Source organism: Gossypium raimondii, chromosome 4, assembly GCF_025698545.1.
Source record: "Gossypium raimondii isolate GPD5lz chromosome 4, ASM2569854v1, whole genome shotgun sequence".
In the NCBI taxonomy this organism is placed as follows: domain Eukaryota; kingdom Viridiplantae; phylum Streptophyta; class Magnoliopsida; order Malvales; family Malvaceae; genus Gossypium; species Gossypium raimondii.
The window spans coordinates 12,273,510-12,345,598 of record NC_068568.1 but is presented as its reverse complement, the minus strand read 5'-3'; the positions used below and the strand labels follow the sequence as shown (position 1 = coordinate 12,345,598).

At 33.4% G+C, this 72,089-nt stretch overlaps 1 protein-coding gene and 3 non-coding genes across 5 annotated transcripts; 1 reads left to right on the top strand and 3 right to left on the bottom strand.

The window, feature by feature from the left end:
* Positions 1-16,411: 16,411 nt before the first annotated feature.
* Positions 16,412-17,361, bottom strand: LOC105780824 (cyclin-dependent protein kinase inhibitor SMR3). 2 transcript variants are annotated; one of them, XM_052629411.1, is made up of 2 exons: positions 17,183-17,361; positions 16,412-17,105 (listed from the first exon to the last, which is right to left on the bottom strand). In XM_052629411.1, the coding sequence occupies exons 1-2, from the start codon at positions 17,212-17,214 to the stop codon at positions 16,580-16,582; spliced, it is 558 nt and encodes a 185-aa protein (XP_052485371.1). In that variant the 5' UTR covers positions 17,215-17,361; the 3' UTR covers positions 16,412-16,579. The 2 variants fall into 2 exon arrangements, with proteins under 2 accessions (XP_052485371.1, XP_012460798.1); XM_012605344.2 differs by having other exon boundaries at positions 16,412-17,085.
* Positions 17,362-31,494: 14,133 nt separating this feature from the next.
* LOC128040675 (small nucleolar RNA R71) lies at positions 31,495-31,601 on the bottom strand. The gene has a single exon (XR_008195481.1). It is a non-coding gene; the product is annotated as a small nucleolar RNA R71 (small nucleolar RNA).
* A 14,132-nt stretch (positions 31,602-45,733) lies between these two features.
* LOC128040720 (small nucleolar RNA R71) lies at positions 45,734-45,839 on the top strand. The gene has a single exon (XR_008195526.1). It is a non-coding gene; the product is annotated as a small nucleolar RNA R71 (small nucleolar RNA).
* An 11,621-nt stretch (positions 45,840-57,460) lies between these two features.
* Positions 57,461-57,567, bottom strand: LOC128040877 (small nucleolar RNA R71). The gene has a single exon (XR_008195683.1). It is a non-coding gene; the product is annotated as a small nucleolar RNA R71 (small nucleolar RNA).
* Positions 57,568-72,089: the final 14,522 nt, after the last annotated feature.

The window sequence follows — 72,089 nt, the reverse complement described above, 5'->3', positions numbered from 1 at the left end:
GAGAATATATTTTATTGATCAATGGGATGATTACAATGCTTATTCAAAGTCTCTATTTATAGGCATAAGAAGTATAAATGAAATAGAGATCTAATTCTAATAACTATTAGAATTTAAAGTACATCAAAACTTATCTTGATTTTGATGGACATCCACTTAATAAAATATTCATAGCACTAATAAAATAGTTAAAATTTTAATTAAATTCCTAATTGAAAATTACAATCAATTGAACCTCATAAAATATAGGTTTTTGTTGAACCCCTTAACGAGCTGTTAAGTGATGACATGGATGGCTTAATTAATTATATTGACATGAAAAAAATGATAATGTGGTTTTGAAGTGGAAAATGTTGACATGGATGGCTTAATTAATTTTTAATTATTTTATGAGGACTTAATGGATATTTTAATTATTTAAGACTAAAATTATTAAAATATTATAACAAATTTAGAAAATTAGAAATATTATAGAAATATTATAAAAGATAGAAATATTATAAGTGTTATTTCAATATAATTAATATATTATGAAAATTTTGAAAATTTATAAAACTATTATTGAAATTATAGAAAATTATAAAAATAGAAATACTATAGATATTATAAACTATTATTAATATACTATAGAAAATGTGACAGAATTATAGGAATTTTAGAAATGATAGAAAAATATAAAATTTATAGAAAACTATATAAAATTATAAAACTTGTAAAACTTATAAAAATTTTGTTAACAATTATTACAAAAAATAGAAAAAAATCACGGAAAAAAATTTGTTATTTCGAATGCTTGGATGCTTTGGTTTCAATTATAATGAAATGGAGAGTTTGAAGTGTGATAATATTCAGACTTGTAAATCATGCTGAGTGAGGGGTTTGAGTTATAATGAGTTTAGTGTTGGTTGAGGAGAGATGATGCCAGGGAAGTTTATAAGAATGGATGAGGGTTGGTAAAAGCACTAGGGAAGCCCTTGTACTTAGGGGCAAATTGCATAGTAGTCCCTCTACTTAAAAAATGGACTACTAAATCCATGCTAAAAATTATTTTTTATGGGTAAATTATAAAACTGGTCACCCAACTATGCCTTTCGTTTTATTTTAGTCACTCAACTAGTACTTTTTTATTTAGTCACTAAACTTTTCAAAATTAAATATTTTAGTTACTCGAGTTGATGTGGGTTTTTTTTGTCTAGTAACAAAATTAACCCTCTAATGTTTACACATTCTTTCGCTTTGATCCTAAATATAAAAATTCAACAAATTTAGGCCTCAATATTTACAAACCTTGTCATTTTAGTTCTAATTATGAAAAATCAATAAATTTGGCTATCAAAATTTGCAAAATTTTTCAATGTAATCCTAATTCTAAAATTATTTTAAAAAAAATCATTTTTAGCCTTTTATAACCCATCAGTTAACCCATGTGAGTTATTAAAATAAGAAAAAGGTACCCTCTTTCAAGTCACTTACAACGATTTCTTTTAGTATAATTTATGCTTCATATTTGACCAAACCAAATTATTTGGAGTCTATCTGGAATAATTGGCCGAATTACTGTTGGGTTAATCTATGTACAATACACACAATCGTCACAAGTAATAAAGTAGTAAGTTAAGAGTTATTGTATTCACATGGATTGTATATGAAAGACAAAATATTTATGAAATTATTACTTACAATTTGGTAAGGAAAATAATAAGAGGTGATCCGAATTTCTCGTCACTAAATTAAATCTAAAATATTATCAAGGCAAACAAAATATGATCACGAATTAGAAACAACAATCACAATATTAACAATTATGACATGAAAGAACCAAATTAATTACTTTTCCTTAAATTAATAGTATTTACAACTATGTTGACAATGTTACGATAAATCCATTGGCAAATCAATCATTTACTAACCTAAGTTAGATTTCTCAAGAAGTGGCTATGAAAGGTAATATATATTACTACATACCATTACTAATCGATTATTAATTCAAATATTGTGTTCACTAATTACTATCTTATTTTGATGAAATAATTAATTCAAATGCTTTCTAACACTTTATAATGCAAGAAGAACATACATGATTTTACTTGAATGAGTAAACAATTGATGCAAAAATATATCAACAAAGTAGAAATAATATTAAACAAAGAATTGCAATCAATCTAGCATCAAATAAAATTAAGCCATAATCTTTGAATTGAAAAAAAATAATAAAAAAAATCATGTTTATCAACTTGACAAAAGTAAAGAGAAAAAGAGAGAAGTTAGAGCCAATTGTGTGGATGTATTGACATTGTCATATTATTCTTCCTTGATCCTTCTCTTATGCCTCTGATGGAAAATATTCTTCAGATGTCGATTTGACAATTCTTAAGTCTTCTTGTTTTTGCTCTCTCAAATATGTGTATTTTCTCTTTAATGAAGAAGAAAAGAAATTATGGAAAGTGGGTCTGTATGGTGTGAATAAGGTGGGAAAAGATGGACAGAATAATGGCAAGGGTTTAGGGTTTCAAAGCATGACTTCTTCTCAAGAGATGATGCCCCCTTGAAGTGAAATGAATGTCCTCTTTATACTTGAAATTTCCAACCGTTCATGACTAAAAATAGAATTCAAATCCCCCTTTTTTTCTCCATTGAGTGCCAACCCTTAGGAATAAGAAAAGAGGGAACAAATTTGCTATTTTTGGAGGAGAGGAGTTTTCGTCTCCTTGTATTCGTCCTTAGGAGGTTGGTTGACTCCTTGTTTGAAGGTGGAGTGTTGGAATGGAGTGAGACCAAGTCTCCCTATCCATTGGAAGCATGTAGAATCAATTGGGCTTCCTTGTTGGGCCAATCGGTTGGGCTTCTACTCCTTTATAGGTTGCACATTGATGTTCAAGTCTTCCAAAGTTGGGCATTAATCCATTCTAAGTCCCCGATGACAATTCTCGAGATTCTCAGAAAAATTAACGACTCTATCTAATATGTGACTTTTCCCAAACTTTTCTCAAATGGACCCTCAAAACATATAAAAACACATTATTTAGCATAAATTTTATTAAAATAACATTTCTTCATAGTATAAAATATTTATTGCAAGATAATGAACAATAACTATGAAAATGTTATAAATGACCCAAAATTTGCATAAATTATAAGTTAAAAGTTATTAAGATAACTCTATAAATTAGAGTTATCAATTACTACGTGAACATATAACATTTTTAATGCATTTATTTTCTTTTGGATCTTAATTTTTGCTTTTGTGTTTTATCCCAACTTTTTAGAGTTCTTTTGTAAGTGATTTGAAAGAGTGCACTCTTTTTCTTATTTTAATATCTCACATGGGTTAGTCGATGGGTTATAAGGGGCAAAAAATGAATCTTTTAAAATTTTTAGAGTTAGGACTTAATGGACAAATTTTTGTAAATATTGAGGCCAAATTTATTGAATTTTTAGAATTAGAACTAAAATGATAAATTTTGTAAATATTGAGGGTTAAATTTGTTACTAAACCAATAAAAAAAGCCGACATAAGCTTAGAGTAACTAAAATATTTAAGTTCAAAAAGGTTAGTGACTAAATCGAAGAAGTAATAGTTAGGTGACTAAAATAGAACAAAATGCATAGTTGAGTGATCATTTTTATAGTTTACCCATAAAAAATAATTTTCAGCATGGATTTAACATTCCACATCATCATTTAATAGATAAAATTTAACGGAGGGACTAATTTGCATATTTTGAAATGTATAAGAGCTGATTTGCCCAGTTTTTAATAAAGGGGTTGAAATACAATTTGCCCCTTACTATAGGGTTTCCTTAGTACTTTTACCAACAAAGGTTTAATATAAGGCGGTGTGTGAAGGAAAATAAAAAGGAATAGTAATTCTTATTAAAAAATATTAAAAAAATTAAAAATTGCTAATATTTTTTTATTTATAAATTTTTAGTTTTTTATAAATATTTAATAAAATATTTTTGTAGTTTTTAGTTTTTATGTTTTTAAATAAATTTTCTATATTTTTAGAAATCAATTAAAACTTGTAAAGTAAAAAATATTTATTAGGCCCTCATAAAATAAATAAATAATTAAGCTCTGATTGCCACATCATCACTTAAGAACCAGCTAAGAGGTTGAATAGAAAAGTATATGTTAAAAACTCATTTACTTACTAACTTTAGATTAAAAACTCAATTAATTGGAACATTGTGTTTTGACCTAATGGCTAGGGTATTCACCGCTTCAAGTGTGACTTGGGTTTGAGTCGCGTTAGTCACGTTGCTATTAGGACTTTACCATTCTCTTATAATTCACCAAAAAAAAATCAATTAATTGTATTTTTATTGAAATCTTAATTAATTTACGAAAGGTTTTATTTTTACCTTTTGTTAATTAATCATTAATTTTGGGTTCAAACCCTTTCCCTCTCACCCTTAATAAATATTTTTTTTCTTAATTTTGCCTTTTGCCCAATTTTGTGCTTGGTTTTGGATACGGGTGAGTGTTTGATCAAATCGAATGAAAAATTTTGAGTTAATCGAGTTGACGAATCTTATTTTATCATCCTAACTCGATTTGAAATTTTCTCGAATCGAGTAGAGTGAGATGTAGTTCGAATCAAATATATTTGGTCGAGTTAAATTAAAAAAAATGACTTTGGGTCATTGTAACCACTGTCACCCACTGTAATCAAATTTGCCCATCGTAATCAAATTTGTTATTAACTTTCATCTCCTCATAATTTATTTATTAATCTTTTATGTATGAGATAGCTTTTTTCTTGCTTAGTTGTTTCAATTATCTTTTGATTTTTGCTACTATGTATTTTGAAATTAAAAATATATTAAATATAAAAATGTGATTTTTTAATAAAAGTTATGGCATCATCAATAATTCAATTTTAATAGAAATTTATAAAGATTGAATATGATCAAACAATTCAATAATATAAATAGTACAAAATGTGAAATTTAATTTAATGATATAAATAGTAGATATAAATAAAATTATTACTATTTAGATTTAGGGATTTTTTAATAATTTTTATTTGGGGTAGATGGTGAAAAGTAAAAGTTTAGTGGAAAAATAAAAAGTTTTGAGGGTTAGCGGAGTAAAATTTTGGAATTTTATTATTTAGATTTAAGGATTTTTTTGATGATTTTTTATTTGGGGTAGATGGTAAAAAGTAAAAATTTAGTGGGAAAATAAAATGTTTTGAGGGTTGGCGGAGTAAAATTTTGGGAGGAAAGTAAATGGGGGAAAAATATTCAAAAAAAATTGGGGGGGGGGAATGGGTTTGGAGTAGATGGGGTGAGATGGGAGGGGAGTAAAAGTTTTAGGGGAAAGTAAAAAGGTTTGGGAGTTTGGGGTAAAAATATAAAATATTATAATTTGGTATTCGGTTTATTCGAATTATTCAAGCTATTCAAATTCAAAAATTAAATTCGGTTCGAACTAAAAATTCGAAAAATTTTCGAGTTAACTTGATTAACTAAAAATTTAAAATTTTTTTCAAGTCAAATCAAATTTTGTTCACTTTAATTTTGGAGGTTTTGGACCCCACTTATTATTTAAATAAACCAATGAAAGCTGCTGATAGATTTCTTTTAAGTGAATGGAATCCTAAGTTATCACTTTTAGCTGTCCATTTTAAGTAGAAAATTAATTTGCATTTTATTTTTAATACTATCATAATATATTTCACTTCTCAAAAAGTGGAAAGGAAAGAATATATAAAATTGAATTTCATTTATAATAAAATCTTTAAAATATTTTTTTATTCAAATGAAAAGAGAAAAAGAAATATATTTTAACTTTGCAAAATGAATATGCTTTTAACTCTTTTATGATAAAAGTGGTTTGTCCTCTTCTTTCATGCAAAACAGATATTTCTTGATCGCTTTAATATATTAACATATCTTTAAACATTGTCTTGTAGCGTAGCGTCTTTTTTGCTTTAATTTGCATGGAATTGTAAATGGAATCAGCACCAATATTGATTATGATTGTTTACTTTGTTCGTTTATGTCCAATTCAACTTTTTAATATTTTATAATTGTTAAAAAAAGGATTGATGTTCGATCTATCATTATCACGAGTTTGGGTCCAAACTTTTCCATCATATAATCATTATTATACATGCAGGATCAGCAATAAGTTCTAATGAGAGCTTAAACTTCAACAAAATTAAGTCGCATATAGGATTATATCTTAGAGGCAGCCAATTTTACGAGGTAACCCAAAATTTTGGTAAATCTTGATTTCACCACCCAATATGGCTGTCACAATTACTAATCCCCAAGTTTTTGCTGGGATAGGATTGTGTCCGTGACCAACAACATCCAACCAAGCCCGTGAGGTAGAGTACAAAGATGATATAATGGTGTGGCAAATGATATTGAAGGTGAATAACTTTGGTTCTCACCAATCCTAGATCAGTAGGAGAATTTAAAGCAATATCTTCTTTCATTAGGGTCAGTTTTCTCTACGTTGTGAAAACACAAATTTGCTACTAAGATGTGGTTTATGGTGAGGGGACTAAATCTGACGAATATAGAGATAATGAAAAAAATAAAAACACAAGAAGGTACTTATACAATTCAAATTTAACCTATGTTTATGAAACCGTACCCAGAGATGAATTTCTCTACTAAATTTATAATACATGCAATAATTTAAACTCAATCTATACTAACTCTCAGCTAAGTGGAACTTCATTTAAGTACATTTAGTATGAACTTTCTCCGATGAGCCTTTTCTATTGAAAGCTCCTGAATCTCAAATTATTAATAAGAAGTGAATAAAAAAAATGTTCAAAAGTGTAAAATAACAAATGCATCCAACAATAATTCCTCAATATGAACATATGTTCCCACTAAAATCCTCTCCCCATTTTGTAAAGTCCCACAAGGCTACCTTCTATATATAGACTTCAATACATGGCTTGTAGAAGCTTGGAAGACTCCATGTAATGTGGGATAAGTAGATTGATTTATTTGATCTTCAAAATTCATCCATGTTATCTTCTTTTTGTTTGAATAAATATGGATTATTTTCTCTCTTTATCTTTGTTGAGCTCAAATTACACCAAGAGGAGGGGTGAATTAGTGATTAAAAATTTAAGAAATGAAAAGACAAAAGAAAGACACAAGACTATTAGAGTGGTTTGACCTCTACTAAGTAACTCCATTATCTTAGCTTTCATCAACTAAGGATTTTTTGAATTCGCTAATTGGTACATTTTTAGGATAATGTATAACCTTTACACAATCTCTATCTTTTAATTTAGTAAGATGGAACCTCTACTCAAAGGTTTTCTACCCAAAAACTTTATGTAATCCCTTAAAAATGAGAAATGAAATAAGAAGGAATATAGAACCTCTCAAAGGTGAATAAACAATATTAAGATCTCAGAAATACAATTAAACACTTGTACAAAGAACTACAAATAAACTCAACAATTGTTTTGAATGAAATAGGAGCATAACAAATGAAAGATTTGGAGTTTTGCTCAATAGACTTTGTAATCTTTTTTTTGTCTTCATTTGGGTGTGCTTGGACCACATTTATACCTTTTCATTGACTTGTAGACATTTGAAATCGCTGAAGAAAGTTTCTAGCCACTGAGAGCATTGATTTTTCACATTTAATGCAATTTGTAGGGTCAAGTATCAATACTTACAAGGGTCTCGATACTTGGTTGAAAAATGGCCATTGCAAAAGCCTGAGTTTCGATACCATGAATGTAGGTTTCAATATTTTTCTAAAGAACAGGTCTCGATACCATGCTCCTCTAAATAAGTTTGTGGCTATTGATTTGTAAAGTCTCAAGGCTTGCAAAACTAAGTCTTAGGACTTGACCTACCACATATTGAGACTCGAGACTTTCCTAAACCATACGCTTCCAAAAAAATCATTTTAGATATTGTTTAAGGGGTCTGGAGACTTGCAAGGCTAAGTCTCAAGACTTAACTTAGAAACTACTTTTAAAAAGGTTTAGAAACACTTTGAAAGGTTTTGGAAGTACTAAAAAACTTTTATAATTTGTTTAAGGCATTTAGAAACTTATTTTTTAGTTTTATACCTCTTGAAAATAATTTAAGTGTGGTCAAATTAATTATTGAAAATTTGATTAAGGGAAATTATGATTTATTTTGTTATTTCAAAATATTTGAAAATAAAACTTACAATCTTCCCTTTTAATATAAGAAAACCTTAGAAAATTTGCTTCGAGAGCTCCCTGCAAATCAAATATTATTTTCAAGTAACTCCCCCTCTATTTAGAACCTTTTTTGAAGACTTGTTTTAAAAAGTTAAAAGCATTTATCATGAATTTCAATGAAATGTAATGATTGTGAGTTCGATTGAAATTCAATTATTTTAACCATAGATGAAAGGTTTTTAAGTTGAAGACTTTTAATTGCCAATTACATAATAGGTTAAAAGGTTTGCAAATTTTGCAAATTTTGATAGGTATCACTCCTCCCTTTTTGGCATATCAAATAGAATTTGTCTAGGAAAAGCACAACATACTAATTAAAAATGATTTGAAAATCAAAGCTTATTGGGAGAGAAAGAGTGGCTTGAGAAATTTAGACTCTATTTGGTTTTTGAAAATAACTTTTTTCATTTTCATTTTCATTTTCGAAAAATAATTTTTATTTTCTATTTTGTAAAATTAAAAACATGATTGATAAATAAAAACAAAATATTATTTTCAATAATAGAAACATGTCAAATAAAATAAAAAATTTACATTTATATGGTTTCAAACCAGATACCAAATTTAATATTTGAAAAACAAACGGTTAAAAAAGAACATTTTTGTGTTTATATATATGAGTTTGAATACGGAGGAATTGATTTAAAGTTAAAACCATTGTTTTCATTATTTTCATTTTTATAAAGCATTTTAGTGAAAACAATGAAAACAACTTTTATTGTTTTCTAGTTTTCACATATTTTTATTTTTAAAAACTATTTTTAAAATTTTCAATCAAACATGTTTTTTTAATGTTTTCCATTTTCAAGAAAATAAAAACAAAAATGTTCAATGTTTCCTAAAACCAAATGGAGCCTTAGAAGCTTAAAAAATCATAAGGTATAAAAACAATATAAGTGTGCTAGTAAAGATTTATTAATAAGGCTCAAATTAAATCAAATCATGCTTGCATTTAGAAATAGCATAAAAGTACTAAATCCTTAAAATACCAAAATATAACTTTCAACAACTGTAACACTCCTAACTCATATCCATTGCCGGAACAGGATTACGAAGCATTACCGGAGTCTACAGATCAATTAATTAGACATTTCATAAAATATAACATTCATATCAGAAATCAATCAAAGTCATACATATTGTCCCTTATACGCACCCTCGGGGCTTAAAATGCACGTTAGAAACAAGTCAGGACTAGATCAGATACTCAAAGAATTTTTCGAAAATTATTGAAAATTTTCAAAGTTGCAGGGGACACACGGCTGTGTGGCCAGGTCGTGTGGGCATTCGAAATAAGGAGACACTGTTGTGTCCCAGCCCGTGTAACTCCCTGACTTGGGCCACACGGCCAAGTCAGACGCTCGTGTGCTAGGCCGTGTTGAGCATACTGACTTGCGCAATTTCAAAGATACAAGGGACACACGGTTGTGTCACTTAGCCGTGTGTCACACACGGCTGAGACACATGCCCGTGTCTCTGCCCGTGTGGACAAAAATAGGCCAATTTCCAAGCCACATTTCTCACCCAATTTGACATCAACCTAACTTAACATTTTTGCACATCAACAACCCATAACAATGCATTTAAAACAAGCAAAAATCAAGTCTTAAACATAAAATATCACTACATACAACCAAGTACCCAAACTCACCTAAATGACCAAATACATATATGCATATCCAAACCCTATTTACTTTCTTTCATTCTACCATATCAAACACTTAGCAAATATGAAAAGGCCACTTATATGCACATCAAAATATACCAAACACAAGTCATTCAAATGACTAGTCTCAACAAAAAATTTATATACCAATATTGGCCAAAATTACCTATGCATGCCATTATATCCAAGATTAATTTACTGAAAGTACCAAAAAGGACTGATGGATAGTGTGAAATAACTTCGACCAACTTCCAACCCAAATGAGCTTTCAAATTTCTATAAAACATAGAAAAATAACATAGAGTAAGCATTTAAGCTTAGTAAGTTCATATAACATGGAATTTAACTTACCATATATCCATACATTAGGTAAGTAAACATAGCATATCTCAACCAATATGGCCAAAAGCCTAAACACATGATCACCAACATATTAGCCATGAAAATCACATATAAGATCCAACACACATGGTTGAATTCATCAAATAATCAAATTTCATGTTTTTCATATAAATATCAATAAATAGTTCATATTGAACTCATATAATCTCGTAACAGAACTGTGCCCGTTGAACCATTTAGAATACCGTTGGATACATAGGTAGTACACACAAGGTGTACTGAACTGTAATCCGTCAATTCATATACATGTATGCTCATACGATTTGTAAACAGGAAGCTCATGAGAGTTGAATAATGGGAAGCTCATGCGAGCTGAATAACGGGACGCTCATAAGAGCTGAAATCGATGACCCTAATGACATGTCATTTGTATCCTACGGATTCCCAAGGTTCAAACGGGGCTCGGTAATTGTCGAATATACAACTGGTATTTATTCCTGGCAATTGTACAATTCACATATAAATGTACAATTTAATTACACGAACTTACCTCGAAGAGTTTACGTAGATATGAAGGCGACTAATCCGATATTTTTCATTTGCCTCGATCTAATTCCGTACTAGGTTTAACCAGATTTATACGAATAAATTTAACTCAATTCAATATAATTCATATCCAATTTAGTCCAACACAATTTTTTGGAAAAATACTATTTTGCCCCTATACTTCTAATTCATTACAATTTAGTCCCTATGCTTGAAAAATGAAATTAATACAATTTAATCCTTACTCAAGCCTAGACCATTTTTATACATATTAATAGAAGCCCACATAATTCACAATTTCACAATTATTACCATAAATTTATTATCTTTTACAATTTAATCCCTAATTAATATTTTCATCAAAATTCTCTTTACAAAAGTTGTTTATCTAACAACAACCATTCATTTTCTATCATCAAACTTCAAAACTCAAGTATTTTCATCAATAGAAAAACCCTAATACTTTAACAATTTTGCAAATTAATCCACTAAAAATGGGCTGTTACAACAACATACCTAAAAAACAGAGAATTAGTATCTAAAACATCATATATCAATCTAAAAGCATATAATCCAAAATAGAGAAACCTAAATAATAGTAAATCATTTAAAAGTCTAAACACAAATCCTAAAAAATGGCATCCACAAAATAAACCAAGCACCCGACAATGGTGATGGAGGTGAGATCGTGTTACTTAAATCCCATCATTTGCTGAAGAAATAAATATAGTGGCAAAATAAGGAGATTTGTGGGGGCGAAAGGCTAAGGGCCATAGCCCGCCACAGATCCCTATTAAGCATAAAACTGGATGGGGGTTGCGACTAGGGGTACGGGGGCAGAGCCTTCGCGATATGGACCATACAGTAGAAGTTGAATCTGTATAGAATTGTTATTCTTCTATTTGACTTTGATTAGAACAGAGTTTTTCAACCCTTAAATAGATGTAGTCAAAACTCTTCTTGTATCATTCATTTTTCAACATTAGTGAATTTCTGCTCATCTGCCTGTGGTTTTTCCCCCGAAAGGGTTTCCAAATAAAATCTGTGTTTTCTTATTTTTCTTTTCTTATTTCTTTACGATCGTTTAACCACCATTATCGATGTTTATTATAACAATTATGTTCTCTTCCAATTGTGTAATATGAGGCACCACATCATTGCAATAGGCATCAACCTCATCCCATGTATCAATATCTCATATGGAAAAGTATTGGTACATTACTTCTTGGTTGCAATTCAAACCAAGTCAGTAACCAAAATTTTAAAACTGGAGAGGCTTGTATTGGTACCAGACCTCAAGGTTTCGACACATGTTCTTATGTATTGGAACATGTCCTGCAACGTATCGGTACAAGGTCCTATGGAGCTTAGGTTCTTTAGAGCTTACTTTTTGAATTTTTGGGCATTTTTATTTGTACAATGGTCCTAAGTATCAATACTTGGCTCACAAGTTTTGCATTTCTTGCCCCGAATGTGGTTCCAAAGCCCTTTTTGTTTAATTATCACCAATGGATCCTTAGTAATCCTAACTATCTTTATAAATGTTTTATCAAGTTAATATAGAATTCAAGTATGTTTGATTGGTTTGTTTGGGTTGTTTTGGAAACCAATGTGGCGTCCTATATCTGATATTCATTCGGGTCAAGTGTAGGATGTTACAGACAATCTAACATCCCAAAAACAGACAAGTACAACGATAATGTTTCTTTAGAAATAAAATTCATGAAAGAAAAACTATACCAAATACATAAGTTGTAAACCATTTCTTTGAGGCAAATAATTAAACAAAAAAATAACATAAAATTACATTTTGCATCTCAAATAGAACTTCATACTAATACAAATTTTAGGAAAACATAATAATTGACGAAAATAGTCTTCATCCTATTGACCCTTATGAAAGTGTAAATGACAAAATATTTCGATAGCTCCTATGGAATCTTCAACATTAGCTTCATAATGGTTTTGGTGGTTTAGAGTTGAAACTGATCTAGTAGAAGTCTAGTACATCCTTTAACTATAAGACTTCACATTCTTCTTTATCTTTTACTATAAGAAAATAAAAAAAATGGAAAAAATGAATGCACGAGGCATTTATGATATACTCTTATATAACTTAATTTTAAATATTAATTCTTTTGGTACCCACTTGGTACATCTCATCCTATTATATTTCACACAACTTCTCCCACTTCTCTTGGTTGCACATTTTTTTTATATTGTTTTTTTTTTAATTCCTTTTAAGTCTTACAATCCTCTATTATCCTCAATGTATTTTTTTTAGTTTTAACTTTTGAATCTTCTAAGCTTTGTTCATTTCAGCATCAATAACTTCAATAGTCAACTTATCATTAATATTGATATCAAAGTTTTCCTACATGCAAAAAAGGTTTGGAATTAGAATATAAGACTACATTGTTATGCAATTCCATTGTTTCCTTCTTCCACTATTTATGATGACACACAAACCACTTGTTTGTATTCTCCATCTCCTTATGGACAATACATCAATTATAGTGGCACACATCAATGTTAACATACTTTAATCCCAAAGCTTTTAAAAACTTCTTTGCTTCATACTATGATGCAAGGCATTAATTTCCTTCCAACAGTACATCATGAAATAATGCCAATGGCATCATAGAAACTTTCCTGGACAAGTTGTTCAGCACTTTGATGCTCATCATCTTGACAATAAAATAAGTGCAAAATATCATTTACATCTGATGTGCAACTCTTGTTCTAACTCTTCCAACGAACTATTTCCTTCGTGTTGAATACTTTCAAGCATTGGCGAATTCTCCAAATCAATTGTTGTTTCTCTTCCAATATTAATGTAATTTCTTTCTTTCTCATGTTTGAGAATAGCTCTCATTTCTCTAACTTCGTATTTAGAATTGGAGATGTCATTGTCCTCATCACTAAGTTTCGTCTTGTATCTATCTTGTGTAACCTGAATTGAACCCAAATTTAAGTATGTGAAATTGAACATCCTTAAAACTATGGGACTTCATATTCACACACTTTGAACATGAGCATATTGCATTACCATTTGGATTGACATGCTTTATCGATTTCTCTATAAAAAGAAATAGTATGTCTTGAAATACGATGAAACAACAGTCCTTCCTCTCTCTCTTTTATTAAAAACTTGGAATCACTAATATAAAATCATAGTTAGTCACTGGTTAAATCACTGAATTGTTTAGAGAAACTAAAGCTTGTGAATTCATGGATGAAAAATGAATACATGTTTCTAATATTGAAATAATCATGGTTTTTATCAATTAAGAAATTATCATGCAATAATCAACAAACAAAATTATTTAAATAAAGAAAATGAAAGAAATAAGACGCAACATTAACCCCGAACAATTATGATCAATAAACATATGTGGTTTAGTTAGTGATAATAGCAAAACATTAATCCCAAACAATTACGTGAAGCAATCAATTAATTATATAAGGGTAAAATATAAAATTGGTACCTGAAGTTGTCTACTTTTCCTCTATTAGTAATTTATATATATTTTTTTGTCCTAGTTTGGTACCCAAATTTTTTTTTCTCAACTAAATCAGTACTTTTTTTTAATGCCATTAAATTTAAGACAGGTAGCAGGATAAGATTGTGGCACATAGCATGATAAAGTCATAATTAAAAAATATGTTAAAAATGTCCTTGCCAACCAACATCGCTTTCTTCCCTTTCCCACTACTGGCACTCCTTTCCCACTAGAAAACAGCCACACTTCGTTCGTTGAATAGATCTCCAAAGTTGGACACAAACAATGAAACCCCATTACTTTATTCCCATCTGCCACACACCTCGTGTTTTCCTCGTTGCCGAAAACCAAATCACCTGACCCAGACCAAGGTTTGACCATCTCTCGATACTTATCGAACTGGGTCACCGTCCTCGACTTGTTTTGAACTTTAAAAATCATCTCAATTCAACCCATAAAAGCCTTAGGACTCCAACTCGTATAAAAATAATCTCAACCCCATTCCTTGAAGGATGACCCTCTGTCAACTTAAAAGGGTTAGGGTTTCGAACAAGGCGTGTAATGGTAGTAGAAGTAAAACTACTTCGGCGAGGTTAAGGCGATGAGTTATTCGAATTGGATTCAAGTTGACTATTGGACTCGGGAAAAAGTTTCGAGTTTGAATTCTTGGGCATTTTCTTAATGGATTTGATAACATCTTTGATGCTTTGAGAGCTTCAAAACCAGCAAAGCCAAGTAACCAAAAACAATAACCAAAACCAAATAACCCAAAATTAGTAAAAAAGAAGAAGAGAAAAGCAAAAAAAGGAAGGAAAGTCAAAGGACTTATTCGTTCGAGTTTGAGTTCGGAACTCCAGATCTCCGTTCGGTGATCCCAACGATTGTAAGTTGAACCCCGACACGACGTACCACATACCGGAGACCGATGGTGATTTGACAATGTAAAAAAGAGATCGGAGAAAGAAAGAGATCGAAGCTTTGGCCTTTGTTTCATAAAATTTTGGTCGGATTCTTGGAAAACTAACTGACGGTTTGAAGATAGGTAGTGGAGATGAGTGTTCTGATGGTGCCCGATCGGAGCTCCGACAGTTGTAGATGGCGATAGCTAGGGTTCATAGAAGGAAGAAGAAAAAAATAAAAGAAAAGGGAAATTGGGAAGAAGAAAAAGATAATCGGGAAAAGGAAAATGGAAGAAAATGGATATAGCTTTTAAAAATACTTTTTTTATTAATTTTTAATATATTTGGTAAATTATGACATCATGATGCCATCATATCATGTGTCACAATATTATCCTGCCACCTGTCTAAAATTTAACGGCATTACAAAAATGTATTGATTTGGTTGACGGAAAAAAAATTTAAGTATTAATTTAAAAAAAAACCATAAAATATCAATTTGGGTAAAGTGAGCAAAATTCATATTTACCCATTATATAATAACTTGCAGGCAATCCTTGCGAACATTTATTCAATGACTTGATAACTTCCACATACACGTATACCCTAATAGATTGATCACACGTGTGTTTTTCTTTGAGAATTGACAACAATCTGGTGGGCTGGGTTCTATTTCTTTACTACAAAGGCCTATTACAAACCACTCCCCTTTTAAAAAAAACCCATAGCCCAAATTAGACTTGGGTTTCATTCTCAATTCGATTTTGGACAAATTGAATAGGATAGTATCTCTAATCAAATGGGCATGATTGAATTTTCTAAATTATATTTTATTCCTTTTTAGTTTAAAACGAAATAAAGCTTTTTTCCCTTAAAATGATAATGCACATGTCACATGTGTATGAAAACATACATGTACTCAGACCCGAATATTCAAGTTCTGATCTAGGAACCTCTTCAATAAAGGAGCATAATACCTTGAGCTCAAAAATAGCTGGGATTCCTAATTATTAAAGCTGCAACTCTTGTATATTTTTTAATATTTTTCCATACTTCACAGCAACATAAAATTTTTGTTGTTAAATTTGAAGTTGGATCCCAAAACAACTCCTACCCATCAATCTTTCGGTTTTTTCTATTTAAGAAATAAACAAGCTAAAGAACAATTAGAGCTCTAATGTATAGATTGATCATAAAAATTAAATGTCGGAATTCAAACCTACAAATTATCGAAAAACATCAATGTAAACAGTTGAAGGAACTGGTATACTTAACAATTTAATTTCAAGCGATACCATGCTGCATGCACTCCCCATTATAGGAATATTATTATACCATATGGTTCTCATTTTACATAAAATTATTTCTTACCGAATATAGATAAACTGATATGTATACATGATATGATGCTACAAACAAATTAACATGATCCATTCTCTTGCGTTCGAGCTTTCTTCATCTTACGGTGTAAATCATCAACAAGTGAGGCAGCAAACCAGGACTCAACCTCTTCTGAAACACTGCATATGCTTGCACTGGGCGATGCTTTTCTTTTATTCGCCTTTGGCTTTCTTGGTGCAGGTGGGCATTGTTTCTTCTCTGGGATTTTATGGTCCATAGACGTCGGGGTCTTGAACCCATCATCATCATCATCAACCCTTACCTTCAATTCTCCTGAACATATATGTTTCTTCTTGTCCTTTTCGATTCCCTTTTTCTCTTCATCATCTTGCACTACTGCTGGTTCTCGATCATCATCACCGGGAATATCATTTGAAGGATAATTATAAATGGCTGTAGCTTCACAGCAGCACTCGTCTTGAAACTCCAAGGGCGGTCGTTTCACGATCCTTTTCTGATCATCGTCTTTATTAACAAGGATCAGCTCTGAATTGGACATGGTGAGAAGGGAAATCTGGCTGAATTCTGCGTACATTAAGATCAAACTGAACAAGGTACAATATTGATTGAGAGAAGGGAATCCAACTACTAAGAGACAAAACAAAGGAGGAGAAGAAGCTACCTAATAAGGGAAAAGATATGGGTTGACAACATAACATGGAGATCTTAAACAAAGAATGGAATATAATCATCAAATCATAGTCTTTTTTGTTTTCCTTGAATTCCTATTATTTTACATTTTGTTTCGGGGTTTTTCTCCACTTTTAGTGAAAGTAAAGAAAAACAATAAAGAAATAGGAGAAACTATTTTAGCCAAGAGGTGGATTTATAAAAGAGAGAGTTTCTAGTTGGTCTATTTCTACTCTTAGTCCCTATATTCTTAGAACTTTTATATTTAATCTTTTTACTTGTTTGATCTCAAATGATATTTTAAAATGTGAAGATAAAATTATAATGCCTACTTCTATCTGTAACCCTTCAAAACCATATAAGCATGTTTAAATTTACATTCTCTTAATTACTGAAATTTCAATTGTGTTAATTAAATTAAAATTGAATTAGTAAAGAATAATTCCTTAAAACTTAAAGCATAATTAAAACATCCTAGTTTTTTGTGCATAGGATCCTTCGCCCCAGGTGTTAGCTTTGATTGAGAACCATCACCAACTACTTACTCAAATGACTATATTCATGAAAACAATTCAATATATCTTTGTATAATTGGCACTAACTTTTCGTCTTTGTTTTAAATTATTCTACTTGAGGGGAAGGGGGTTCTTTTATGATAGTTGATATACGAACTTTGATGTATCTATGCACGTGGGTTGCTATACAATGGGGACCAGTGGGACGTTTGATGTGTTAATCCAAACCCCATCTCATGATATTGTTTAGGAAACTTACATTAGATGCTTTGTTTAACTTGCAAGCAAGGGACCAACTAACTTTGAATTTGTATTTTTCTTTACCAGCTTCTCCCCAAGGCTTAATCATCCAAATGAGGGGTAATTAATTAGTTTTTTGTTTTTTTTTTTACTTTTATATCTTATTTTTGTTTGATTTAGGCACTAGGAATAAGGGAAAGGCTTTATTTATTTACAAAGAAGCCTATGATGAACACTTGAGTTTCCCTTAGACTCAAGCATATCAAGAGATAAAGGGTTTTGAAAAGAAATAAGACCATTACTAGAAATGGTATATATCGTTGTTCACTGATCCAGCTAAATCTAGCTAGGTATTACTTATTTTTGCTAAAAGGTGAAGAAAATATTTGCACCATCAATGCTATCCGAATAGGCCCCCCTTTTTTTTTTCTTTTCCATGTAGCATGGCAAGGGAAATGCTATCAATAGGGGGAAAAAAAAAAGATGGCTCCACAATGTTTAAATGCAAAATTAATGTACCTCAAAAGTCAAAATAGAATTAAGAGGAGAATATGGGATTGGATAGGTCTATACTTAGTCCCTTATGATCTTCTAATTGTTAGTCAGTCTTTAGGGATCAGTAATTTTGGATTCCTCCCCCAAGAAAAATGGAAGGTGTTAAGATTTGGTAACCCTTCCATACTCACCCAACTAACAACTATCACCAGCCCCCATTATCTCTTTTTATCAATTTAATGTAAACATATTGTTGTTTCAAACCCCAAAAACACTATACAAAAATGTCACATTTTTGAGATGATAAATTGAAGAAAGTTGAGTTAATCTCATGCTTTAAATGCATGGTTTCATCAATTGAGGTTAGATTTTTTTGATTATTACATAAACATCAAATTTTTTAAATTGTTTAAATAAGAAATAAATGATTTCAAAAGTGCTCTAATAAAGAATTTTTACACACTTGATCTCACGTTGTAATATTTAATATTTGAGCATTTGAGAACCCTTTATTTAAAAACATTTGAAAAAAATAATGATTCTTATTGACAATTTTAAAAGATTTTAACTCTTTTTTACCAAATGTTTAGTGATTTGTTTGAGCAACCCATAAGTGTGGTAATGTGGGAAGTGAATGTGGCTTGGAAAATGGAGCATTTTTGGGTTTAGGGATTCAAGTACATGTTGAAAGTAATTAAAAACAAGTTTAATAATGTATGTTTAGCAGGATAATGAAGGGGAAGGGAAGAAACTGTTGAAACGCGCACTAACTGAGAAGGTGCAGAATAATTGAATGTCAAAGGCACATGGAGAATGATTTGCCACCATTGCCAACCATCATGCATGTCCCAGAGGCCTCACAATCATCCCTCCCAAGTTCAACTCCCTCTCTTGCTCTGCTTTTTTTTTTCTTTTACATTTTCCAATCCAACCCCACAAATCTCCATTTCAAGTTTGGGTTTTACTTTCTCAAAAAGGCTGTCATTTGGCACCCAAGACCCAACTATTCTATGTTTTTGGACCACAACTTAGCAAATCAGAAATGGGTTCTTTTGGGGGGTTTTGCATGTGAATGCTTTATTTTATTGCATCTTTATGCGTGTGTTTTTGAGGAAAAAAGGTGTAGGAGAAAGCTTGGCGTTTGTGATGAAGAGATTAGATTAAAGGAAAAGTGATGTCAAGTGTCAAGTACATCTAGGGAACCATAGATTGTTAGAAAGGGGCTAACTTCATTGTTTCCTAGACAGGTCCTGAAAGCAAACATTGCTACCAATTCATCATCATTAACCCATTTTAGTTTAAAGATTCTTTACATTGGAACTGAAAAGTACTGTAAAAAAGAAAGAAATAAAAAAGTTTATTACTGAAACTACTCCCAAGCAAAAGAACTTGCAGTCTGCCAGTGTGAACAGTGGATCTAAATGATGCATGGGATGTATGGGATGGAAACACTCACATGAAACTTCTACTGCTGCAGTGCTGCTTACTTTCTCACTCATATGGCCATGCTTAATCAATCCAGGAAATGGAAGTCCTATCCGAGACATGGAACATGGGAAGACAAAAGGACTTAACCTAAAGATTGCTAGCTCGGGGTTTATTTTTATAGATCATAACCCAAATACCTTGGTAACATTATAATTGAACTGATGTTTCCCACACTATGTCCTTGGAAGGGTGACACCATAGCACTGTAAACAGTTAGTTTTTTGGATGAATATAGCATAAAAGCTGTCCACTTCATCTTCACGATAAAGACATGTTGAGTTCTGAAATGAAGTTAACGAATTTCGTACAGAATATTTACCGGCGTACTTCAATAAACTGTTAGAAGGAAAAAAAAAGAGACTAATTTGCAGATTCTGGCTTGGTTTTTAGCATGTTCGCATATGTCACAGGCTTTGCAGCTTGTATGACAGCTAAGCCTTAAAGTTATGCCCCTCATCATTTGATCGACCGTTCCATGTAATTTGTGTTAAACAATAGATATATGTATGAATGCAAATGAAGTAGAGATGAATATATGTGTGTACATGATCTGATGGGGATCTGGGTCCAGATATTCTGCTGGTCTGCTGCATTGTATAGATTCCTTTTACTTTGATGCCTCGGCTTTTTTTTCTTCGAGTACACAAAGTGATGTTGTCCACTATGTTGTGTCTCTTGCTAGTGACTGACTTAGCCATTGAAAATGTCAGAATTCCAACACAACAACCCATGTAAGATGCAACCTGGTAGGCTACCTTTTATTATCATGTTTTACACTTCTAAGAAGCTTTTGATCAAAATTGTTTTGGGCGTATGAAATTCAATCACATCTTCGTCTAAAAAGTCAGAAAACCATAATGGTGGAGGCATTCCTCGCTGGGTCTCGAAAAAAGCAGCTTAGGTTGACTTCGAAACTTGATAATGGTGAATCATAGAGCCGAAATTGGGCATTCCATGGAAACAGGAAGACTTGATTGGTTCGACTCAAAGACAGGAAACAAAGCAAAATTTGGATCCTAGAAGAGTTTTGGTTTCTCCTAACTTTGTAATAAAATCAGTTTGATTTTTTTGGATTCTCTTCCAGTCTTGTCCCAATGTTTGTATGAAACTATAACCAGAAACTGTACTGTTTAATTAACTACAATTCAGTAGAGAAAAAGGAAGGTTTAAAGAGGTTTACTTAGAGTCAAGACAAAAAGCTTTGAAATTAGCATTTCACTATTTCAGGACAAAGTCCACTGTATCTACGTATAAAGTACTATGGCCACTTGGATAATTATTTATTCTTTTACTACCATATAGAGTAAAAATGTATATATTGCAATATGAAAGTTTTTTTGTATTCTTTTATATTTTAAATTTTACTTTTATAGATTTAATCTCTTTGCTTTCAAATCTAAAAATTTAGGTTTATTTGTTAATATCATTAAAATTCTTTTATTAAATTTATTGGTGTAACTTTTGAAATCAAAAGAAAAAGCTCATTTGGTATATATAAAAAAAAACATTGTATTGCACTTGAATTTAATAGAAAATTTTAATGGTGTTAATAATTTTAAAATTAGCATAATCATATTCATTAGAATAAAGTATTTAGACTAACTAATGATATTATAAAATTAAGGTACCAAATTATGTTAAAATTAAAGTATAAAGATTAAATTTCAAGTTTAAACCAAATATAGGAATTAAATCTAGAATTTAACCATTCTTGTAATCTAAAAAAAGTAGAGGAATTAGAATTGATATTTGGCCATTAGCTTCTCATGTCAAAAAAGAAAACAATTGACAATTGTATAGGTGCCATGTAAAAATAGAGGGATTAGAATTTATATTTGATCATTAACTTTTCATTTAAAAGGAAGAAGAATTAATTGGGTCTTATAAGTTATAACTCTTCATAGGGGTCTTTAACAAGGGGATCTGTTTTCATCTTATCTGTTCATTTTGTGCACTGAAGGGCTTAGTTTTTAATTTGTTGAGAAAAGCGAAGAGGAGGGTGATTTATATGGCCTTGCGGTTTGTCGAGGGAGCCTGACAGTTTCTCATTTGTTGTTTGCTGATGATAGTGTTTTTTTTTTTTTCATGCTAGTGAGTCGGAAGCTGGTTAAGGTGAAAGATGTGCTCTGACAATATAAGGCGGCTTCTGGACAGGCGATTAATTTCTTGAAATCAGGTATTATGTTCAGCTCAAACACAAAGCAAAATGTTCGACATGGTATTTGTAATGTTGTGTTACGGTGCCCTAAAATCGTGGTCAGTGCTTCGGCTTTCCATCTCTCATTGGAGGCAATAAAAAGCAGGTTTTTGTGTATATTAAAGAACGACTAAGTAAATGTATGCTTAGTTAGAAGAACAAAATTTTGTCAAGGGTAGGGAAGGAGGTGGTGCTTAAAACGATTACTTAGCTATCCCGGTTTATAGTGTGAGTGTTTTTCTACTTTCTCATAATTTTTGTGATGACATGTAGAAGATGATGAAATTTTTTTGGTGGGTTCTGATCGTAATTGTAAAAGGACTCATTGGGCTTCTTGGAATCGAATGTGTGTCTCGAAGAAGTATAGTGGCATGGGATTTCATCATTTGTACCAATTTAATTTGGCTCTGCTTGGAAAGCAATGATGGAGGTTCCTCACCTGGCCGGAGTCTCTTTCGTGCAAAATTTTCAAAGCTAAATATTTCTCGGATGGTGGGTTTCTTGAGTTGTTGGAAGGTTCTTATTCTTCTTTTATTTGGAAGAGCATTCATTTAAAGGTATCAGATGGCGGGTTGGCAAGAGAGATTTGGTTAATGTTTTTAATGACCCTTAGATTAATGATGGTAATAATTTTTATGTTAATATTGTTCCAATTGAGGGTTGTGCTCATCTAAAAGTTTGTGACTTGTTTCACCCTAATGGGGCTCTTAGGACATGGAGATGGTAGAAGGGCTTCTTGTGCCGTATGATGCTGAAACGATTCTTAGTATTTCAGTTAGTTGTGTAACATCTCGTTTTTCAGTGGTGTCGAAAACAGTGATTTTGAGGCTACAAATCCGATGAACGAGTTCGTATATATTATTATTTAATATTTATGATTCAAATATGGTACAAAAATAAATGTTGAATTGGTAATTTATGCTATTTGAGAGAACAATTAAGTTAAAGTAATAAGACCCTAAAGTCAAGTAGTTTTAGAAAATGAGGTATCGGGACCTCGTTTCTATAAACCGAGTCGTAAATATTTTTATAAATACTTACGGAGTGTTATTAAGGTTGTAGTAAAGTTTCGTTAAGAATTTTTAATGTTTAGGTAGTTAATTAATTAAAACGGACTAGTTTATAAATGACGCAAAAGTCAATCACTATTAGCTTAATTGTATTAATTGACTAAAAATCCATAAGTTAAAGGTTTTAAAAGGTAAATATACCTTGTTAATGTAGTGGACGGTTTCAAGGTACAATTTAAACAATTCTAGGTAAGTTGTAAAGGTTATAATGGTAAATTATTAAATAAATTAAAGATAAAAAATGTTAATTAAGTTATCATCTTCAATGTTTTACTGCCGATTGTGGTTGATGAAACACCATTTTTGAACCTCCTAACATTCGGCTAAGCTTCAATGTATGCATGTAAGTCCATTTTGATTCCGTTTCACGTAATTTTTATGTTTTTTAGATCGTTACAACTAGATTCAACTAGCTCGTATCTTTGTTTTTGAAATTGTTAAAGATTTTGACTGTTGCCATTGATGAATCTTTGTGACTTTAGATGTTAAATGATGAATTTGAGGTATTAGTTGTTGTTTATAGGTATTTTCTTAAGTGATTTTGATGAATTTAATGATTAAGGATTAAATTATTGAAATAGTAAAAACACAAGGACTTAGTGGGAAATTGTTACAAATGTGGGTTGTAATGGATGCTATTAACATTCGGCTGGTATGAATTTTCAATAAAATTGGTTTATTTGCATGATTAGGACATAGGGACTAAATTGAATAAAAATAAAAAGTTGAGGGTAATTTTGTAGAAATGTCAAAAATGACTAAATTGCATAAAATGAATTGGTTTTACTATCTAAATTAATGAATTGAATGAAATTATTAATTTAGATCAAGAACGAGTGGAAAATCGAGGAGAAGAGAAAATTACCAAATCGCCCTTGTACTCAGTCATTGCTACAATTTAGATAAGTAAGTTCGTATAAACTATAATCACTTAAATGTTGATTAAATTGAATGTTTAATGTGCTGTTCTAATGTAAATAAATCAATATATATATGATTATGTCCATATTATGACGAACTGACGGTTATCAAGCCCCGTGTAAATCTTAGGAATATATAGGATAGAAATGACATGTCATTAGGGCTACCATGTTTTGAGTGTTGGTCCTAAATGTCCTATCGATGGTTGAGTTTCGACATTTGTTACGGATACTCGTCAACTTGTGGGAGTGGCATTGTGTAGCTTACATTCCGACCGTCAGCTTGTGTGAGCAGACCCATTTTATGGCTCGAGTGAGCAATGATGTAAAGGAAATGGAAAAGGAATGGTTTCGACCATATGTTTAGCACACTTTGTGTGAGCTTTCCTACGTATCCGATATTATTCTAAGTGGTTCAACGGATATGAACAGGAAAGAAACGGTAAGTGTTCAAATGGACTATGTCATGAAACTATGAAAAGGAAATGCTCAATAAAAGTATACCTATGTTCATGAAAATGATGACTTCAGATGAAGTTTTTTTTATGTATAATGACTTACCTTATGTTAATTCAAGTGAATTATGAGTTGATGCACTGACATATGTTGTTGATGGTGCCTAGGCTTGTGCCAAGCTTAGGGTTGGATTATATCATGCTTATTCTTAATGATATACATTGAAATGGTAAGTGACCAAATGTAAATATGTTTATGTTCATGAAAATGTTGTATGAATCAAAAGATATATTTTCTTATGAAATGACTTATCATGTGGTTGATCCCAAAAGAGTTATGTACAAATGCACTAACCTGTGTATTGATGATGATATTTAGGTTTGTGTTAAGCTGGTGTAATTGGTTGATGTTTATGTTTATGTCTTGTATTATGTAAATGATACGGGTAAGAAAATGTAATGAAATGGTAATGTGATGAAATAATAGGATTGATGAGTTAAAGGACTTACTTATATGTGGGAAATTTACTTATGCAATGGATGAATTTATCTATGTCATGAATAAACACACTGAAATGAATTGATAATGTTATTTAAGCTTATGCTAAGTAAATGAAATGGAAAGTAAGTAAATGGATTGGTAAGTAAGTAAATGAAGTAGTTCATAGTCTTATGAAAAGGTCAATGATTGTGTAATATGTCTTATAGACCCTATTATGTTAGGAATGAAAAATATATGTGATGTTGATGGACTTACTCATTTGTGAGTTGATGGTTATAAAGTTTTACAAATCTTATGGTATTGGCATAAGTTTATATTTATCCTATAAAGTTCATTATTGAAATGGAATGCTAGGTTTAAAGTTTATACGAGCTTACTAAGCATTCATTGCTTACGTAATTACTTTTCTTTACTTTAAAGATTATCAGAAGCTCGATTGGTTTGGAAGCTCGTCCAAGATCTATCACACTATCCAGCGATTATGTCGGTTGATTTTGATATTTTGCTCAAGGTTATAATGGCATGTATAGGTGGACTTATGTTTAATGGCTAGTTGATGTTTATGGCATGCAAATGATGCTTTGAATTTGTGATACTTTTGGTACTTTTGATACATTGTGGTTAGGTGATAATATGATCAAGATGATGCATGTTTTTATGACCAAAGTGGTAAATGATGGTGTGTTTGAAATGTGGTCAACTGTGGTATGTTTTGGTATGGAAATAAGTTAGATGAGTATGTTTGAATATGGCCAAATATGCATATGTTTTGGTATGTTGATTTGACTATGATTGAGGTGCCTTATTGGCATATTGGTTGGATGGATTATTAGACTATTGAATTTGTATTTTTATGCATGTTTTGGACATGTTTTAATGCCTTGGTCACGTCTACAAAATTTGTTTAGGTAAATGCTTGAATGGGTGAAAGAAATGGCTTGAATTTGGCCAATTTCTTGTCTACACGGCCTAAGACATGAGGGTGTGTCTTAGTCGTGTGTGACACACGACCACGAGACACGACCATGTGTCCCCTGTAGGTTTTAAAGGTTGCAAGTCAGGTAGTTACACGGCTTGGCACATGGACGTGTGAGGCCATTTCGAGTGCTACACGGCCTGGCACACGGGCATGTGGCATGGCTATGTGACCCAACTCAAAGAGTTACACTGGCATGGACACAGGCTGGGACACGATCTTGTGTACCTATTTAGAATGTTACACAGCCTGAGACACGGGCGTGTGTCTCAGCCATGTGAGTCACACGGTCAGCCACACGGCCTTATGACCCTTGCAATTTAATTTTTCCAATTTTTTTCTCAATGTTTGAAATGTTTCTGATTTAGTCTCGAATTGTTTCTAATGTGTTTCTAAGACCTCGATTAAGGGACGATATGCATGCATCTGAATGAATTATGCCATGTTTATGCTAAGGTATTAAATGTATGTTTTTTAAGTTACGATCTTACGATAATGCTCCGTAACCCTATTCCGGTGACGAATACGAGTTAGGGGTATCACAAGTTGGTTCCCTATTGATTATTTGTTTATTTGGCATTTCTTGCCTAACAGTTGCTATTCAATAAGATCTAGTTATCAAGTGGCTACTTGTCTATTCACTGATGTTGCTAATTTTTAATGTTGAATGACCTTGGCAAGCTTTTTGGAATGAAGTCTTAGCCCCTAAGATAAAAGAATTCATTTGGCGTTTATTACGTAGATTTATTCTTTGTAAAAACAAACCTCAATCCAGGGGGTTCTTAGTGATCCAGTTTGTTTGATGTGTCGACAAGTTGTTGGGGACTTGGATAATGTCTTTTTGCATTATCCGTTTGCTATTGTTATTTGGAAAGATGTGGGTATTGTGCCAGGTTCTCAATCGATAGGCGATTTTATCTCTTGCGTGTTTCTTGAGTAACAAGTTGAAAAAAGGAGGCATATTTTGGGCATGCTATGAGGCATTTGGTTTTATCGAAATGTGGCTATTTGGAAACAGAAAATCATGATTGCTGATCATTTTATGCATTATGTGGATGAGTTTTTGTAAGGATGAATGGAAGCTAGATTGGTTCATGCTTTTCAACTGGTTTCTAAAATATTGAGTGAGGGTGATGATGGGTATTGGCTTTAACTGCCGAATGGTAAGCTCAAATATAATTTTGATGGTGCCCTTTTTGTTGATAGTGGGAAAATGGGGTGGGCCGCGATTGGGTGTAATAAGGTTGGTGAGTGTGTGCGGTGTATCTCAAGTTTTATGAAGAGCATGGCTGACCATTTTGTGCCAAAAGTTTTTTTTTTACTCGTGAAGTCTTTTCGTAGCTTCGATCTTTGTCTATGGATGATATTATTCTTGAAACTGATAATCAACAGTTGTCGCAAGCTCTATCTTCTGGTATGCTGGATGGTTTTGAACCTGGGATGCTATATCAGATTGTTAACACTTCATCTCTAGGTTTCAATCTTTCTCTATGCATTGGATACATAGGGATGCTAATAAAGCTCACACTTTGGCTAGGGTGGCTTTATTGAAAGAAAATTACTTTGAATGTATTTCTTGTCCTACTTTCATCATTGATATTATTAATGTTTTTTTCTGTGCTGTCATGGTTTAGCCTAGACGGGTAACCTAACACATATTTCTGTACCCGACTAGCTCGAATGAGCATTAAATGTTTCACGAACTCGTGTACTGAGTTCTTTTACAAAATTCTATTGGAAAATCAAAAGATAAACAATTAATTGTTAATATGGACAAAATATGAATTCCGGCTATCCGTATGATAGTTATTTGTTACTTCGGAATTATTAAACTTTGTCATGATAGGGATATTAGATTGAATAACGATTTGCAATTAGCTATTAAATGAATAAAGTAATTTATTGAATTGAATTGTATGAGCTTACTAAGTATTTTACATACTTACTTCTGTTATTATGTTATGTAGATTTTGGATACTCTAAACGTGTCGATCAGATCAACGAAGCTCACACCTACCATCTTTTGACATCGGTGGATTTTGAAGTTTCAAATTGTGGTTACTTGTGGCATGTATATAGGATACTTATTTTACAAATTTTGAACATGTTTTGGTACTTTAGTTCTAAGGGTACTTATATGCAAATTGATGTATGTATTGCATATTTGGCATTTTGGTAATATGTTGTTATAAGTTATGTTTGAATGGTATTTTGGAATGTTAGTTAGGATGTTATAATGGATGAATTGAATGGTTGATAAATTTTGATTGTATGTGGTGTCAATGAGAGCACATTGGTTAGTCACCTAGATTGGAAGATTTGGGCAGGATTTAATATGTTTTGAATCGGTAAAAATGATTGGAAATGGTATAGCTTGGTACCTAAAAAATGAATGATGTGTTGCCTTGTTTTGGAAGTCATTTTAGGTACACATTACCTGGGACACTGGCTGTTACATGACCGTGTACCATACACAGTCACTCCACATGATTATGTAGCCTATTTAATTTTGGTGCAGGTTGTTACACGACCTAGAGACACAGCCGTGTGACCCTATTTCGAATTGCACACGATGGGGTAGACAACCTAGCGACACGGCCGTGTGACCCTATTTTCAAATTGTACACGGTTTGGCCACACGACCATGTTCTTTTGCCACATGGCCTGGGCTTTATACACGGCCTGGCCACACGGCTGTGTGACCCCTGTTTTTAGTTTTCGTACATTTTTTTTGTTTCAAATTAGTCCTTCATTGTTTCTAAATTGATTTTTAGGTTCCATAAGCTCGATATAAGGCCCATAATTGTATATATGCTATGAATGATGATTGGTTTTGAATATTTTATATTTAAATTAATAATTGAATGGTTTTATATTGTTATTTGTTTTGATATGTGCTGTAATACTCTGTAACCCTAATCCGATAATGAAGACGGGTTAGGGGTGTTACAATAGTCATAATGGACTTCCTTGCAATAGATAGTCCCCAGCGGACTATCTCCTCCTTAGATCGTTTAAGGCAGACTTCCCATTTATAGATAGTCCTTAGCGAACTTCCCAACACTAGATAGTCCTAACGAACATCCTTTTCATTCGTTATTTGTTGGCGGACTTTACAAAACAGACAGTCCTTGGCAGGCATTCCACATGAGATAGTCCTTGACAGACTTCACTTTTGTGGTGACTTTTTTGTAAAGAAACACTTAGTAATAGAATCTGAAGAACTATCTTGATTATCTGTTGCAATTCGTTGTAGCAAATTAAACTAGTTTTCGTACTTAAGGAGCTTGAATATAAGCAATTTTATTATGTTTTATTTAGTTTTTCAATTTTAGTTTTCAATTAATAAAAAAGTGTGATTTGAGCCGTTTATATGACCTTAAGGGTCGAAGTAGGCTCAAGGGAAGCTAACATGTTTGGTGAGTGTGCAAGACACCATTCAGAGGCATGAGAACACGATATTGGTCGCCATGTTGCAAGACAGAGGTTTGATGTCACAGCATAATGACTAGAAAACCAAAATAACAAGACTATTTTTGGTGTCGCGACATAGCCAAAGGATATCATCACACAGCTTTAAATCTGAGTCTGAGCCAAGTAAACTGCTATCAATATTGTGACATGGGGCAGAGGATGTCGCGAAATTGGCCTTATACGTGAATAACTAATGAGCTAAGGGAATTTTGTTCTGCACAATGAAATTTAATGCAAAAGCATAAACTAAACTAGGGCTTGGGATGACGACCAACTCTAATATTATAAATAGGCTTCATTAAACACTTTAGAGGCATCTTTTCTGTAACTTAGAAATTTTCTTTCAGTTTAGTTTTCAATTTTTAGTTTCTTTTGTACGTAGGATTTCTTTTCAATTTTATTTCCATTAGTGTTCTTCAGAGAATCTGACTTGTCAATTCAGCAAACTCTTTGTGGATTTCTGCACTTAAATTATTCAATACAATTCAAGATTTCTCTAAAATTGTACTCTTGATCTATTTTTCATGTTTATTTTATTCTTTGAGTTTATATTGTTTATGAGATCCACAAGGAACTAATCCTCTTATGGGGGATTAGGGAGTGGATGTGGGAGTAATTAAGTTTTATGTAGAGATTCTTAGCGGATCAACTGTTTGGGATAGGAAGAACTTAAACCCTAGGCCTGACAACCCTAGGAAGTCATCTAGGTGAGAATTAACCCAAAATTGGTATTGCCTATCTGTAAACCCCTTACCCTAATCCAGTTTGGATTGTGAGGTCAAGAGATAAGTAGCTCTTGCCTACTCGTTGTTTAGTGGAAAATCGAGAGATCTTGGTAGGTTAGTGACTAGTTGATTGAGTAGAACCAGAAATAAGAATTAGTTATGACCACTGAAGCAAGTTAGTCTCTCATGCTTAGATTTGATTGAGTCAACATATTAGTTCTTTGTTTTTCTTTTATGCAATTTTATTTCTTTTCTTATAAAAACAATTTCTTTTCACTTTATGTTTTATCGTACTATAATTTAATTAAAATACCAATTAGATCTATTAACATTTAGGTTATTATTAATTTAGTACTTGCCTCCCTTGGGTATGATCTTCAGAGTACTCATCTACTTCGTTGTAAAAAATTATATTACAACCTGACCCGCATACTTGTGGAAACTGCCTAATATTCATATTTGGTTGTAGAAAATTACTCTAGACGTTAGTATGTCTGGAGGCGGTCAAGTTATCACCATTGGTGGGGAGGCAACATTAGTGAATTAATTTTACTTTTTGCGTCTAATAGAATAATTAGGAAAATTTTAAATTATAGATACGTTTTTTTATTTATTTTTACTAACGTTTTTATTTTTCTTTGTGGTTTCAGTGCATGAGTAAGGGCACACCTATAGAGCCACCCACTGATCCCAAAAGAATAATTTGTAGAAACCATCGATAACAGCAACAACAACAACAGATGCAAAATATCTGGCCTGCTGTGGGCAACCCACCATGAGAAAACCCACCATTCGACGATCCTGATGAAGCTAACATACCGGATTTACCACCACCACCACCACCACAATTGCTGTTAAACCCACCGATGGCATGAGAAGAAAGAAATTTAAGAGAATATGTGCTATCAAATATGGATATGGTACAAGGCAACATTGCAAGGCTAACCATTACGAAAAATAATTTTAAGATCAAATCGACCATGATCTAGATAATCCAGAACAATCTACAGTTTAGAGAAACCATGACGGAGGACCCAACCCAACAATTAAAACGGTTTCTCCAGCTTTGTGATACATTTAAATTTAATAGGGTCACCAATGATACTATTTGTCTTCGGTTGTTCTCCTTTTCCTTAATCGATAACGCTTTTTCTTGGTTAGAATCGTAGGCATCATGATCTATCATGACATAGAATGAACTTGTAGAGAAGTTTCTACACAAAATTTTTCCTATTATCAAGATGATCCAACTCAGAGGAGAGATTACCACTTTTGAATAGTTAGAAGGAGAAAGTTTTCACGAAGCTTGGGAGCGATTTAAGATGTTGATCCAAAGATGTTTGCATCATGGTCTGCTCGAATTGTCACATCCCAAAAATCGAGTTACTAGAAATTGGGTTAATGAACCGAGAGTTTCATACCCAAAAATTTTTTAAGATGACCTTCGCACATTTGATAATAAATAGGTATCAAGTCTAGTGATCAAGTAGTGGTCGAGATGTCCTTGATGATTTGTGTTCAAATCCCTTCGCTCACATTATTTTTCTATGTGGTGCAATTTTGCTTCAAACCTTAGCAAATGTCACACCATGTTTTTAAAATAAATGTTGTAGTTTGTGAACAAGGAAGTAAGTTGGCTTAGTGGTTAGGAGCTTAAAAAAAAATCCTAAGGTTTCTAGGTTTAAGCCCTTTCACTCTCAATATTGTTATCTAATTTTTTGCCAACATTATCATGGTCAACACCCTTATTGCCATCCATAGCTAGTTGCCATGCATGAGGAAAGATTATTTCCTTTTTTGACAAGTCAATATTCTTTTTTCTTCAACCTTAATCCATATTTTGCTCCCTCATCCCCTCAACTTGCCTTTTTTCTTCACCATTGACTTATGTGTCATTCATTGAACCTAGGCAAAGTGAAATACACCTTTTATTTTCATTTTTCTCTCATCGACTCCCTTTTGGCCGCCCCGCCTCCATACCCCTCCCTTCTCTCCACATTTTGTTTCATTTTAGCCACCTTATCACCACATTTTCTCTACATTATTTTCTCACCTCCACCACTCCTTTGTCAATCAAACTACCACCATCACCATCACTGGACCTCCTCTTTCCTGCCGCTCCTCTGACCTATTTGGTATATCGCCGCCCCTTGCACCACCATTGACCATCGTGGCCACCACCTTGCACCACCATAGATAAAACTTTCTTTTTCTCTCTACTCCTCATTATTCTTTATTTTTCTTTCCTCCTTTTCTCAAGTGCCGAAATACTCTTCTATTTTCCTCCTTTTTCAAACTATTGTCGGACCACCGTTATCGCCACCGTCTCGCCACCACCAACTTTAGTGATTCTTTATCTCTTTTTCACCATTTTCCAATATTTTCCTTTCTTTATTGTAAATGAAATCCTACTTCTCCTATATTGTTTTATTTTATTTTAAGTTCATTATTACAAGTTTTACTTTTCGATCTTTTTTTTCTTGATAATGATTTGTTAGTTACCATTCTCTCTTCGAATTAAGACCATGGTGATCTGTCAATCTTTCCAATCTGATCGAGTTCGAGTAAGTATAAGTTGGTTGAATGAAAACTGCCATTTCTTTCTTATGCCCCTTTTGGCCGAATGTATTATAAGAAATAAGATGTACTTTCCTTCGATTCTAACACCTTGTACCTTATTCATTTTGACGAAGGGCTAATTGTTATCAATAGAGAACACCCCCTAACTTGGGAAGTGAAAAAAATGATTTCAAGCTAATCAAAATAGCGTAAGTATGGGTTGGATATCTATACTAATTCAATTATTATTGATCGCATACTTAAAAAAAATGACACTCTAACGATAGATCATTATTTTACATTCAGATCAGTAATCTATTTGGTTAAGATCCAAGTGTGGGCATTCTTTAGAGTGATGAGTTGCGTTGGATCTACTATTAGGTGTGGGTTTAACTTAATACTAGTTACATATATCGTTAAAAATGCTTAAATAAAATATTATTATCTTATTGATGTTTAAGGCGAATACTATAAGTATTCTAAAATACGAGATTAAATCTGTCAAAACGGACAATACAAGTAAGTGATTTCATACTAACTAGTTTGTGAAAGCATGTTGTACGGTTATGTTTATTACTGATTTGAAAAGCATGTTGTTCTTATTCTCATGTTATGTGATAATATGGCATATATGACCATTCATGATTGTTAAAATGTGATGTTTTGGTACATCGTGATAATATGTGATTTGCATGTCAAAACATGCTTATGTGATACCAAGTGTTAAATGATTGAATACGTATGATCCACATGCATAAAAGTGAAATTTTGTAACAAGTGAAAATATGTTTATTGTGGCCATATCACATGCATGGGGTGGGACATGTGTAAAGAAAAAGTACTGACAATTAATCTATAATACTGGCAGTGTGTTTGCACTACTGGCAGCTTATCTGCATTACTAATGGCTTGACCACATTACTGGCAATTTATCTGCAATATTGGCAGCTTGTTTACACTACTGGCAGTTTATTTGCATTATTGGTGGCTCGACCACATTATTGGCAGCTTGTTTGTATTTTTGGTGGCTCGTCCACAATTTGGAGTGTTTGGATGGATGAGTTCTAGGGAACTCGCTTTTGGATTGTAGTGGTGATGGGTAGGATGTTTTAAATTAAATCTGCATAACTATTTTATAAAAAAACCCGCATTGCCACGAGCATGTGCATAAAGAGAATTGATTATCTTGTATGATGATTTTATGCTTATTTATTTATTTATTGTTAAAAGATTCATACTGCTCTTTAAAAACTCACTCCTTTAGTTTCATAAACTTTCAGGTAATACATGAACTTAGGACTTGGATTCGACATTCGGTGGAGCCTCTCGGATGAATTTTAATAATAGATTTATAAACTATTGGATTGTTATTATGAACTTTGGACATTTTATTGGGTTGTTGCTTTATTTTACGAATTTAAATAGTTATGCATGCACGCTTGATGAAATTTCAAATATTTTAAATTAATGTGTTTATTTAAATTACTTACGATTTTACTTGGTTATAAATAAAATTGTAAATTTTTCATTTTTCTAGGTATTTTTAAAAGTCTACTACTAAAGAATTTTTACTCATAATTATTTTTTATGAAATAATTAAATTACAAGTTCCTTGTTTTTATGACTTAAAACGACATCACGAAAAAATATTGAATTTTTCAAATATTCGTATTTTAATAAGTATTTTTCAAAATCAAAATCAATCAAAATTTTAAATTTTAAAGTTTTTGTAAACACAGCTGGAACCTAGTTACTCTCAACAAGTAAACGTTTTCCAACGGTTTTAATGTAACCTCCAAGATTCAGCCATAACGTCTAGGTTGGGTTTGGGGTGTGACACGAATGGTTGAGGTTGCGGATGTTCTAGAATGGGTTGGATGAACATGAGTGATCAGGACTAGATGGACCAACAGGAGGAGCCTTGCTGAACTGAACATACAAGGATGCGTATGATCTCATAGAAAACGTGGCGATGAATTCTTGGTAATGGTCGAATGAAAGATTTATTTATGGCAGAGACCATCCATAATAAAAGTTGTTCAAGAGGATGACAAGTATCAATAGATGTTGTACAGACTTAACTGGATAGAGTCCACATCTAGTGCCTCTTCAATATTTGGCAGAGATAAACCTTTTAGCCAATATTTTTATAACCTAGCTGAGAATGTGAATTACATATGGAATATGGGTGGAAATCTTTATTCAAATACTTATAATTCCGGTTGGAGAGTTCACACAAATCTAATATGGGGTAGAAACTAGAAAAGAGATAATAATTCTAACCCTGCTAAAAATTCTAGTTACAAACCTCCATATTTGCAAAAACCTTAAGAAATAGTCAACCCAAATGAACATATTTTTTTGTGGTCAATGCTTGGATCAAATCAAGAGAGAGATGCAGTTAATCAGGATCGAAGTAAAACAGGTGCAGTGTGAGTGCACCAAAACACTAAGACATTGACTAAAATTGAAGACCAAATTACCCAATTGATGAACATGATGGGAAATATCAAATGAAAATTTGGCACCGGGATCCCAAGTAACACCAAGAATAATCCTCTGACAGCCTCCGAATGTACTAACGTCCAGAGTGTGAGTAATACAGTTAAAGATATAGCAGTAGGGCGATATTTGCAAGTATATGGGTCCAATTGTAATATAGTTACAACGGAGTAGGTGAGTACTCTGAGGATCATACCGAAGGGAGGCAAGTGCTAGATCAATTTTAACCTGAACAGTAAAAGATCTAATTAGTACTTTAAATCAGTTATCGTACGAAAGTAAAAATAAAAGGAGTTTTTAAGGTTTTTATTAATAATAAAATGAAATAACAAAAAGAAATAAAATTCAAGAGATTAAAGAATAGAATACATCAAATCTGATTATGGGTGATTAGCTCACTTCGGTAATCCCCATCAATTGTTGCTTCGGGTTCCTCGTCAATCAACTAGTTGCTATCCCAACAAGATCTTCTAATCTTCAACTCAAACAACGAGTCAGCAAAGACTATTTATCTTCCGACCTCACAGTCCATATTGGCTTGGGATGAAGGTGTCCACGAAAAGGCCATACCAGTTTTGGGTTAATTTCCACCTTGATGACTTCCTAAGGTTGTTAGGCCTAGAGTTTTAAGTTCTTCCTTTCCCAAACAATTGATCCTTTGATTAACCCTACAAAATATTAAATAGATCACACCTCCACTCACTAATCCCTCACAGAAGGATTAGTTCCTCATGGCTTTCATAAACAATATGAAAGTTATGTAAAGAGAGAATATGATAAATGAATTGAAGTGTAGAGCTTAAGAAAATGTCTGATTTGTATTAAAGATTAAAACAAACCCATAAAGTTTGACTGTCTCCACAAATCAAATCTCCTGAGATCAAACAAAAAAAAACCTAAATCCTAAGAAGAAAGAAAAGCTAAACTAAAATTAAGAGCAAAATTCTAGGCTAAGTAAATGGTGCCCATAACATGTGACAAATGAACCTATTTATAGATTTCAGGTGGCCGTTGTCCTTACCCCTAGGTTAACTGACGTTCCTGGGCTTTAAGTTTGATTGTGTAGTGTAAAACTCCCCTTGAATCATTTTTATTTTCATCCACATTCGATGTTATGAAACACCAGGACCTGTGTCGTGACATAGGAGTCAGTATACTTCTCTTGTGATATCTTCAGGGGTATGTTGCGACACCCTTAGTTTGTGTCGTGACATCGAAGGCAGTTTCATGATTTCTTTATTCTGCTCCCTATGTTGCAACATTCATCATTCCGTTTTTTATGCATTCTAATGGTCTCTTGCACACTTACAAAGATCATTAGCGCACCCTTAGGCGTCATTCGGCCTCTAAGGTCAGTAAAAGGCTTAATTTGCATATTTTATTATCTTTAATGAAAACTTACTAAAACATAACTAGAACCTAATGGAAATGCTTGCTTTCAAGCTCCTAAACTGCAGAAATTAGTTTAATTTGCTACACAAATTACGACAGATCAAACTCTCCCACACTTAAGTCATTGCTTGTCTTTAAGCAAGACAAACAAAAATAAGAAATAAAAGAGATGTTCCTTGAGCAAATATCATACAAGTATTAACTTTGGAGCACATGACTAGGCATTTCATATTCACTAACAACTTTGACATGATGAATAATTGACTTACCACTTTTGACCACAAACATCCAAGTTCAGTATATTACAAAGTATACAGACATTAAGGGTCTTACCTGTAGGGATCCATCAATAAGTCATATAAGTAATTTGATTATCCGAGCATATTACAAATAATCGTTTATGTAATTTTTTAATATAATTTTCATTCATGCATAAGGATATTTAGGTCACATAGGATTTTTTGGCTTGTATCGTTCTGAGGCTTAGGACATGTATGGAATCCAAAAGAGTAAGCATCAATAGGGTTACAAACACGAAAATAGTTTGGCACATTGTATCGATCCCTATTCTTCCCCCTTAGTAGCCCTTACCCTCTCACCATCTTATTTCTCCTTTTCTCACCTTCCTTGTTTCTCCATATAGGAAATCATAGCATAGCATACTAACTACGGCTAGCCTACGAGTTTTTTGTGCATTAATGAACTAGTTTTTCTTATTTTGTGAATTTGTCACTTTTTTTCAAGCTCATCTCATTCACAAATGCTTTTTGCACTATTTCAAGACTTTTTCTACTCTTGCTAATTTTCTTTTTGGATTTTTCTTTTTGTTTCACACTTTAGGCTAACCTATCGTTCCTATATCACACCATTCATTCCTATTTCACTCTATTTTTACAAACTCCACGATGCTGTATCTACTTAACCCTCAATACGTATGGCTAGACATTTATAGTCGTGCAGTGTAGGACCAAAGAAAAAAGGAAAATACAAATTGACGTTCCAGGCTTAGGGTTTGTAATTAGGTTCATCAAAAAGTGTCAATAGGCTGAAAAATTGGTACTAATGATGAACAAATATAGGACAACTTTTTGGCTCAGGATGTGTTTCCAGACAATGACTTAGGTCATCTCTTAACATATCAATATGCACAAATTTAATCAACCAAAAAAACTCAAATTCAACCACATATCATTCATACTAGCATGCTCGTTTCATTGTATTTTCTATATCATTTGGTACAGTTGATTGCTTAATGCCTATTTACAATGTAACATATAAAAATTTGTAGTCTAATAGTAAAAAAATTTAAAATCACTTATCATCATGCCAACTTTATTTGTAAACACAAGTAACCTATGTACATGCTCTTAACCAATCACTTGCATTTCTACAAGCTCACGCACACATATGACAAGAAAAATCAAGAAAAACGTAAAACAAATTTTCTATGTTACCCCCACACTTTAGTTAACACATTGTCCTCAATGTGTAGCCCATAAAAATATAACGAAATAAGTTACCTGATTGATCGTGGTCATTCCAATTGCTAACGGTGGGTGCTTATTCTTTTAATTCATGTAATGCTCGAATTGTTTGTGTGACCTTCGTGTTGGGTTCCTACATAGAGAACTTAAACGAAAGGTAACATAACTAAAAATCTACTATTAATCCTACTACTAGAAAGGTAAATTAAAACTATCCAAAACTTAATACAAGTATTTAAAAACACAATTTTAATAATGCTCAATCATCTTCCTCAAAATCCATCTCTTCATCTCCTTCCTCTTCGCTTTCATGCACCTCTTTTTTGTACTCCAAATTTTTTGGCCCAAACATGTCAGGTGTATAATTGGGAACCCAGATGTTGTTTTGCCTAGCAAATTCTTGAAAAATTGTGTAACACCCTTAACCCGTATCCTTCACCGAAATAGGTTTATGGAGCATTACCGTAAAAGCATAACTTAAAAACATTCACATTCAATCATTTCTTAAATCATGGTATAATTCATTCAAACATAAACATATTGTCCCTTATTTGAGGCCTCGAGGCCGTAGAATTACTTTAGAAATGATTTGGGACTAAATCAGAAACATTTGAAACATTAAGGAAAAAGATAGAAAATTCTATACTGCAGGGGTCACACGGCTGAGACACACAACCATGTCTCGGGCTGTGTAACATTCGAAATAGGGACACACGGCTGTGTCCCAGCCCGTGTTCTTACCTGTGTAACTCTCTAACTTGGGTCACACGACCAAGCCACACGTCTATGTGCTAGGCCATGTAACTTTCAAAAAACAACCTTTAAAACCTACAGGGGATGCACGGCCGTGTCTTAGGCCGTGTGGACAAGAAAATGGATAAAATCAAGCCATTTCTTTCACCCTTCCCAAGCATAAACCTTACTTTTGCACATATGATCAAAGCTTCTAAACATTCTCAAAACCTGCATAAAAAGGTCCATACAATAGGCTAATAATCCATAGAACCAATATGCCATTTAGGCACCTCAAGTACATACATCAAACATACCTAAACATGTGCATATTTAACCATTTATCAACTAACTTGTTTCCATGCCAAAACATATCACAATTGACACATATCAAACATACCATATTTCAATCATGCTTATCTAATCAAAACATTTCCAAAGCATACCATAACTTGACCATGTTGAGGTCAATCCATCATCTACCATTTTAACCATTAAAACATGCAATAATTCATTGTCAAAATAACACACATCATTAAGGCATCAAAAGTACCAAGGTTACATTAACCAAAATGACATATACATTCCAAACTCATCAACTAACATAAACCACAAGTCCACCTATACATGCCATTTTAACCTTGATCAAGACATCAAAATCTACCAATATAAACACTGGATAGTGTGATAGGTCTCCGACGAGCTTCCAAATCGGTTTTAGCTTCTGATAATCTGTAAAGTAAGAGAAAGATAACTATATAAGCAATGGATGCTTACTAAGTTTGTATAAACTTTAAAATAACATATCATTTTAATAATTGACTTTATGAGGGTAATTTATAAACGTATACTAATTTCACCAAGTTTATAAAACTTTATAACCATCAACTCATAAATGAGTAAGTTCATCACTATCACTTATACTTTTCATTCCTAGCACAATAGGATTTATAAAACATACTACTCAATCATTAACCCTTTCATAATACTATGAACCACTCTATTCACTTTCTTACCATTCCAATTACTTACTTTGCATTTCATTTACTTAGCATAAACTTAAATAACAACATCAATTCACTAATTAGTATATTTGTTCCTAAACTAGGTAAATTCATCCATAGCATACGTAAGTTTCTCACATATAAGTACATTATTCAACTCATCAATTCATTTTTCATCATATTACATCTCAATTCTGAACTTACCATTTCATTACCTTTTCTTACCTGTTTCATTTGCATAATACAAGACGTAAGCATAACATCAAACACATGATAAACCATTTCATTAGAAATACATACCTTGATTCTTACCACCCTTTCATGAGCATAGCCATATTTCCATTTGGACACTTACCATTTCAAAGCATAACTTTTAAAATAAAAAATAATACAATCCAACCAATAGCTTGGCACAAGCTTAAGCATCATCAACAACACATGTTAGCATATTCAAACACAATCCACATGAATTTAACATAGATAAGACATTTCACATAAATATAATTCATTTGAACTCATCAATTTTCCTTAACATATCATACTTTCAATGAAACTTAGTCATGCATACTCTGATCAGTATGATTTCATAACTTTCCATAATTTCATACCTTTCCATAATTTCATAACATAGTCAATTTGAAGCACTTACCGTTCTTTCCCTCTGCATGCCCATTGAACCTTTTGGAATATCATTGGATATGCGGGATAGCTCACACTAAGTGTGCTAACATATAACTGTAACATTTCCTTTCCTTTATATCATTGCTCACACGAGCTGTGAAATAGCCTACTCACACGAGCTGTGGAGTATCTGCAACAAATGCAGGGCCTCAGCCATCTATAGGACATTCAAGACCAACACCCGAAACATGAAAACCTTAATGACATGCCATTTGTATCCTACGAATTCCTAAGGTTCAAATGGGGCTTGATAGTCGTCGAAACGTTGTTGGATTTCCATCTTTTCATTACATGATAAATTGCATAATAACATATATATTGATTCATTTAAAGTAGAACCACACATTAAAAATACAATTTAATCAAAATTTAAGTGATTATAGTTCATACGAACTTACTTGGCTAAATTGCAGAAATGTTAAAGTACAAGGGCTATTTAGTGATTCTTCTTTTCTCCTCGATTTTCCACTCGATCTTGATATTAATTAATAATTTCATTCAATTCATTAATTTAGATAGTGAAAATAAATTCATTTTATGCAATTTAGTCGTTTTTGAAATTTTTACTAAATTTCCCTCAACTTTTCATTTTTATTCAATTTAGTCCCTGAACCTAAAATATGCAAATTAACCATTTTTATTAAAAAAACCCATGCCAATCGAATTTTCATAGCTGCCAATACATCCCATATTTGTAACAATTTCACACCAAGTCCTTGTATTACAACAATTTAGTCCTTAATCGTAAATTCATTAAAATCACCTAACAAAATATTTTTAAATAAAAACTAATACTTCAAATTCATCATTTAACATCTAAAATCACAAAGATTCATCAATTACATCATTCAAAATCTTTAACAGTTTCAAAAACGAAGGTACGGGCTAGCTGGACCTAGTTGCAACGATATCAAAATCATCAAAATTACTAAAAACGAGTAGGAATTACTTCCCACGCATAAAGAAATCACCTTGGCCGAAACCTAGCTTAAAATCCCATGGATATTTGGTTGTGTTGGAGAAGAAACCAAAAAGATGATAATAATTTAGCCTTTGGTTTCTTTTAATTTCAATTAATTATTAAATTACAAATTTGTCCATTTAAAAATCAACCAAATTTCAAGCTTTTAGTTACCCAAAATCGTCCACTAATAATTAAATTAGTATAATTACCAATTTATTCCTACAATTCACCTTTCATTGTCATTAGACACCTTAAATTAATAGAATTCAACCTTTACATCTTTTATAATTTAGTCCTTTTCATTTAATTTACCATTCAAACGTTAAAATTTCTTAACGAAACTTTAATACAACCTTAATAAAAATTGTAAATATTTTTATAAATATTTATGACTCAGTTTATAGAAACGAGCTCCCGATACCTCATTTTCTAAAACCACTTGACTTTAGGGCTTACCACTTGAACTTAATTAATCATTTATATAACAAAAATTACCATATCAAAAACCCTTTTAAAACCATATTTGACTCATAAATATTAAATAATAATATTTATGAACTTACTCTTTGGATTTGTAGCCCCAAAACCACTATTTTCGACACTATTGAGAAATGGGTTGTTACAAATTGGACCCGACTCTTGCATCCACTGTATCATCCAATCTAGCTTTGGATGAATACTCTCACCAACATCTTGTTGATCTCATGTCAACCTTTGTGGTGAAGCTGGTGTAGCCGTTTCTTCTTATTGTTGTTTGTTCCAATCTTTTATTTGTTTGGCTTGCAGTTCTATGTACTGTTAGAACAAGGTGTCGCTGATAATACTTCGGAAAGGCTTCAATGACTGCTGGGTGGATGTCATGGGTACACCTGCCTTTTTGCATAAGGTCATCACTAAGTGGGGACATAAAACTCCCACCTTCTGGTCACTAATACATCTTTTCATTTTTTGGTGGATCCATCTACCAATACCTACCTGCTTTTTATGTAAAATATCTTAGAGTAAGACAACTAGAAAGGTATTAACATTAGATATGTTTAGAGTAGGGAGGATTCATGTGCATACAAATTGGATCCACATTTTAGCCTCTGGAAACATAATGACTTGATGAAAGGATGTTGGTGTACTAGTACTTGGGCGACATTTCCATTCGCTCCTTCCTTCAGTTAAAAAGTTTATAATGTTATCCATATCTATGTCTTAGAAGTACTCTAAATCAGTTTCATCAATAAAATCTTTTTCATAGTATGGAGCATTATAAAAATCACAAATAATTCGAAGGGTTACTCGTATTTCCTTCCCTCGTACAGGTACTATTTCCCATATATGGCCTTCAATGTTTCTAGACTCTTAGTCCTTTAAGGATGCATAAAAATCTTTAACAATAGGGATCACAACATGATCTTTCGAGATTGTCCAAAAATGCTCCCACCTATGATATCCAACCAAATGCCATATATTTTATCAAAGAATCTTAGACAAATCAAATCCTTTCTATGGAATGAATGTTTTTCCTTGAAGTTTATTAAAATATTTTTCAACAATGTAATTTGGAAAACTAGAGGGATTTTGACCCATCGATGGCTCTGTTTCCATAGTTCGTCTAGCTTTTCTAGGAGGCACTATTACAAGACTTGGAACGAGAGTAAAATATCGGGAAATTCAATAGAATAGTAAAAAGTATTAAATTAGGAACCCTTAACCTCGTAGAAGTCTTGTGAATTTCTCATTTCATGCAGCGTCTATTGTTCTTGAGTGTTCCCGTTCCTTGTGGCATTGAGTATGATTGAGGTATGGAGGTGTAAATAAGTGGAGATTGGGGATTTAAGGTTTAAGGAGTTGTAAGAGGTTTTGAGAGGGTTGAGAGAATATGAGGTTAAGATGTGTTTAAGAAGAGAAATAATGTGTTTTTAGGTTAAAAAAGGTGTTTTGATGGTTAAAATATTAGGTAAAGAAGGTTTTAAACCATTGGGTTTCATGAATGGGTCAAGTTAACCCTGTAGAATATTGTAGCAATGTTGTGACACAGGGGTTTCGTGTCGTGACATCCCAAGTAGTTCAACATTGTCGCGACTTCCAGGTTCAATGTTGCGACACACTTTAGATTTTTGGATTTCTGAGTATACTAGCTTTGATGTCATGATACTGAAAGTCCGTGTCGTGTCATCGAAAGGTTTTTCTCAATTTTATTAAAACTACCCTCGGTGTTGCGACACAAGGGTCTTGAGTTGCGACATTGGCTCTGTTTTTACTCAAAATTCCATTTTCTAGAGTGTTACGGTTTCTATAAAACGTAAAATTTAGTGAAAATTAAAATCTATTACTAAATAGTTAGCTAAATATACAATAATTTACAAAATTTTAGTATCAATTGAAATAATTTACGTTTTATTATTAGATTCATCCGATAATATCATCAATTCACAGATGGACGATTCTTCCATTCTGTTAGTTCCATCGTCTGTCGTGCCATTCCAGCTTTGCCCACTTGTCCCTTTCCTTAAACTTGTTTATTCTTTCTGTATGCATAAAAGGAAGTATATCTCTTGAATTAGGAGTGTTAGAAAGAAATAATTCTTTGCACTGTTCTCCTAACTCCCTTCTACTTTCCCCGCTTAGTTGATTACAACATTTAAAGATTTCAGTCTCACCATTGATTTTCATGGTTAATTTATTTTTTTCTAAATCAATGGTGGACTTAGAAGTGACTAGAAAAGGTTTACCTAATAAGATCGGTATCTCTCGATCTTCTTCAAAATCTAGAATCACAAAATCTGATAGATAATTAAGCTGCGCACTTTGACTAACACATCTTCCAATACACGTTTCAAATGTACTGAAAACTTGTTAGCCAACTGTAGTATTATTTGAGTAGTTTTGAGGTCCCCAACTTGAGTTTTTCAAAAATGGATAAAGGCGTTAAATTAATACTAGCTCCTAAGTCACATAAAGCTCTATTAAAATGAATGCTCCCTATCTCTATGGGAATAGTAAAACTTCTTGGGTCTTTCAATTTTTGGGGAAACTATCTTGAAATAATAACACATTAGGATGCACTTAAATTAACTTGTTCTCCTACCTTAATTTTCTTACGCCTAGACATAATTTCCTTTACAAACTTAGCATACTTAGGAACTTTCTCAATTAACTCAATTAAAGGCATTTAATGTTTTGTACAAGTTTAGAAAGCTTAGAAACTCATCTTCATCCTGCTTTTGCTTTTCTTCTACTTTTGAAAGGAATGAGATCTTTGTAACGGCAAAATATTTAGTTATTTGTTTTTTTAACTCCACCGTTGGTGCAATTACCTCCTCTGATTCTGGTTCATCTTCAGCCTATGGGGATTTCTCTTGAGGATCATTTTCGAAGTAGGTTTTTCTAGGCTACTCAATCTTTTCCCAATTGGAGTGCTATTGCTTTCATATGCTTCTTACCTTCCCTCCGAGGATTATTTTCTGTATTTGTTGGAATACGTGTGCCAATTTTTCTTTTTATGTCACTTATCATGCTCATCAATTGGGTCATTTGATCCTTAAGTTTAGTTAATGTTCTTGTTGAGTTGGTGCACTCAGATTGCACCTGCTTTACATCCATTCTCATTGACTACATTTCTCCCTCGATTCTATCCAGATGTTGACCACATGCAGTATGGTCACTGAGGTTGACCCTGTCCTGAGGTTTCTACAAATAAGGAGGTTGATAATTACTATTTTTAACTTGATTCGAACTATTACCTCCTTATTGGTTTCCTCCCTACCTCAGATTCGGGTGATCTCTCTAGCTGGGATTGTAGGTATTTGAATAAGGGTTCTCACCCCTATTTCTGATATAATTCACATCATCAGAAGGATAGTTGATGTAGTGGAAGAGCGGTTTATCACCTCCACACATAGATGGTGTATTGTTTGTAGATTCAATACGGTTAAGTCTATCAATTAACTATTTATACTTGTCATATTCTTGAATAGCATTTACCGTAGCGGTTTTGTAGCTATATATAAATCATTCAATGGGACACTGCTAGGAGTTCAATGCTATGTTCTCAATGATTTCGTATGCATCCTCGTATATTTTGTTCATAAGGGCTCCTTTTACTGCTCCATTTAGTCTTGATCTTGCATTTGCATCCAACCCATTATAAAACACCTGCAATCGCATCCACTTAGGGAATTTGTGGTACGGACATTTTTGAATCAACATTTTGAATCATTCTCATGCCTCATAAAAACTTTCTTCTATCATCTATCTAAAGACAAAAATCTCTCTTCTTAGTTGAACCGCTTTAATGGGGAAAAACTTTTGTAGGAACTTTCTAGTGAGCTCATCCCATGTCATGATAGACTCTGGTGTCTAGGAGTCTAACAAAGAAAAGACATTATCAGTCAAAGAAAAGGGGAGCAACCAAAGACGAATAGCATCATAAATGATCGCATTGTAGTTGAAAGTATTACAAAGTTGGAGAAACTGTTTTAAGTGTTGATTTGGATCCTTTATCATTGTGCCCCTCTACAGATTATTCTAGATCATCTGAATCATTTTCGGTTTGATCTCAAAATTATTTTCTATAATAGCCAACCTTGTTATTCTTTCTTGAACCATGTCCAGACTTGGTATTGGGTAGTCTTGCAAGGTTCTCTCGTTACGAATCATGTGTAAGTTTACTTATAACTGTGGTGGTGTTGGTGGATCTCCTAAAATGTTAGTGTCTTCGAACAACAAATTTTCACGTGGCACGTAGCCTGCAGCCAGTGGTAGTGGTACTGTTGTTGCTGCTGACGATTTCTCTAAGTCTTTCTTTCTTTATCAGTGATTACTACTATGAGTGTTCCCTTACTACGAGTCATAACTAAACCCAGAAATAGAAGATTAGTAACAATAAAGAAAATAAAATTGTATCTATCACCTAAAAATTTCTTAATTATTCATTATAGAGTGCAAAAAATAAAATCAAACTAGTGACATTGCCTCCCTGACAACGGCACCAACTTCTTGACCACTTCCGGATGTACTAACATCTAGATTGCGAATTCTAAAGTAAAAGATATATTTGTGAGGTAGTATCCACAAATATACATTTGATCTGTTTGAACAAGCACAATTCTTATTGGATGCCACTCTTCCCGCTAGTTTTGTATCTCTCCACAAAGCATAACAACTCTACATCTTCCTCTTTCACTCTCTATAAAGTCTACACCATTGTGCCGACTGCAAAGCATCACCATTTTTATTCTTTTTCCTTACTTAAGATCCCTCCACATAAGATGGCAAGAACAAGAGGTTTGACCAAGAAAGCCAACAAATCTACTAAAGAACCTACGTCCTCCGCCACCGTAGTTCGTAAGTCAGAATTTGCCAGGCAAATGCAGAGAAAAGAACCAGTAATATTTTTGAATAAAGCGGAAAGGGAACGATTTCAAGACAACATATTGCACTGAAATTTTCACCCCCGAATAGGGCATTTCCCTGTCGCAACAACAGGATTTAGGCAAAAAAATTCATCGAACCATTTCTAAACTAAAATAGGGAAATTTCTGCACACACCCTGGAAGCTATTCCCCTTCCTTAGTACATGAATTCTATGCCAACCTCTATGACCAAGATTTAGATTTTATTTTTTTTCGTGAAGGTCTACTCCCATGGGATGCCAACACAATTAATGAGTTGTATAACCTTACGGTTGATGTCGAGGAACACTCCGATTTCTTTGCAAAAGTGACAGACGAGAAAAGGGACCTACTCGTACAGGATTTGTGTATTGAAGGAGCACAGTGGATAGGTTCGAATCCTAAGAATTTTACAATCCATAGCTGTTTCCTAACATTGCACAGCAAAATATGGTTTCACTTTATTAACTGCAGACTACTGCCGTCTACCCACAGCACCACCGTCAACCTTGACAGAATGTGTCTAATACATTCCATCATCAAGGGTAGAAAAAATTATATAAGCTCAATTCTCCACTGAGAAATTGCTGAATGCACCGCCAAGCATACCGACATTTTGGTTTTCTCATCATTGGTAATGTCACTATATCAACAAAAAGGCATTGTGCCCTGGGAAGATGAAGAAATCATAGACAATAAGGGTCTAATTAATAAAGCCTCTGTCAAGAGGATGACTCCTGGCACAGAAACACAAATACTAAAAGAGGCAGGAACCAGTAAGACAAAGAAGGGCAAAGCCAAAGCCAACAGTAAAGGAACAACCCTGCATACAGAGACATCCTTATGGCGTAAGATGAAAGATGTTGAGAAAATGGTCCATCAGCAATAGGAAAATCAAACTTGTTGTTACAATTGAGGACATGGAGAACTCTCAAAATTTGTTTTATGCTTATACTAAAACCTGGAATAGTTCTATTGTAGCCACATTAAGCCAATTGAGCCCATTCTAATACCGGACTTCTCAGTGTTTCCATCAATCAATCGAAACTATGAGCATTCATCTGCGAATGACGACTTCGAAGACCGAGACCAATCGGTGGCGTCTCCTCCCATCGTACAAGTCTCTGATAATGACAAAGATAAATAATCTAGGGACATTAAAGAACGTCAGCGCAAGATTGATAGCTTGTTCGAGCATGGTATCTTTGCTGATCAAGAGGACACTGTTGTTGAGAAGGAAATTGATGCTGTAGAAGAAGTTGTTGTCAAAGCAGAAGTTGTTGTTGAAGAAGAAAAAGTTACAGAAAATGAGAAAGGAAAAGAAAAAGAAGATTTTGTTGAAAAGGTTATCACCGTACCCAGATCTGTAGGTGAAAATATTGATAATTTAGAGCAAATTGGAGCAAGACTGGCAAAAGTTGCTGAGGTCACTAGTGATGAGCAATGCAATTCATGGGAAATAGTGGTCTACACTAGACCACTCCAAGTGGCCTCTCCGACACAAACAATAGCCGATGATGTCGAGGCTAAGCCAAGAATTGAGAAGCAATCCGCAGACCGCGCAAAGCCCAAAGAAAAGAAAAGGAAGCGCTTCAAGGATAAAAAACGAAAGAATGAGGAGAAAAAAAGGAGGAGAAAGAAACATCATGCAGCCACATCAACGACTAAGGATAACTGAGTTAGTTTATTTTAAGCTTTAGTTATAGTAGTCATGCATTGCATGTTGTTGTAGGTTTTATGTTGATAAGTATACATTGTCATTGCATTTTTGTTGTCATTACATATTCATGTTAGTGCATTTGGGACAATGCAATCTTTAAGTTTGGGGGAATATATATAGGATTTGGAAATACACTCACATTTTAATTTTTTTGAAGAATGCAAGGTTTATGCACAATTATTCGAAAATTTTTGTTATATTCAATGCTTAATTCTCGGATCATGTGAATTGTCAATGAATGAGTTGGATAAATTTCACTGAATGTTGTATCTTCAATACTTTGATGAATGATTCAGGTTGCATTAGTAATAAATGACTAGTAGCATTCCTTGAATCTTGAATGAAACTGCCTTTTTTAGCTACCTATATATATAGATAGATAGTTATAAATAAGAGACACTCCAAAGTGGGTGTATTGTGAAATGTTAAAAAGGGAACACTTCAATACAAGCATTAGAAAAAAGAATCTGGCTTAAGGCTGTCACTGCATGAGTGTGTGTCGGTGCAATTACGTAGTTCCTGAGGGTTTGTTACACTCCATCGTTACTTTTCAAGAACAAAGGTACAGTAATGCAACAATATCCCTTATTCCGAAAAAAATAAAAAAAAATAAAAAATTTATATTACTGTACAATAATTGTTGTTTTGCTAGATAGAATTTGAGGTTTGAAACATGGTGCTGGCATTAATGAAGTTGCAATCTTATTTATTCATGCTTATGTATTATCGATGCAATATTCTTTCATCTAAATGTGACTCATTCATTAGGATTTTAGGTGATTCAAGTCGCTCGAATGTTCATTTGCCTTACTTAGTAATGTTTTGCTGCCTTGCTAGCTTCTGTTTTACTCGAGGACAAGTAAAAATTCAAGTTTGGGGGTGTGTGATAGCACTAAAAAGAACATAAGTTTTCCCTCTACTTATTGGTTAAATTGTTCCCATTTAGTTACCCTTCAAATGCATTTTAGCATGTTCAGTTTAGTAAATTGCATTTTATAACTCAGATAGCCCTAGCCTACTTTATCATTAATTTTTTTATCTTATTACATTAATGTCGCTACATGAGTTAATTCCAGATTGTGTTCGGAATTGTCGCCGCAGTTGACAGATGTCCACAATGTCATTGCATGAGTTAATTCCAAATTGCATCTAGAATTGTCACTGCAGTTGACAGCTGTCTAATAAAAGCCAACCATGCGTCGGCCGTCCAGTTTGGAGTAACTACCTTGTACAAACAAGGATAGAGGAATCCTGAAGGAAAGACACTTGTACTACTGAGGAAAATATAAAAGGATAACGTGAGAAAAATAAAGGGAGGATTTTTTGCTAGACCACCATTCTCTTACCCTAGTTTAAAGCTTACAGCCATGGCAACTTGAGCCTCCTTTGGGTAAGCCAACATGAAGACTGATGCAGATCCACTCTTGACAAGGATATCTAAGTGCAAAATAAGGGGAAATGGAGAGATTCAATCGAGTAGCCTAAGAATAGTATTCTTCATTCGATTCTTTCTCATTTCTTTGAAAACACTGGTGATTACTCTATGTTTTCTACTATATGAAAGTACAATGAATGCTTTGTTAAATTTTATCTTATTAAATCTTATTTTTATTTTTTAGTCTTGTGGGTTTGAATGTTCTAAACATGGAAGTGTTATTGCAATCACTAACATTGGAAAGTGTAGTGAAAGTTTGAGCTAATAAGCACTTCAGCGAAAGTTGAGTAAGGACTAAAGGAATTTAGTCCACTTATTCTTAATAGTGTCATATTTCCATCATCGTAAGGTGAGGTTAATGTGCATTGTTAAGTCCCAGATTAAATAAAAGAGTGGCATTTGGTAATATATACATTAAATTTTATTGCGTCGACAATCATCTATCTTTTATACCTTGTGAGTACTTAGTATACTGCTGAAGATTCATGTTGGGGATCCTAGTTTATCCATAGCATACTTTATCATATTATTTTCCAGTTATTACTTTGACAACTATACTTACAATTTACCTCGTTTCTATCTAGTTATTCAACCAACATTAATAGACAAAAGACAACCATCACTGTGGGATTAATATCTGACACACTCACATCTATTTATTATACTTACATTGACAGTGTACGCTTGAACATTTTTGTTGTGATGTTTATAGCCGATCAATACCACTCAACACATTCTGGAGGATTCAAACTGCACCCCGATCAGAAACTTAAGGGCGTAGTGTCCTTATTGATGGACAAGGCTTATAGATGGTGGCAGTCAACGGTCATTGGTATGCTATTTGAGCGTATTAGATGGGTGTATTTCCAAGACTCCTTCTAGAAAAATTATGTGGGTATTCGTTATATTAAGGCCCGACGATTAGATTTTATTGAACTTAAGCAGGGCAACATGTCGATTCTTAAGTATGAGGCTAAGTTTTAAGGTTGAGCCGCTATGCACCTAGTATGGTGGCGACTGAGAACGATAAGAGTATATGCTTCTAGGACGGGCTAAGGTATGATCTAAAGATTCAGGTGACCCCAGATCAGGAGCGTGTTTTTGAAGCTTTGGTCGGGAAGAACAAAATTGTTAAGGAAACTAAGTGCTTGGAGCGCGAAAAGGGAGTCTAGTCCCACTTGGCCAAACCTGCGACCTACGAAGCGAGCTAGAAAGGTCAGACCAAAACTGAACATCGTAGTAACTTGTCCTGGAGTTGGTCGTATTCATATTTGTCAGTACTGTGATAGGCGCCATCCGAATGAATGCTGGAAAAGATTAGGTGTCTGTCTGGTTGTTGTTCGACTGGGCATAGGATTAAGAATTTTCCTTGCCAGGTAAATTAGATGCAAGCTCTGGCACATAATCAGGGACAAATCAGGGTATATAATCATAGAATTAATTAGTTTCCTAATGGGGACCATGTTTAGAACCATAATGGTAATTAGGGGCAGAAAGTACCGGATTAGGTGTGACCGAGTTGAGGCTAGGTAGCCTACTTCGGTGTATACGGCTAGATCCCGAGAGCATAAGGATGTGCCTGATGTCGTAGCAGGTACATTCTCTATCTATTCAATTCCTTATTTTGCACTGATTGATATTGGATCTACGTATTCGTATGTTGCATGTGATTTGGCTGCGAAATTGGGGGTTAGGATAGAGAAAACCACTATCACTGGTACTATAGTCAGCCCTTTAGGACAATTTGAGATTTTGGATAGAATTTATAAGAGATGTCCTGTGGAGATCCAAGGGGAAATTTTCCCTATAAAATTGATGGAGCTGCCTCTCAGTGAATCTAACATGATTCTAGGCATGAACTGGTTGGTCAACCACCAAGTCAATCTGGATTATGTTATGAAAAAAGTTACATTGAAGAAAGTGAATGGTAAGGCAATTCCTATGGTCGGTGAGTGCCAAAATTATCTGTCAAATGTGATCTCTGTTATGGTAGCGGAGAAAATGGTCCGAAAAGGGTGTGAGGCATTTATGGCTTATGTATGAGATGCAAGTGCAGTTAGTTCATTAGAGGATAGTATTTGTATAGTTAAGGAATTTCCAGATGTTTTTCCCGAAGAATTGTTAGGGTTACCTCCGGATCGTGAATTGGAATTTTGGATTGAGTTGCTTTCAGGTACAACATTGGTGTCCATTGCCCCTATCACATCACCCCTAAAGAATTGAAAGAGTTGAAGGTCAAACTTCAAGAGCTTCTGGATTGGGGTTTCATAAGACCCAGTGTTTAACCATGGGGTGCACCGATTTTATTTGTTAAAAATAAATATGGGTCACTCAGATTATGCATCAACTACAAACAGTTGAATAAGCTAATTGTAAAGAACAAGTATCCTTTTCCAAGGATCAATTATGTGTTTTACCAGTTTAGGAGTGCAACTATCTTTTCCAAGATTAACTTTAGGTCCGGGTATTGTCAGCTCAAAGTAAAAGAATATGATGTACCCAAGACTGCATTTAAGACTTATTATGGTTATTAGGAGTTTCTATTTATGCCATTCGAATTGATGAATGCTTCGAATGCATTATGAATATTATGAACCGAGTATTCTAACCTTTCCTTGATCAATTCATCATTGTGTTTATTAACAACATATTGTGTACTCCAAGTCTGACTCTAAACATTCAATGGTATTCTAGTCGAGTTGCAGGTGAGGCCTACTTTGGTTGAGGAAATTAAGGATAAGCAACCATTGAATGTTTCTTTAGTGCCTTGATTTTAGTAGGTTGAGGACATCTTGACTTAGGACTTCGAAATTAGTTTTGAGGGTATTTTTTTGTTTTAGAGGTAGGTATTGTATGCCAAATGATTGGGATTTGAGACATTCTATACTTCGAAAGCGCATAGTAGCCCTTATGTTATGTGACCATAGGTAGGATCGACTGACCTATACAAAAAAATTGGTATTGCCCATCCGTGAACACCTTAACCCTAAACCAGTCTGCACTGTGAGGTCGAAAGATAAGTAGTTCTTGATGACTCATAATGTTAGTGGAAGATTGGAAGATCTTGCTAGGGTAACGACTAGTTGATTGACTTTGGGAAGTGCATAGCAGGTCAAGGACGACTTAACTAAGGACTAAGAAAAATTTAGTCAGAATGCATAATGACGACGTCAATGCAACTTTTATTTTTCAGAATTAATGCAAATTTTCATAAAATAGATCCTACCCATCTTTGCTACACACCATAATAAGTTCCCTAGAACTCATCCATCCAATAACATACTAATAATGTGGACAAGCCACCAGATAGTGCAGTCAAGCCGCCAAAAATAGAATATTGTTGTCTAGCCACTAAATAATTCCAGATATACTGCCAAATACAGAATATTATGGGTATATTTCCAATTAATTCATCTCGGGACCTGTCACCTAGGTTACCCAGCAACTATGGCTTACTAATATCAATATGCAGTTAAACTGTCAGATACTTCCTCCGTACACATTATCCCAACCCTATGCATGTGATATGGCATACAGAACAGATTTTCAGTAGGTATGCTTTACATGCAAATCAGATCTCGATACGATTTAGCACAGCGGCATGCTTAACATGTCAATCAGAATCAGAAATAATGGCATGCTTAACATGCGAGTCAAAATCAGAATAATAGAATATTAACATATTTAATATGCGAATCAGAATATAAATAACTCAATATCATGTTTATTGTTTAGACATAATCAGATCGTCGTATATCACATATCATGAGTCATACTATCACATTTAACAAAAAAAATCACCAAATCACATATCAATCAACACAGATCTGAAGTTTCAGAAACACTTACTTAGAATCCTCTTTTATTGGATTTTATCAATCCCTATGAATACATAATGTATTCACCCAATATCACATTTCAGAATCTTATTTAAACATCAATTAAATATTTATCAAATATAAACATTTTATGATGATAAATTATATTATTATTTATTTAAATCAATTAGGTGCCCAGCCTTATAGATCTAATTGCACAAATATCGATTCTACTTCGAAAGGGGAGATTTTGAATCTTGAGCCACTATTGTTTCAACCAATGCATGTGTTAATATAGATTAATAAATAAATAATCCTTGATATAACAATTCGGCGAAATACTTACACTATCATGCGTTAGAACGCACCCTCCTAAAAATTGGAACGCGATTCCAGGATTTTGAATAACACTTCATGAAGGTATGTTAAACAAATCATTAGAAAAATGATAGAAAGGGGGTAGGAGCAAGGTAGTGGACAACAAGAGAGGAGAGGAGAGAAAAAAATTAAAAAAAATTAAAAAGTAAACAATAGTGTCTAGATACATGGCCAGCCAAAGTAAGGTAAGGGGGAGGTTTTGGGAAGTTGAGGGGACAATGGCACCAAAATGTGATCATGGGGGTGAAAAGGGGAGAACTTTGGGAAAGTTGACCTTGGAATCAAGGAAAGAATCTTCCCTTGTATGGCAAGTGGTGGATGGCAAGGGTGTTCACACTAGCTCAAAATTGTCAAAAATTTAATTAAAAGGATGTGCATGTGGGGGATTGAACTTGGGACATTATGGAAACAACTAACACACTTAACCACTAGGCTACCAACTCCCTTATGTCATAAACTTACGCATAATAATAAATAAAAATTAGGGAGTAACAGTTATGATTACCGAAGCGAGCTAGTCATCTATGCTCAAATCTGATTCAGTTTCTATAGCAAATTTTTCAAAATTTTTCCATTTCTATTATTTTATTCTTTCTTTATAAAAAATACCAAAAATATTTCTTTATGTTTATTTGTCATATAAATTATTTAAAGTACTAATTAGCTCTATTTGTGCTTAGGTTTGCATTAATTTAGTGTTTGCCTCCTTTGGGTACGATCCTCAAAGTACTGTAAACGGAAAAATATATAGGATTTTTCCTATGTAATGTATCAAGTTTTTACTTAAATCCATTGTTAAAACTACGTAATTGTTTAATAAATTAATGAAAATGTGAAAATATGAAATTAGGACATAGAATTATTAAAATGTGATTTTATGCTTTATTATATAATTTTCATGCAATAAATGGCTTATTTTATATTAATTTGAATATATTATATTTTTAAGACATAAAGTGGGTCATGCATGATTAAATTAAATAATAAAATATAAAATTATATTTAATAATTCATTTTAAAATATTTCATTAATAATTTGGGTTTAAATTAATTAATTAATTAAATTGGATACATTTTATTCTTTGGTCCTCTAACTTGTTGATTTATTTTGGACAGGTCTGATAGCTTTGCTGGATTCAAACCGTACAAATTGGAGACCAAGTCAACCCAAAATTCGGCTGCACATGGTTGTCCATAAACCACTTTTTGGTTTAATTGCACAATGCCCTTGAAGAGTTTAAGAAATTAGAGGCTTACCAGAAGATTTGCAGTTGATCGAGTCTCAGTCCTGAGTTGTTATGGCACTCAAATTGACCAAAAATCAAGGAAAAATCAGCTCAACTTACTAAAATTATGGCTAGACACCCATGGAAGATACTTCAAAAGATGGAAACTCCTATTTTTAGCAACCTATCTCTCTCTCCTCACCTATAAATAAGACCCTCTCATTCCTTCATTCATCATCCCTCAAGCATCCCTCAAGCATCATTCTCTCTTTTCTCCAAATTCTCTTAGCCTTTTCCATTCCCACACCTAGCATCATCTCTTCATAGAGATTTTAGCAATTAAGCCTCTTAAAGAACCCTTGGTCGGCCACCTTGGAAAGCCATCAGCAAAGGAACGAAGGAGCCTCGTCAGTCAGAGTCTTGGGTAAGAGCCACTCTGAATTGGGTTTAATCTTCCTTTTCTTTAATTTAATATACAAATGTTTGCTATGTGTTCTTTGTTCTTGTTTAAAACAATTTTAGCTTAATTTTATTTAAGCTAAGATGATTGCTTTGATTAAATAATATTTATTTGATTCATGCTTATAATGTTTGTGCCTCAATCGATCATGTTTTCAATTAAAATCAAGTCTTTATTTGGTTCATACGTGATTGAAATGCACTTAAATTAACTGAGCGATCCTGACCAGACGACGGCTAATGGACACATATCTGCATAGTTTTTAAATTTGTGTGAGTAAATTGTTTCAAACCTGACATGTCCTTGTTACCTCACACAAATGGTAAGAAACCCTTAGTAAATTAGGATCAGTAAAATGCGTATTTACTAAGTAAAGGATTCTGAAAGAACCTAATGTGGTTTCCAAACTCATGAAAGATCGAGTTGCCATAAATTTTTTTTCCAATGTTATTAAGCATGTTGATAATAAATTGAGTTTAATTAAAGTAACTGTCCTAGTTTATTTATGTTATAATTGTTGCAAATTGTGTTTAATTTTACTAAAATCTATTTCATTCATATAGTTTGCATACTTAGGATAATTTGCATTAGGGATCATTGCATTTAGTTTAATATATTTTAATCACCACTTCTCAACTATATTGTGTTTGTATTTACCAAATTGTTAATATAATTTTACAAATTAAGTGACTTAGCACAAATAAAATCCCTATAGAGAAGATAACTCGATACTTACTTATTACTTGATAACGACTGTGTACACTTGCACAAACCTACACGTTACAAGTTTTTGGTGTCGTTGCCGAGGATTGTCAATTGTTTCCATAGTCATTTTTTTCGTGAAATTATTTATTTTCAATTTGATTTATTTCTCACATTACTAACTTATTTTTTTTATTTTTTATTTTCTTTTTAGGTGTTTATGAGCTTAGATCGTATTATCGATTTACTCCCTGTAGACCTTAAAATTGAGTGAACTTTTAGACAAAGAAGATGTGAACGAACAACTCAAAGAAAAGTCGAGATGGACCTTGGAAATCAGAATCAAGACCATGGTAATGAAGCTGATTATGTACGAAATCCCATCCTCATTGCCGATGATAGGGATCGATGCATCAGACAATATTTTGTACCATTTTTCAGTGATTTAAACCCAAGAATTAGAAGGCTAGATATTGAGGCAACCCAGTTTGAATTGAAACTAGTGATGTTTCAAAAGCTACAAACGGTGGGCCAATTTAGTGGTATGCCCACGAAAGATCCACATCTCCACCTCAGATTGTTTATAGAGGTAAGTGATTCATTCAAGATAGCCGGTGTGACTGAAGACCCACTGAGGTTGAAGTTGGTTCCGTACTCGGTGCGAGATTGACTACAAGCATGGCTCAATTCATTGCCACCAAGTTCCGTATCTACATGGAAAGAATTAGTAGAGAGATTTTTGGTTAAGTATTTCCCACCTAGCAAAAACGCTAAGTTAAGGAACGAGATCACAACTTTCCAACAATTGGATGATGAGTCTTTGTATGAGGATTGGGAGCGATTCAAGGAGTTACTTCATAAGTGTCCTCATCATGGGATTCCTCATTGTATCTAGTTGGAGACATTCTATAATGGTCTCAATGCACATACAAGATTGATGGTAGATGCTTCCGCGAATGGTGCAATTTTGTCTAAGTCTTATAATGAGGCTTATGAGATCATCGAGAGGATCACGAATAATAACTATCAATGGCCAACAAATCGAACAGCTTTAGGAAGACGTGTAGCTAGAGTTCATTAAGTTGACGCCCTCACTTCGTTATTAGCTCAAGTATCATCTATTTCCTCTATGATAAAACAATTAACTGCTAATAGTACTAATAATTCTACAGCTAAGCCCAAGTCAGTATACTATGTGGGGAACCAATATCAAAATAGGAGTGGACAAGGACACCAGTTGAACTTCTACATTCCTTCATGGCGTAATCATCCTAAATTTTCTTGGAGCAACCAAGGAAATGGAACGAACAACAACTTATTGCAGCAAAGAACCAACCAATCTCAAGGTTTTAATGAGCAAGCTCCAAAACCACCTCAAGCTGAGGCATCAAACGGTTTGGAGAACTTATTGAAAGCGTACTTGGCAAAGAATAACGCTTTAATCCAAAGCCAAGCAGCAACACTGAAAATTTGGAAAACCGAATGGGTCAGTTAGCTACGGAGCTACGTAATAGACCGCAAGGAACCTTGCCGAGCAATACTGAGAATCTAAGAAATTTGGGTAAAGAACATATCAAGGCAATGTCATTGCGAAGTGGTAAACTTCTAGAACCTTAATTGATTGATGTCAAAGTTAAGCTCGTTGAGAAGAATCAATCAGCTGTTGAAGTTCCTACACCAAAGAAATCAGAATCTGTAAAGTCTGACAAGGTAAACCTTGACTTAGTGAATTTAGATATTTTAACATCTTCTTTGGATGTAGATTTACCTACTCAGAAAAGTTGTTCGGTTCAACCGAAAGTTTCATCACCTCCATATCCACAAAGATTGCAGTAACACAAGCAGAAACAAGAGGTGCAATTCAATATGTTTTTTGATGTTCTGAAGCAGTTACAAATCAATATTCCGTTGGTGGAGGCTTTAGAACAAATGCAAAATTATGTGAAGTTTATGAAGGATATACTGTCCAAGAAGAAATGACTGAGTGAGTGTGAGACTGTTGCCTTGACAAAGGAGTGCAGTGCGTTCCTGCAGAATAAATTGCCACCGAAATTGAAAGACCCAGGAAGCTTTACTATACCTTGTAACATTGGTGAATCTTACTGTGGTAAAGCTTTGTATGACTTAGGAGCGTGTATCAACTTGATGCCTAAGTTTATTTTCAAGATGTTAGGGATAGGTGAAGTAAAATCTACAACTGTGACACTTCAGCTAGCGGATCGATCTTTAGCATATCCTGAAGGAAAGATCGAGGATGTTCTGGTAAGAGTTGATAAATTTATTTTTCCTGCTGATTTCATTATCTTAATTTTAAAGTAGATAAGAAAGTTCCAATCATCCTTGGAAGACCTTTCTTAGCCACGAGAAGAACGTTAATTGATGTGCAAAAAAGAGAACTGACCATGCAAGTTCAAAACAATCAGGTAACCTTTAACATTCTTAAAGTGATGAAATTTCCCGATCCGACAGAGGAGTGTTCAGTTATAGAAGAGATAGAAACCTTGGTTTCTATGGAAAGTAATTTTTAAGAAGATCCATTGGAGAAAGCCTTAGATTTTGACCATTTGGAGGATGAAGAAGGTGAAGAAAACATGGCTTTGATGAAAGCTAATCCAGGAAATTTTATTCAATCCACACGTTTGAACCGTTGGAGATAGAAGTCAGAGAATTTATGCAACCCAAGTTGTCAATTGAAGAACCACCTAAACTCGAACTAAAGGTACTTCCTTCTCATTTGAAATACGTTTATTTAGGTGATTGTTCTACTTTGCCTGTGATTATTTCAGTGAAACTGACAAAAGATCAAGAGGATCAACTAATTGTTGTTCTAAAGAAATGTAAGAAAGCAATTTGTGGACCATAGCTGATATTCGAGGTATAAGCCCTTCTTTTTGCATGCATAAAATCATTTTAGAAAAAGGTGAAAAAGCTCGAATTGATGGGCAAAAGAGGTTCAATCCTATTATGAAAGAAGTTGTGAGAAAGGAAGTGATCAAATGGTTAGATGCGGGAATCATCTATCCTATTTCAGATAGTTCGTGGGTAAGTTCGGTGTAGTGTGTGCCAAAGAAAGGTGGAATCATGATTGTTGAAAATGAGCGTAACAAGTTAATTCCAAAAAAAACTGTTACCGGTTGGAGAATCTGTATTGATTACAGAAAGTTGAACAAAGCCACTCGGAAGGACCATTTTCCATTGCCTTTTATGGATCAAATGTTAAACCGACTGGCAGGTAATGAATTTTATTATTTTTTAGATGGCTATTCAGGATATAACCCAATAGTTGTAGCCCCAGAAGACAAACATAAAACAACCTTTACTTGTCCATACGGTACGTTTTCTTTTAGGCAAATGCCTTTTGGTTAATGTAATGCACCTGCAACTTTTCAATGATGCATGATGGCAATATTTACTAATATAGTTGAAAATTTTATTGAGCTTTTTATGGATGATTTTTTCTATTTTTGGTAACACTTATGATATTTGTTTAAGTAATTTGGCTAAGGTACTGAAGAGATGCGAAGAGACGAATCTTGTCTCTAATTGGCAAAAATGTCATTTTATGGTCAAGGAAGGGATTGTCTTAGGTTATAAGATCTCAAAAAAAAGGAATTGAAGTCGATAAAGCAAAGGTGGACGTAATTGAAAGATTACCAGCCCCAATGAATATGAAAGTAGTCAGAAGTTTCTTAGGTCATACAGATTTTTATCGAAGGTTTATCAAAGAATTCTCGAAAAATTCTAAATTGTTGTGTTTGTTGATAGAGAAAGATACAGTGTTTGATTTCAACAAAGCATGTTTGGAAGCTTTTGAAGAGATAAAGAAGCGGTTAATCTCAGCCTCAATAATCGTTACACTTGTTTGGAACTCACCTTTTGAGTTGATGTGCGATGCAAGTGACTATGTCGTTGGAGCTGTGATGGGTCAATGAAGAAATAAAGTGTTTCACCCTATTTACTATGCAAGTAGAACTTTGACGGGAGCCCAACTGTGATAGCCTGAAATAGGGCCTAATCAGAATAGTGGTTTCGTAACCACAAATCCGAAGTGAAATAGTTTAATTTTATAAATTTTTATTAATTTCCAATTGATTGAAATATTGTGTGAAAATATGGATAGGAAATTTTAATGATTTAGTGCCTGATTGAATTTTTAGGACTAAATTGAGAAAAATGCAAAGTGTGTCTAATTAGTGATTAAATGAATTAATTGAATTATTGCATGTAATTGGAAGTTTTTATGTGCCAATTAGACCATAAATTAGTGATATGGACACAAAAGGGTAATTCTAGAAAAAATATCTAAGTAATGGGTCAAGGGCATTTTTGTCCAAATTGAGAAAAGACAAAATAAAGAGAAAATAAGTGTCCATCTTCTTCAAAATCAGACGTTTTCTACCAAAAAAAAATTCATGTCACCATAGCTAGGGTTCTTGATCTTTCTAAGCTCAATTGTAAGTGATTTCTTGCCCCGTTTTTAATTATTTTCATATTTTTATGCTTATTGATGCTTGAATTTCATGTTTCTACCATTTGATTTAAATGAAGTTAAAGTTTAAAAATTGACCCATTCATGATATAATTGTAAATTGATTAGTGATGTTAGATAATGAATGTTTGAAGTGTTAATTACAAGTTTTACTAGATGAATTTCGATGAAAATGTTGAAAAAGGACTAAATTGTGAAGGATGGTAAGTGTGCATAAAGTTATGATTTTGTGAAATTGAGGGCTTTTATGAGCATGAAATATGATTTAGTGAAGTTTGAAATTTAAGAATTTAGTGAATTTTATTTTTACGAGCTTTGGGACAAAAGTGGAATTTTTGAAAAGTTATGGGGAAAACATGTAAATTTGCCAACATGTTGTGTATGAATTGTATTTGAATGGAATATTGATAAAATGTATTAAATTGTGTTAATATAGATCAAGAAAGAAGAAATAGTGGAAGTGATCGGAGAAAAGAGAAAGTTATCGACTAAATTAGAAAAATAGTCGTTTTGCATCCGAGGTAAGTTACGTGTAAATAATAGTTATATTTTTATAAATTGTGAATTATATTTGATATGTGAATTAATATTGAATGTGGAAGGAAAATTATTCATGAATTATTTAAGTGATAAAGTGTTTAAAATAAAGTGTTAAGTGTAAATTCCCAGTTGAACTTAGGAATAGAAGTGGATACAAGTGACATGTCACTAGAGATCAGTGTTACAGTGTTACAGTGAGTCCCGGGTGGTGGGTGATCTAGCATGTGTTGCAGATACTTGACAGCTTGTGTGAGCAGGCCCGTGGACATTTTCAGTCTTATTGATCAGTGGTAGCTTCGGCTACATATCAGTGGTAGCTTCGACTACATTTCAGTGGTAGCTTCGGCTACATATCAGTGTGGCACTTATGCGCTAAATCTCTACGTATCTGTGTATATTCCGAGTGTTCAACGGGATTAATAATGAATTAAAGTGAATATGAAATGAAGTGTGTATGCAGGTACGTTTTAAAAGAATGAGCAGATGTGAAAAATGTTAAGTGTATGAGTGCATGTGCAAGTGAAATGGGTAAGTGATTGAAATTGTAAGAAATGTTTGATTAGTTGTATAAGAGAAATTTCAATTATTAAATGAGTACTTATTGTTTACATGTAACTTACTAAGCTAATTGTAGCTTACACCTTTCTTTCTTTCCTTTGTTTTATAATGATTTAAGCTTGCTCGAATTTGGGATCGTCGGAGCTCGTATCACACTATAATAACCATCTCGGTATTATGTGTTTTTCATAATGTTTAAAACTATGGCATGTATAGAGTCTTAATCATTTTGAGTATGTTCATATGATATAGCTAAGAGTAGCTATTGAAATGGTTAGTAAAGATTATGTTTTGGTGTTATATATGTGTAAATGGTAGTTAATACAAAGAATCAGTTTCTTTGACAGCAGCAGTGACGTGAATGTGAATATCACCAAAAATATTATAAATGGAATTAGAGATTGAATGATATATATAATTAAAGCTTATCAAGTCTATTTTTACGTGAAAGAAACGGTATAGGCAAAGGAATTGTATATTCTGAGATATTTGAACTTTAGTGTGACAGGGTCAGAATGCTTTTTGAAGTCCCCTGTTCTGACTTTAGAAAATAATTATAAATTGCGCAAAAATAATTATAGTTAATAATTTATATTTATATATTCCTTAGTGAGTCTATTTTCAAAACAAAAAAATGTTAACCTTATATGAATTCTGTACAATGAGATAATTGATTTTTAGTGCCAAGATGTCAGAACTGTCAAGTAGTGAAACAGGGGAGACTTCAATGAATAAACTGTACTAATTGGCTCTACCAAAAATTATAAAAATTTTATGGTAAGAATTTTTGTGAGTCTATTTTAAGGGAAAATTTATGGATTTAAATTTCAAGTTTCGTAACTCGAGATATAATTAAATTAGTGATAGCCGCGCAGATAGACAGCTTTGCTGTGAACAGTGAATTTAATTTTAAAAGTAAATTTTTATGCTCCGAATTGGTAAGTTAAGTTGGATTACATCTCGTACTTGATTCCGGCGATGGTCTCGGGTAAGGGGTGTTACATTTAGTGGTATCAGAGCCAGGTTTAGTCGATTCTCGGACTAACATAGTGAGTGTAATAGACTATCTATACATGTCATAATTGAATAATGATAGTGTGACGACTCTTGACATCTTAAAATGTTTTTTTATAGTAATGGATCCTAATCGAGATACAGCTAATGATGCTCAAAGTAATGTGCCTATTGAAAGTCGACCCGAGACTCAAGGTTAAGGAGATGAGGCTAGGGAAGCTTTTCTCCATATGATGAGCAATTGGTATACTTAGTTTGTTAGAACTAATCCTAATGCTCAACCTCCTCTGCCCCCTCCTATTCCTCAAGGTGTTCCCATAGCTCCTCAACAAACTGAAGTGTTAAGATTGTCAAAGCCTCTAGTGGACAAAATTCGAAAGTATAGAGCCGAAGAGTTCCGAGCTAATGTAAATGATGATCCTGAAATAGCAGAGTTTTGGCTTGATAATACCATCAGAATGTTGGATGAATTATCTTGTACTCCAGAAGAAAGTCTCAAATGTGCTATATCATTGGTGAGGGATTCAACTTATAATTGGTGGAAAACTTTAGTGTCAGTGGTGCCTAAAAAGAAAGTTACATGGGATTTCTTCCAAGAAGAATTCCGAAAGAAGTATGTAAGTCAGGGTTTCATTGATCAAAAGAGAAAAGAGTTTCTTGAATTGAAACAAGGGCGCATGACGGTAGCCGAATATGAACGAGAATTTGTCAAATTAAGCAAGTATGCCCAAGAGTGTGTATCTAATGAAGCTACATTGTGCAAAAGGTTTGAAGATGGATTAAACGAGGATATCCGATTGTTAGTGGGAATCCTTGAAATTAAAGAGTTAGTGGTACTAGTTGAAAGAGCTATCAAGGCTGAAGAATTGAGCAAAGAGAAAAGAAAGGTGGAAAGTGAAGCAAGAGATGCAAGAAAAAGATCAATGGGCAAGTCATTTCAGTCTCAAGCGAAGAAGTCTAGAGAAATGAATACTCGATCGAATGCTTCTAGTGTGAATTTCCAAAGAGATCGAGGAAAACAATATTCAAGTTCTAAAGCTCAAGCGACTTCTATGGCAAGTGTAGGTAATGTTAAACCTACTAGATCGGAATGTCAACATTGTGGAAAATGACATTTGGGGGAATGTTATTTAATCAACCGAGCATGTTTTAAATGTGGATCTCAAGATCATTTTGTGAAAGATTGTCCAGAAAGGGAAGAGATAGAAAAGTTTCAGAATGTGAGATCGAGCAGTGTGACTACTAGAGGAAGACCACCGAGAAATGTGGGGATTGGAACTAGTGGTAAAGGTGTAACAAAAGACACTACTGTAAGATCTGAAGCGAGAGCTCCAGCTAGAACTTATGCCATCCGAGCTAGAGAGGAAGCATCTTCCCCTGATGTGATCACTGGTATATTTTCTCTTTATGACACTAATGTTCTTGCATTGATTGATCCTGGTTCTACTCACTCGTATGTATGCATGAATTTAGTGTCTGATAAGAATTTGTGTATTGAATTGACTGAGTATGTGGTTAAAGTGTCGAATCCTTTAGGCAAGCATGTGATAGTTGATAGCAAAAATTTTCCTTTGATGATACAAGGTCAGTGTTTCCCTGCCAACTTAATGTTGTTTCCATTTGATGAATTTGATGTTATTTTGGGAATGGATTGGTTGACATTGCATAAGGCCAAGATAGATTGTAGTCCGAAAATTCTTGGGTTGAAGTGTAGTAGTGGTATAGTTCTTCGGGTTGAAACAGATAAGTCAAATGTAATGCCAATTGTGATTTCTGCCATGTCTGCTAAGAAATGTTTGAAAAAGGTTGTGAAGCATATCTTGCTTATGTGTTGAATACAAAAGTGTCTGAAACAAAGATCGAATCAGTGCCAGTGGTATGTGAATATTTAGATGTGTTCCCAGAAGAGTTGCCAGGTTTGCCTCCGATTAGAGAAGTAGAGTTTGGTATTGAAGTAATGCCAGGTACTGCTCCAATATCGATTGCTCCTTACAGAATGGCACCAACTGAATTAAAAGAATTAAAAGTGCAATTACAAGAGTTGACAGATAAAGGATTTGTAACACCAAGTTACTCTCCGTGGGGTGCTCCTCTGCTATTTGTGAAGAAAAAGGATGGGACATTGAGATTGTGTATTGATTATCATCAACTTAACAAAGTGACAGTGAAGAATAAGTATCCATTGCCCCGATTAGATGACTTGTTTGATCAGTTAAAGGATGCCATAGTGTTTTCCAAAATTGATTTGAGATCCGGATATTACCAATTAAGAGTTAAAGAGTCAGATGTGCCAAAGACTGCTTTCAGAACCCGGTATGGCCACTATGAGTTTCTTGTAATGCCTTTTGGTCTAACTAATGCTCCAGCTATTTTTATGGATTTGATGAATCAGATTTTTCAGCCCTATTTGGATAAATATGTGGTGGTGTTTATAGATGATATTCTTATTTATTCCCGAAGTGAAGCTGAGCATGCTGAACATTTAAGAATTGTGCTATAGACTCTGAGAGAAAAGAAATTGTTTGCTAAATTTAGCAAAAGTGAATTTTGGCTCAGTGAAGTTGAATTTTTGGGGCATATTGTCTCGGGAGATGGCATTCGAGTGGATCCGAATAAGATATTGGCAATAGTTGAATGGAAGCCTCCAAGAAATGTATCTGAAGTTAGGAGCTTTCTGGGCTTAGCCGGATATTACTGTCGATTTGTAGAAGGTTTTTCGATGATAGCTTCACTAATGACAAAATTGTTGCAAAAAGATGTTAAGTTCGAATGGACCGAGGAGTGTCAACAAAGTTTTGAGAAATTAAAAAATGTTTAATTGAGGCACCAGTGTTAGTGCAACCCGAGTCAGGAAAGGAATTTGTTGTTTATAATGACGCGTTGTTAAATGGGCTCGGATGTGTATTGATGCAAGAAGGAAAAGTGATAGCGTATGCTTCTCGACAATTGAAACCGCATGAACGAAATTATCCTACCCATGATTTAGAGTTGGCTGCTATTGTCTTTGCTTTGAAGATTTGGCGTCATTATTTGTATGGTGAAAAATGTCGTGTTTTTACAGATCATAAAAGTTTGAAATATGTTATGACACAAAAAGATCTGAATTTGCGGCAACGAAGATGGTTGGAATTGATGAAATATTATGAACTTGTGATAGATTATCATCCGGGAAAAGCCAATATAGTTGCTGATGCTTTGAGCGGAAAGTCTCTCTTTTCTTTGAGTGGTTTGAATACGAGATTAACATTGATTGAAGATGGATCATTGTTTGCAGAGTTAAAAGCTAGACCATTGTTTCTTCAAGAAATTTGTGAGGCTCAAAAAGTGGATAATGAACTGCAAAAAAAAAAAGACTCAATGTGCAATAGACGATAATTCTGATTTTCGGGTTGATCCAGATGGATGTTTAAAGTTTCGTGACAGAGTATGTGTTCCGAAAAATGTTGATTTAATTCAGAAAATTTTGCAAGAAGCACATGATAGTTGTTTGGCAGTTCACCCCGGTAGTGTAAAAATGTACAATGATTTGAAGAAATTATATTGGTGGCCGGGTATGAAATGAGATATCTCTGAGTATGTGACAAAGTGTTTAGTGTGCCAACAAGTAAAAGCTGAACACCAAGTACCTTCAGGGTTACTTCAACCTACTATGGTGCCGGAGTGGAAGTGGGATAGAATTACTATGGATTTTGTTTCCGGATTGCCATTGTCACCGAAAAAGAAATACTCAATTTGGGTGATAGTTGATCGATTGACTAAGTTAGCTCATTTCATTCCTGTACGAATGAGTTTTTCACTTGACAAGTTAGCTGAGTTGTATATTGCTGAGATAGTCCGATTACATGGTGTACCTATGTCTATTATATCTGATAGAGATCCACGGTTTACTTCAAGGTTTTGGAAGAAATTACAAAAGGCATTGGGTACTAAATTGAATTTTAGTACAGCATTCCACCCCCAAACTGAAGGACAGTCTGAAAGAGAAATTCAAATACTCGAAAACATGTTGAGATGTTGTGTATTGGAATTTGAAGGTAATTGGGAAAGATATTTACCTTTGGTGGAATTTTCATATAATAATAGTTATCAATCGAGCATAAAAATGGCACCTTATGAAGCGTTGTATGGACGAAAGTGTCGGACTCCATTATATTGGACTGAACTTAATGAAAATCAGTTACATGGAGTTGATTTGGTAAAAGAAACCGAAGAAAAAGTGACGATAATTCGTGATTGTTTGAAAGCTGCATTGGATCGACAGAAGTCGTATACGGACTTGAAAAGAAAAGAGATTGAGTTTCAAGTGGGTGATAAAGTATTTTTGAAAGTGTCTCCATGGAAGAAAATTTTGAGATTTGGCCATAAAGGTAAATTAAGTCCAGGATTTATTGGTCCGTATGAAGTGATAGAAAGAGTTGGTCCAGTGGCTTATCAATTGTCTTTACCACCGGAATTGGAAAGAATTCATAATGTGTTTCATGTTTCGATGTTGAAGTGATATCGATCGGACCCATCGCATGTGATTTCACTGAATAAAGTGGAAATTCGATTGGATATGACATACGAAGAAGAGCCGATTCGAATCTTGGCACGAGAAGTAAAACAATTGAGAAACAAAGAAATTGCTTTAGTGAAAGTGTTATGGCAACGACATGCAGTGGAAGAGGCAACATGGGAAACTGAGGAGACTATGAGGAAAAAATATCCCAACTTATTCACTGGTAAGATTTTCGGGGACGAAAATCCTTAAGGGGGAGAATTGTGATAGCCCAAAATAGGGCCTAATCGGAATAGTGGTTTCGTAACCACAAATCCGAAGTGAAATAGTTTAATTTTATACAGTTTTATTAATTTCCGATTGATTGAAATATTGTGTGAAAATATGGATAGGAAATTTTAATGATTTAGTGCCTGATTGAATTTTTAGGACTAAATTGAGAAAAATGCAAAGTGTGTCTAATTAGTGATTAACTGAATTAATTGAATTATTGCATGTAATTGGAAGTGTTTATGTGCCAATTAGACCATAAATTAGTGATATGGACACAAAAGGGTAATTCTAGAAAAAATATCTAAGTAATGGGTCAAGGGCATTTTTGTCCAAATTGAGAAAAAGACAAAATAAAGAGAAAATAAGTGTCCATCTTCTTCAAAATCAGACGTTTGCTACCAAAAAAAAATTCATGTCACCATAGCTAGGGTTCTTGATCTTTTTAAGCTCAATTGTAAGTGATTTCTTGCCCCGTTTTTAATTATTTTCATATTTTTATGCTTATTGATGCTTGAATTTCATGTTTCTACCATTTAATTTAAATGAAGTTAAAGTTTAAAAATTGACCCATTCATGATATAATTGTAAATTGATTAGTGATGTTAGATAATGACTGTTTGAAGTGTTAATTACAAGTTTTACTAGATGAATTTCGATGAAAATGTTGAAAAAGGACTAAATTGTGAATGATGGTAAAATTGTGAATGATGGTAAAGTGTGCATAAAGTTGTGATTTTGTGAAATTGAGGGCTTTTATGAGCATGAAATACGATTTAGTGAAGTTTGAAATTTAAGAATTTAGTGAATTTTATTTTTACGAGCTTTGGGACAAAAGTGGAATTTTTGAAAAGTTATGGGGAAAAATGTAAATTTGCCAACATGTTGTGTATGAATTGTATTTGAATGGAATATTGATAAAATGTATTAAATTGTGTTAATATAGATCAAGAAAGAAGAAATAGTGGAAGTGATCGGGGAAAAGAGAAAGTTATCGACTAAATTAGAAAAATAGTCGTTTTGCATCCGAGGTAAGTTACGTGTAAATAATAGTTATATTTTTATAAATTGTGAATTATATTTGATATGTGAATTAATATTGAATGTGGAAGGAAAATTATTCATGAATTATTTAAGTGATAAAGTGTTTAAAATAAAGTGTTAAGTGTAAATTCCCGGTTGAACTCAGGAATAGAAATGGGTACAAGTGACATGTCACTAGAGATCAGTGTTACAGTGTTACAGTGAGTCCCGGGTAGTGGGTGATCTAGCATGTGTTGCAGACACCTGACAGCTTGTGTGAGCAGGCCCGTGGACATTTCGGTGTTATTGATCGATGGTAGCTTCGGCTACATATCGCTGGTAGCCGGCTACATTTCAGTGGTAGCTTCGGCTACATATCAGTGTGGCACTTATGCGCTAAATCTCTACGTATCTGTGTATATTCCGTATGTTCAACGGGATTAATAATGAATTAAAGTGAATATGAAATGAAGTGTGTATGCAGGTACGTTTTAAAAGAATGAGCAGATGTGATAAATGTTAAGTGTATGAGTGCATGTGCAAGTGAAATGGGTAAGATTATGCATGTGTAAGTGATTGAAATTGCTAAGAAATGTTTGATTAGTTGTATGAGAGAAATTTCAATTATTAAATGAGTACTTATTGTTTACATGTAACTTACTAAGCTAATTGTAGCTTACACCTTTCTTTCTTTCATTTGTTTTATAGTGATTTAAGCTTGCTCGAATTTGGGATTGTCGGAGCTCGTATCACACTATCATAACCATCTCGGTATTATGTGTTTTTCATAATGTTTAAAACTATGGCATGTATAGAGTCTTAATCATTTTGAGTATGTTCATATGATATAGCTAAGATTAGCTATTGAAATGGTTAGTAAAGATTATGTTTTGGTGTTATATATGTGCAAATGGTAGTTAATACAAAGAATTAGTTTCTCTGAAAGTAGAAGTGATGTGAATGTGAAAAATCACCATAAATAGTAGAAATCAAATTTGAGAGTGAATGATATATATAATTAAAGCTTATCAAGTCTATTTTTACGTGAAAGAAACGGTATAGACAAAGGAATTGTATATTCTAAGATATTTGAACTTTAGTGTGACAGGGCCAGAATGGTTTTTGAAGTCCCCTGTTCTGACTTTAGAAAATCATTATAAATTTCACAGAAAGAATTATAGGTCATAATTTATATGTATAGATTTCTTAGTGAGTTTATTTTCAATAGAAATAAATGTTAACCTTATATGAATTCTGTACAGTGAGATAATTGATTTTTAGTACCAAGAGGTCAGAACTATCAAGTAGTGAAACAGGGGAGATTTCAATGAATAAACTGTACTAATTGGCTATACCAAAAATTCTAAAAATATTATGGTAATAATTTATATGAGTTTAGTTTCAGGAAAAATTTACGGATTTAAATTTCGAGTTTTTTAACTTGAGATATAATTAAATTAGTGACAGTCGTGCAGATGGATAGTTTTGTTGTGAACAGTGAATTTAATTTTAAAAGCAAATTTTTATGCTCCGAATTTGTAAGTTAAGTTGGATAACATCTCGTACTCGATTCCGGTGATGGTCTCGGGTAAGGGGTGTTACACCAACGTAATTATACAGTAATCAAAAAGGAACTCTTCGCTATAGTTTTTGTTTTTGACAAATTCTGCTCATATCTTATAGGTACCAAAGTTACAGTATTTACTAACCATGCAGCAATTAATACTTGCTCACGAAGAAAGATGCAAAACCAAGGCTAATTCGTTGGATACTTTTACTCCAAGAATTTGACCTTGAGATCCAAGATAGAAAAGGTGTCGAAAATCAAATAGCTGATCATCTGTCGAGGTTGGAGCAAGATGAGGTAACTCAGTTATTTAAGGTAAGTCGAATTCATGAAATACCCTAGTTTGTTGATTTTGCCAATTATCTTGCATGTGGAATAATTCCTCGAGAAGTGACATACCAACAAAGGAAAAAATTCCTTCATGATAGTCGGTATTTTCTTTGGAAGGTTCCATTTTTGCTTAAACAATGTGCATATAATATAATCCGAAAGTGTGTGGCTGAAAGAAAGATTGCTGAGATATTGTATCATTGCCATTCATCTCCAATTGGGGAACACTTTGGTGGTTCACGTATTGCAACAAAGATTTTGCAAGCAGGTTTCTTTTGGCCTACACAATTTAAAGATATTTATGCATATGTGAAGAAATGTGATAAATGCCAAAGGACTGGAAATATATCAAGGAGGAATGAGATGCCATTGACAAACATTTTGGAGATTGAATTGTTCGACATATGGGGCATTGGTTTCCTAGGTCTGTTTCCTTCTTCGTATGGGAATAAATACATCTTAGTTGTTGTGGAATATGTATCCAAGTGGGTTGAAGCTGAAGCATACCCTACAAATGATGCTAAGGTAGTCATGCAATTTCTACATAAGCATGTGTTTACACGATTTGGGACACCAAGAGCTATTATTAGTGATGAAGGTTCTCATTTTGTGAACAAATGGCCTAAATGGTTGCTTCATAAATATGATGTGAAGCACAAGATTGCAACTGCCTATCACCCCCAATCTAATGTGCAAGTTGAAAGAGTGAATCGCAAAATCAAAGGTATCCTTGAAAAGGTAGTATGCCCTAGCAGAAAAGATTGGTCTCGAAGGCTTGATGATGCATTATGGGCCTATCAAACAACATTTAAGACTCCGTTAGGAATGACTCCTTATCGGTTAGTATTTGGAAAGGCATTTCATTTGCCATTAGAGTTGGAGAATAAAGATCACTGGGCTTTGAAGTAGTTGAACTTTGATCTTAAGCAAGCCAATGAGAGAAGGATGTTACAACTTGATGAGTTGGAAGAGTTGAGGTTGTTTTCCGATGAGAATGCCAAAATGTGTAAAGAAAGATCAAAGATATGGCATGATAGTCATATACAACCTCGCGAGTTTAAAGAAGGTCAGAAGGTTTTGTTGTTTAATTCAATGTTGAAGTTATTTCCTGG

Coding starts and splice junctions, on each gene's coding strand:
- LOC105780824 (XM_012605344.2), bottom strand. CDS start 17,252: ATGATTATATTCCATTCTTTGTTTAAGATCTCCATGTTATGTTGTCAA. Junction 17,086..17,182: donor CATATCTTTTCCCTTATTAG/GTAGCTTCTTCT, acceptor TAATGTACGCAG/AATTCAGCCAGATTTCCCTT.